This window comes from Bufo gargarizans, chromosome 1 (assembly GCF_014858855.1).
Source record: "Bufo gargarizans isolate SCDJY-AF-19 chromosome 1, ASM1485885v1, whole genome shotgun sequence".
NCBI lineage: Eukaryota > Metazoa > Chordata > Amphibia > Anura > Bufonidae > Bufo > Bufo gargarizans.
Genome location: NC_058080.1, coordinates 615514001 through 615571230, shown reverse-complemented (window position 1 = coordinate 615571230; position 57230 = coordinate 615514001). Strand labels below are relative to the sequence as shown.

The 57230-nt window shown below is 43.9% G+C and overlaps 1 protein-coding gene across 2 annotated transcripts; it reads right to left on the bottom strand.

Annotated features, from left to right (window-relative positions):
* Window positions 1-20783: 20783 nt before the first annotated feature.
* Window positions 20784-46513, bottom strand: TICAM2 (toll like receptor adaptor molecule 2). 2 transcript variants are annotated; one of them, XM_044275913.1, is made up of 2 exons: window positions 46405-46513; window positions 20784-22221 (listed from the first exon to the last, which is right to left on the bottom strand). In XM_044275913.1, the coding sequence occupies exons 1-2, from the start codon at window positions 46481-46483 to the stop codon at window positions 21557-21559; spliced, it is 744 nt and encodes a 247-aa protein (XP_044131848.1). In that variant the 5' UTR covers window positions 46484-46513; the 3' UTR covers window positions 20784-21556. The 2 variants fall into 2 exon arrangements, with proteins under 2 accessions (XP_044131848.1, XP_044131846.1); XM_044275911.1 differs by lacking the exon at window positions 46405-46513 and adding an exon at window positions 37236-37416.
* Between the last annotated feature and the right edge of the window lie 10717 nt (window positions 46514-57230).

The window sequence follows — 57230 nt, the reverse complement described above, 5'->3', positions numbered from 1 at the left end:
GTAGCCTTTTGTTTTTGTTTTGGAGTTGAGCTGTATCCGCCTTCCTTCAGGTGCACTGGGTGGGGTCGTTGGTATGAGTTTAAATTACGCCCACTCCCAGTGTCCTGTGCGGGTTATAGCTTCTGTCTTGATCACAGGAAGGAAGGAAGGATTTGCTGTTCCTGCTCAGTAGCAAGATAAGTTGGTTTTGGTTTTCTTGTGGTTTTCTGTCTAGGCTGTTAGAGAGACGCCTGCCCCCTCCAGGTCCTGAGGGAGCAGGCTGCCTTTTTCCCCCTTTCACTATCTTAGGGATTTTAGGGAATCTTCAGCCCAGGCACGGGGAAACGTTTATTCCCACCTTTAGGGTCTGAACGTTGGCTTAGAAGTCCAGGGAGAGCTGGTAGGGATTTGTCAGGAGGTGACCTTTATACCCAGCTTCTTGCCTAGACACTTGTTTGGTGGTCTTCTGTGTATCTTGTATCCTGTCCAGCGTGACATTATAACCCGCCAAAACTTAGACTGCCATTTCTCAGCAGCCTTGAGATGGAGTCAATTGATTCGTTGGTTGAGCGCATGCAGGAATTAACCTCCGCAATGCTGACCTCCGCAATGCTGTTGCACTTTGTCAGAACTTTATGCCTCATGGCTCGCTGGTGGGAGTCAGTCCAACCTTGAACCTAAGGTTGCTCTTCCTGATTGGTTTTTAGGGGGTGTGGATGACTTTATCCGCTTTAGGGAGTCATGCAAGCTGTATTTTCAGCTTCGGCCTTCTTCATCTGGTGATGAGAGTCAGAGAGTAGGGATAATCATTTCCCTGCTTAAAGGGTACTCGCAGTCCTGGGCCTTTTCTCTGCCGACCGATTGTCTGGCCCTCCGGTCGGTGGATGAATTTTTTAAAGCCTTGGGATTAATTTATGATGACTCGATGGCGGAATCTAAGTTGCGTACTTTATTACAAGGAGAACATACTGCAGAGGCGTATTGTGTTGAGTTTAGGATATGGGCTACGGAGTCTGGGTGGAATGACCCCGCGCTTCGTAGTCAGTTTTGTCAGGGGTTGTCTGAGAGATTGAAAGATGCCCTCGCTTTTCATGAGCATCCGGATACATTGGAGAATGCTATGTCTCTGGCAGTACAGTTAGATAGACGCATTAGAGAGAGGCGTAAGGTCCCCTCCGCGCAAAGGGATCCCTTCTGTGAGTGGTTTGGTCTCACCAGTTCCTCAGAGTATTATGACATGTAATTCTGGGGTAGGGGAGGAACCCATGCAGCTGGGTCAGGTGTCGTTCCGTTCTGGTAATAGGAACTTTAGGAGGTTGCATAAGCTATGTTATTACTGTGGAAAAAGTGGTCATTTTGTTTACACACAGAGGACGATACTTGAATTGTTTTGATCAGCGACCTATGGGGGTGTGGTGCCGCCTGAATTTTCTTCAGTATTGGTCATTTTGTTTATGCTTGTCCTTTTGTTAAATCGCAGGTTGATGATAAAGAACCACAAAGAGGTTTACTTAAAGAATGGGTAGTGTGAATGGGGTGCCGGAGCAAGCAAGTATGCAATCTCCCTGCAATACTCGTTTTCTCCTTCCAGCTATGGTGGCGCTAGACGCAAGAAAATTAAATTAAGTATTCATTGATTGTGGTGCTGGGGTGGACCTCATTAATTATCTTTTTCTTCAAAATCTGGGCCTAAGTACTTGCACCTTAGAAAAAGAGATTCCGGTGTTCGCAATTGATTCTTCCCCTCTTTCTCAAAGGAGTCTCACTCATATTGCTCATGGTATTCAGTTAAGGGTGGGTGATTCACATGTTTAGATCATTTCTTGTTTGGTCATGAAGGACTTGCCCGCTCCTATGGTCTTAGGTTTACCGTGGTTGACAAAACATAACCCAACAATAGATTGGCAGGCAAGGCAGATCATTGGTTGGAGTGAATTTTGTTCGGACAATTGTCTTGGTGCATCTATTTCTGGGGTGTCTACTATGGTTTTGCCTCAGTATCTCTCAGATTTTGCGGATGTATTTTCGGAGGGTGGGGCTCAAGAATTGCCTCCTCATCGTGAATATAATTGTCCAGTTAATCTCATCCCAGGGGCTAAGTTGCCAAAGTCTCAGCTATACAATCTTTCTCAACCCAAAAGAGAGGTCATGCGGAAGTATATTGCAGAGAGTTTGGCAAAGGGTCATATTAGGCCATCTAAATCTCCGATCGCAGTTGGTTTTTTCTTTGTTAAGAAAAAGGATGAATCACTTAGACCCTGTTTGGATTTCCAGGAATTGAACCGCATTACGGTCCGTGATCCGTATCCCCTTCCTTTGATCTCTGACGTTTTTGATCAAATTGTTGGAGAAAAAGGTGTTCTCCAAGTTAGATTTAAGAGGGGCCTACAATCTGATCAGAATCAAGGAGGGGGATGAGTGGAAAACGGCCTTCAACACACACGAGGGTCATTTCGAGAATCTGGTTATGCCTTTTGGGTTAACTAACGCGCCAGCGGTGTTTCAGCGATTTGTCAATGACCTTTTCCATCATTTTGTGGGAAGGTTCGTTGTAATTTATTTGGATGACATTCTAATTTACTCTCCTGATCTGCAGACTCATCAGGATCATGTGAGACAGGTTTTGTCGATCCTTCGGGAGAATAAATTATATGCTAAATTGGAGAAATGTGTGTTTTCTGTTCAGGAGCTTCCGTTTCTGGGTTATCTGCTTTCTGACTCAGATTTTCGTATGGACCCAGAAAAGGTCCGGGCGGTTCTGGAATGGGACCGACCAGAGAATCAGAAAGCTTTGATGCGGTTTTTGGGGTTTACCAATTATTATAGAAAATTTATCTTGAACTACTCTACTATTGTAAAACCCCTGACCGATATGACTAAGAAAGACGTCGACTTCTCTGTCTGGTCGGATGAGGCATTGCAGGCTTTTTCGGCTATTAAGGAATGTTTTGCGTCTGCTCCCATTCTGATGCAGCCCGATGTGTCTCAACCATTCGTGGTCGAGGTGGATCCATCAGAGGTGGGGTTTGGAGCAGTGTTGTCACAGGGTTCTTCTCCTGGCAAGTGGCGTCCGTGTGCTTTTTTTTCCAAGAAGCTCTCGGTTGCCGAGAGGAATTATGATGTAGGAGACAGGGAATTGCTGGCCATCAAATTGGCCTTTGAGGAATGGCGTCACTGGTTGGAGGGGGTGTCTCATCCCATTACGGTATATACTGATCATAAGAACTTGGCTTACCTGCAATCTGCCAAGCGTCTAAATCCTAGACATGCTAGATGGTCACTGTTCTTTACTAGGTTCAACTTTGTGGTTACTTTTCACCCGGGGGTTAAAAACGTCAAGGCAGATGCATTGTCTCGTAGTTTTCCTGGGGGAAGTGATTCAGAGGATCCTGCTCCAATTTTGGCTGATGGGGTGGTTGTCTCCGCTCTGTACCCCGAGTTGGAGATGGAGGTGTTGGGAGCCCAGGAGGAGGCTCCGGATTCTTGTCCCCCAGGTAGGTTGTTTGTTCCTGCTGGATTGCGATACAAGGTATTCAAGGAACATCACGATACTGTCCTTGCGGGACATCCTGGGGGCCAGTCCATCTTTGATTTGATTTCCCTGGGGTTCTGGTGGCCTGGGTTACGTAAGAGTGTTGAGGATTACGTAGCGGCCTGTGAAACCTGTGCACAGTCAAAGGTTGCTCACACTCGACCTTCTGGTTCACTTCTTCCTTTGTCTATTCCATTTCGTCCTTGGACACACTTGTCTATGGACTTTATTACTGATCTGCCGAGTTCCTCTGGGAAAACAGTGATTTTGGTGGTTGTTGACCGTTTCAGTAAAATGGCTCACTTTGTATCGTTAGCTAGTCTGCCCAATGCCAAGAATTTTGCTTAGGTTTTTGTGGATAACATCGTGAAATTACATGGCATTCCTTCGGATGTGGTTTCTGATAGGGGCACGCAGTTTGTTTCCAGGTTTTGGAGGGCGTTCTGCTCTCGTCTTGGTATTCAACTTTCGTTCTCTTCAGCTTTTCATCCGCAGTCGAATGGACAGACAGAGCGTACTAATCAAAACCTGGAGACCTACTTGAGGTGCTTTGTAGCTGAAAACTAGGAGGAATGGTCCTCATTCTTATCACTAGCAGAATTTGCTTTGAATAACCATAGGCAGGAGTCCACGGGTAAGTCACCATTTTTTGGCGCATACGGTTTTCATCCTCAGTTTGGTACCTTTTCTAGGACTAGTTCCTCTGGGATGCCAGAGGAGGAGAGATTTTCTTCTGCCTTGTCTTCTATCTGGCGGAAGATTCAAGTGAATTTGGAGAGGATGGGTGAGAGGAATAAGCAAATGGCTGACAAGAGACGTATGCCTGGTCCGGACCTGTGTGTGGGTGATCTGGTGTGGTTATCTACTAAAAATATTAAACTGAAAGTACCATTTTGGAAACTGGGTCCAAGATTTCTTGAACCTTACAAAATATCTGCGGTGGTCAATCCAGTAGCGTTTCGTCTGGATCTTTCGCAGACTTGGAGGATCCATGATGTGTTCCACAGGTCTTTACTGAAGAAATATGTGAAACCGGTAGAACCATCGCCATTGCCTCCTCCCCCTGTTCTGCTTGATGGAAAATGGAAATTTAGAGTTCAAGATCTCTAGGGTTCTCGATTCAAGATTTCTTCGGGGTTCCCTTCAGTACCTGGTAGACTGGAGGGGGTACGGCCCTGAGGAGAGGATGTGGGTTCCGGCTGTGGATGTTAGTGCCAGCCGACTGGTAAGGGCTTTTCACAGATCCCACCTGGATAAAGTTGGGCCGGGGTGTCCGGAGGTCACCCGTAGAAGGGGGGTACTGTCATACCCTGCTCAGGTTATGTGCGGAGGTCTGCCAGGTTAGCAGCACGTGTGTAGCCTTTTGTTTTTGTTTTGGAGTTGAGCTGTATCCGCCTCCCTTCAGGTGTACTGGGTGGGGTCGTTGGTATGAGTTTAAATTACACCCACTCCCAGTGTCCTGTGCGGGTTATAGCTTCTGTCTTGCTCAGAGGAAGGAAGGAAGGATTTGCTGTTCCAGCTCAGTAACAAGATAAGTTGGTTTTGTTTTTCTTGTGGTTTTCTGTCTAAGCTGTTGGAGAGACGCCTGCCCCCTCCAGGTCCTGAGGGAGCAGGCTGCCTTTTTCCCCCTTTCACTATCTTAGGGATTTTAGGGAATCTTCAGCCTAGGCACGGGGACACGTTTATTCCCACCTTTAGAGTCTGAACGTGGGCTTAGAAGTCTAGGGAGAGCTGGTAGGGATTTGTCAGGAGGTGGCCTTTATCCCCAGCTTCTTGCCTAGACACTTGTTTGGTGGTCTTCTGTGTATCTTGTATCCTGTACAGCGTGACATGGGCCCAGGAGCCTGAGGGGGCCCAAAGACCCTTGTGGTGCATAAGAAGACACCAGTATTATAGAAAGTGCATGCTGGTCAAGTTACACCTCTGGCTCAAGGGGGTGCCGTTTCAATTTTTGCCTCGGGCAGCACGAAGGCCTTGTGCTTCCTTCCCCTGGCTACAAAGCACTGAGGGAAGGGGGGCCCCAAGCTAAACTCTTGTACCAGGGCCCATGAGCCATTAGCTACGCCCCTGCTTGCAAAAGCATATCTGGTTAGAGATCTACCTCTGTTCCAGGGATATTGTGTTATGCAGAGCTGTTCAGTTAGTTTGTAATTGTTACTCAGGGAGTTATAACTGTTAGATAGGTATGCAATTGTATGTATAGGCAGCCATTTTACCATGTGCCTTCACTGTTAATGTAATGTTATAGACCATGCTATTCTATACTTAATACTTATACATGCTATTTGTATTCTTGTAGTTTTACCAGTCAATCAATCGTATGCAATCACATGTACAATCTCTCACTCATGCGCACCGTGCAGAGAGTACAACCTGTTGACTAATAAACAAGTTAGACTACAAAGAACAGTCCTCTTATTTGGAAGACAGGACTGCTTTATGCTGAATGTCAGACTTCACACTGTGTGAACGTGTAAGAAGACAGAACAGGGGGACATTATGTATACCGCATCATGTATTGAAAATGGCCATGAAAACTGACAGTGGGTCTGTTTTTCATGGCCGTTTTTTTTTATGCCATGTGAATGTAGCATTAGACACTTCTTTGAACAGAATAACATTAATGCTTAAATAAATATCAATTCTGGTTTCTCACTTCCCTTAATTCCAATTCCCTCCCATCCCTTGGCTGAATTGGATTGACATATGTCTTATTTTCACCTGTATTGTGTACATATGTAATGTTCAACATTAACATAAGAGGACCTGACAATACAGTTGAAATGCTTCTATGGCCAGTTTCACATGAGTGTTATGTGGATACATTTCTGCATCTATAGTATACATTTCTCTTGTACGGTGTGCGGTATGATTATACTCTGTATATCACCTGGTATCTCACCACTATATGGTCTCAGTATAGCAGTATTATTGTTTATATAGTGGTAGCAAACGCCTGTCTCTGACCATTTCTGTGTCTCACTTCTATTTTCCTAATTGTGCTGATGCTGTGATTCACATAATTAAAAGGGGTTGTCCCATCTGGGATATTTATAGCATATCTTTAGGATATCCAGAACAGGGTCAGCAAAGTGAAGGGACAGTACCCCCCACATGCATTCACTGCTATAGCATTTCTGAAAACAGCTGAGCAAGCATTCCCATAGTAGTTGCCACACATGCATGGCTTGCTCTCCCTTCACTTCAGGGTCCCGTTCTGGAGATATGAGCTGGTCAGTGGGACAACTCTTTTAAGGCATACATCCCAACTTTTGAAAAGTACAAAGAGGGAAATTTTTTCATAATAAGCTAAGCCTGTAACCCAAAATATGATCATACACACCCATTCACAACTAGTCCCCTTAATGCCCCCACACAATAATTATTTCCTCTTTATGCCACCACAATAGCTATGCTCACGTGTGCCATTCACAGTAGTTATGACCAGATGTGCCCCTTCACACTAGTTATGCCCAGATGTATGCCTTCACGGTAGTTATGCCCAGATGTGCCCCAACACAGAAGTAATGCCCAGATGTGCACCATCACAGTAGTAATGCTCAGATGTGCACCATCACAGTAGTAATGCCCAGATGTGCCCCTTCACACTAGTTATGCCCAGATGTGCCCCCTCACACTAGTTATGCCCACATTTGCCTCTTCACACTAGTCATGCCCAGATGCGCCATTTCACAACAGTTAAGCCCAGATTTGCCCCTTCAGACTAGTTATGCCCAGATGTGTCCCTTCACAGTAATAATGCCCAGATTTGCCCCTTAACACTAGTTATGCCCAGATGTGCCCCTTCACAGTAGTTATGCCCAGATGTGGCCCTTCCCAATAGTAATGCCCACATGTGCCCCTTCACAATAGTTATGCCCAGATATGCACCTTTACAGTAGCAATGCCCAGATGTGCCCCTTCACACTAGTTATGCCCAGAGATGCCCTTCACACTAGTCATGCACAGATGTGCCCCTTCATACTAGTTATGTCCAGATGTGCCCCTTCACAATAGTTATGCCCAGGTTTCCCCCTTCACAATAGTTATGCCCAGATGTGCCCCCTCACACTAGTTATGCACACATTTGTACCCCTTCTAGTTATGCCCAGATGCACCATTTCACAACAGTTATGCCCAGATTTGCCCCTTCACACTAGTTATGCCCAGATGTGTCCCTTCACAGTAGTAATGCCCAGATGTGCCCCTTAACACTAGTTATGCCTAGATGTGCCCCTTCACAGTAGGTATACCCAGATGTGCACCTTCACAATAGTAATGCCCACATGTGCCCCTTCACAATAGTTATGCCCAGATATGCACCTTTACAGTAGCAATGCCCAGATGTGCCCTTTCACGCTAGTTATGCCCAGAGATGCCCTTCACACTAGTTATGCACAGATGTGCCCCTTCTCACTAGTTATGTCCAAATGTGACCCTTCAAACTGGTTATGCCCAGATTTCCCCCTTCACAATAGTTATGCCTAGATGTGCCTTTTCACACTAGTTATGCCCAGATGTCTCCCTTCACAGTAGTAATGCCCAGATGTGCCCCATCACACTAGTTATGCACACATTTGCCCCTTCGCACTAGTTATGCCCAGATGCGCCATTTCACAACAGTTATGCCCAGATTTACCCCTTCACACTAGTTATGCCCAGATTTACCCCTTCACACTAGTTATGCCCAGATGTGTCCCTTCACAGTAGTAATGCCCAGATGTGCCCCTTAACACTAGTTATGCCCAGATGTGCCCCTTCTCAGTAGTTATACTCAGATGTGCCCCTTCACAATAGTTATGCGCAGGTGTGCCCCTTCACAATAGTAATGCCCACATGTGCCCCTTCACAATAGTTATGCTCAGATATGCACCTTTACAGTAGCAATGCCCAGATGTGCCCCTTCACGCTAGTTATGCCCAGAGATGTCTTTCACACTAGTTATGCACAGATGTGCCCCTTCTCACTAGTTATGTCCAGATGTGACCCTTCATACTGGTTATCCCCAGATTTCCCCCTTCACAATAGTTATACCTAGATGTGTCTTTTCACACTAGTTATTCCCAGATGTGTCCCTTCACAGTAGTAATGCCCAGATGTGCCCCTTCACACTGGTTATGCCTAGATTTCCCCCTTCACAATAGTTATACTCAGATGTGCCTTTTCACACTAGTTATGCCCAGATGTGTCCCTTCACAGTAGTAATGCCGAGATGTCCCCTTTCACAACAGTTATGCCCAGATGTGACATTTCACACTAGTTATACCCAGATGTGCTCCTTCACAATAGTTATGCCAGGTGTGCCTCTTTACAATAGTTATGCCTCCATGTGCCCCTTTACAATAGTTATGCCCAGATGTGCACCTTTACAGTAGTAATGCCCACACGTGCCCCTTCACACTAGTTATGACCAGATGTGTCCCTTCTCACTCGTTATGCCCAGATGTGCACTTTCACACTCGTTATGCCCAGATTTCCCCCTTCACAACAGTTATGCCCACATGTGCATCTTCACACTAGTTATGCCCACATGTGCCCCCTCCCACTAGTTATGCCCAGATGCGCCATTTCACAACAGTTTTGCCCAGATGTGCCCTTTCACACTAGTTATGCCCAGATGTGTCCCTTCACAGTAGTAATGCCCAGATGTGCCTCTTCACACTAGTTATGCCCAGATGTGCCCTTCACAATAGTTATGCCCAGATGTGCCCCTTCACAATAATAATGCCCACATGTGCCCCCTCACAATAGTTATGGCCAGATATGCACCTTTACAGTAGCAATGCCCAGATGTGCCCCTTCACACTAGTTATGCCCAGAGATGCCCTTTACACTAGTTATGCACATATGTGCCCCTTCACACTAGTTATGTCCAGATGTGCCCCTTCACACTGGCTATGCCCAGATTTCCCCCTTCACAATAGTTATACCTAGATGTGCCTTTTCACACTAGTTATGTCCAGATGTGTCCCTTCACAGTAGTAATGCCCAGATGTGCCTCTTCACACTAGTTATGCCCAGATGTGCCCTTCACAATAGTTATGCCCAGATGTGCCCCTTCACAATAGTAATGCCCACATGTGTCCCTTCACAGTAGTTATGGCCAGATATGCACCTTTACAGTAGCAATGCCCAGATGTACCCCTTCACACTAGTTATGCCCAGAGATGCTCTTTACACTAGTCATGCACATATGTGCCCCTTCACACTAGTTATGTCCAGATGTGCCCCTTCACACTGGTTATGCCTAGATTTCCTCCTTCACAATAGTTATACCCAGATGTGCCTTTTCACAGTAGTAATGCCCAGATGTGCCATTTTACGCTAGTTATACCCAGATGTGCTCCTTACCAATAGTTATGCCCAGGTGTGCCTCTTCACACTAGTTATGCCCACATGTGCCCCTTCACAATAGTTATGCCCAGATGTGCACCTTTACAGTAGTAATGCCCACACGTGCCCCTTGACACTAGTTATGACCAGATGTGTCCCTTCACACTCGTTATGCCCAGATGTGCCCCTTCACACTCATTATGGCCAGATTTCCCCCTTCACACTAGTTATGCCCAGATGTGCCATTTCACAACAGTTATGCCCAGATGTGCCCTTTCACACTAGTTATGCCCAGATGTGTCCCTTCACAGTAGTAATGCCCAGATCTGCCTCTTCACACTAGTTATGCCCAAATGTGCCCCTTCACACTAGTTATACAAGATGTGCCCCTTCACAGTAGTTATGCCCAGATGTGCCTCTTCACAATAGTTATGCCCACATGTGCCTATTCACAATAGTAATGTCCACATGTGCACCTTTACAGTAGTAATGCCCAGATGTGCCCTATCACACTAGTTATGCACAGATGTGCCCATTCACACTAGTTATGTGCAGATGTGCCCAGTTATGCACACATATGCACCTTCACATTAGTTGTGCTCCTTCACACTAGTTATACCCAGATGTGCACCTTTACAGTAGTAATGCCCAGATATGCCCTTTCACAGGAAGTAAAAACTGGAGAACTCCTGACAGATCATACACAGTTATTTAAAGTATAACTGTCGTATTATTTTTTTTGGGAGTATTGGATTGTGGTGATTAATATTTCCTTGGTGGCCCTATTTTAACTTTTCACTGTGTATTCAATTACCCCTTAATTCCACAGTTTTGTTCCCTGTACTGCCTACTTTTACCTGTGCTTAAAATAGGGTTGGCTATGCAGGGTCCGTCTATCTGTTGAAAGACGGAGCACGCAGCGGGCAGGGTCACATTACTGACAGCCAGGGACTGTAAGTAAATGATTAAAGCCAGGTCCTCCCCAGCAGCTGATAACAGTGCCTGGGCTGTGTGCACTTCTCCCTGTCCCTGCGCTTGGCAGACGCTCCCCCACTCAGCAGACTGGGACAATGCAGAGTTGAAGCAGCACAGACCAGGGAAGGGAGATCTGCCATCTGCTCAGTGTATAAATGAAAGCAACATATGGTAAGAGGACCCCTTTGTGCTGCAGGAGATTAACCCTTTAGGGGGAGGGCTCTGGTTACTGACACTTTTGGGGGGCTATTGTTACTGGCTAGTGAGGGCAGGCGGGATTAGCCTCAGGGGGAGGGCAGTAGCGGCCATCTTAACTGATTAGTGAAATTGCAGTTTTATGCAGACTGGTTGCTAAGGGCTGAATCTTATTAAATATGGGGTAAGTCAGTCTAATAGTAACTGATTCTGGAATATCATGTTATTAGTAACTACATATATGAACATTGAAATTAGGGTCTAAGTGTGACAGATATCCTTTAAAGGAAACCTGTCACCATGAAAATACTGTGTAATCTGCCAATGTAATTTATACATTTATATTCCTGTTCATTCTGGGCTTTGTAGTCAAGAAGGTGGTCCTATTAGTGATGACAACTATCTCTGTATACACAGTCATAAAGGGAAGGCTGTTATCACTGATAGGTCCTCCTGGACTTTCAAAGCCCAGAATGAGCAGGAATTTAAATGAATAAATCACACATGTTATTGAATCTTTTCCTATAAAACTATACATCATTCTGCTCTTCTACTTCTGCTCTATAACATGTAAGCTAAATGTTTAACAAACTGGTAAGAATTTAGCTATAATTATATATTTATAATTAATTATGAGTTTTTAGGAAAATACAGATAAAGGCAGACTGAGTGGCCAGAGCAGCTCTCTGATAGATCGTGTTGCCCCCAACCGTGTCTATAGCCTTTAACTCTTCTTTGGTTATAAGGTGGAATATAAGTAATGATGTATATAATAATATAATATATAATAGACACATGTATTTCTGCTACAGACAACTGTTTCCAGTTTAGATGAAAAGAAGAGACAGGATCAGCTCACCTGATTCAACAGGGGGTGGACAAACACAGGGCTGATTCCCAGTAAAAGTGAATGAGAAGTTGTAGGTTGTTCAACACTCATCCAAAAATATTGTATAAAAAGTATTTATTTTATCTCAGGACATTACTCTAGCAAAAGGTTTTCATTCTACTATGTCCTGAGATGAAATAAAGACGTTATGCAGTATTTTTTGGACGGTGCTGAACAACCTACAACTTCTCATGTGTTTTCTGGTATACCCCTTAATATACAGCATTCTTTCTTCTTCCAAGTATTGTATATGTCAGAAAGCTCTTTGTGCATGGTTTATATTATTCTTAAGTTTTAAAGGTCGCTATAAGGCCAGTCCACATACTTTGGAAGAGGGACGCTGTACAATATTTTTAGCTGTCCAGAAATAGTCATAGGCTCCAGCTCGGGCAGGGTACACCTAGTGCAAGCCTGGTGTGCGAAGCAGAAAAACAAAACACTAACTGCCAAGCAACCAGATGAACATGAGCTGAGTGTTTGGATCACTCACAGAGCAGATTAACCAGGGTACAGATTGCCAAGATTTTACAGACATGGCAGGTTACAGTTTCAATAATGAACAAATCAGCAATGAAATTATTCTGCACTTACTTAATTTTAGCATATTCAGTTGTGTTGTAAACCACCCACAAAGTAGAATAAATAAGGAAAGACTGTCCACCTTGCTTGTTCAGTTAAATTCTAAAAAGGGCTATCCTTTTTGGGAAACTATTTATTAGATTGTCTCCTTGAAAACAAGTGCGTTACAAAGTACCCCTCTGCCGGGATCCCATTGACTAGCTGTAACCTGTGGAGAAACCTAGAAGTAAATGTTCACTGCAGAACCACCATAAGGAAAAGGAAGTGAAGGCCGGGGGCGGAGCTTGACTGTGAAGCTGAATGGCTGCAGCTTCCTGAGCTCCTCTCAAGTACCGGTGAATTAACCCCTTTAGCAGCTATAATACCGCACACCGAATGGGGAAACTTGGCAAAGATCACAGCAGGGATCACCTGGAATCGACTCCTGCTCGTTCAAAGCAGCCAGACATGGAGAAATTTCTTAAAAAGCAGGCGAAGCTGCACGCCAGCGATATCCCCAAAATGGCGCCGCGAGCGCCTCAGCCATCAGACGCAGAGGAGCCATCTGAAGCGGGCAGTGCATCGGAAGCTTCGGAGTGCCGACTCCCGTGGCGACGCATGCATTTATCGAAAGAGGTACTTAAAGAGCTCTTGGACGCCGCTTTAGCCCCCCTGAAAAGGGATTTAGAAGAGATAAAGGACGATCTCCGCGGCCTGGGGCACAGGGTAATGGCGCTCGAAAACGGCCAAGACGCCATCTTGCAACATGAGGGCAAAACATGCTTAGCCCTGCAGATGCACCGCGATCTAATAAATGAGGCCCACCTGCGCATAGAAGACCAGGAGAACAGGAGCAGGCGCAGGAACTTGCGGATTAGAGGCTTGCCTGAATCCATCGCGGCAGAGGCCCTCCGTACAGTAGCGGCTGAAATCTTCAATCAACTGCTAGGCCCAGACAGAGCAGCTACAGTGGTGGTGGAGCGCATCCATCGTGCACTGCGTCCTAGGCCGAAATCTACAGAACCGCCATGAGACGTGATATGCGGCCTTCTCAGCTTCATAGATACAGCTGACATCCTGAAACACAGCAGAGAAGCCGAAAACCTCAGGTATGAAGACGCTCCCCTCATGTTTTTCCAGGATCTGGCCCCCACCACGCTGATGAAGCGGCGTACCCTGCGTCCGTTACTGGATGCCCTGAGATCATCTGCCACCCAGTTCAGGTGGTTATACCCCTTCGGCCTGGCCATAATGAAAAATGGCAGGCAGCTTACAGTCCGCAAGCCAGATGACTTAAAATCCATTTGGGGCCCGCTGGGCCTGGATCCCATAGACATACCCTCCTGGATGCCTGCGGATCAGGGTGACCCTTTGCCTATTCCGCCTATAATGGAGGCCTGGACGGATGTGTCCCCTGGGAAGACTGGGAAGTCCAGACGAGATCGACGCGTCACCTGAAGCTGCTTCTTCACCTCTTGTGCAGTCTAATTAGGAACTCCCTCCTTTGCTGTGCACAGCAGTTCCTTTTGTGCCTTCAGTTGCAGGGCTATATGCCTGCCTCTCTAAGTTCAGCTATATGGAAGATGGAGTTACCTGCGTTATGTGTCTTTTAAGGGACAAAGTCGCTGTTAATGCAAAAGTGGTCATTAACCCTGGAGAAGTACCGCGAACTGTTCTGAAAAAGTTCTTGTTATTCACATAGTTGTTCTACCCTATTTGGTCGAGATTTGGGGTCTCACCGGTTCCTTACCATGTAATGGTTGACCCCCTTCTGAAAGCCTATCAGTGGCTCTCAGCTGTCCTATGGAAGCCCCCCCCTGATGGATCCCGGCTTGATGTCGTGAAGAGAATGGATCCACTATGTGTCAGGTGTTCCATGGGACTTTTCCAATGCGCACTAACGTACCTGTGGCATGTGTTTTTCTCAATTATTTTCATCCAAATGTTCTCCCACCTTGTATGTCTGTCTATCCTTTCCCTTTTGTTCTCCCTCCTCGCTCGGTCAGGATTTATCATATGTGTTATGGTTGTATGCTTCCAGTGGTTAATGCTTTTCTCTTCACTCTGTAATAGGTCATCATGACTTCCCTTGTTGTGTCCTCACTGAATGTCCGGGGTCTGAACGAGCCATGTAAGAGATCTCAGGTATTGTCACTCTTGCAAAAAGATAAATCTTCTATAGCTTACTTTCAGGAAACACACTTTAAAACAGGGAAGATACCGAAACTACCATCCACAAAATTCTCCCAATGGTACCATAGCACCCATTCGTCAGCCAGCAGAGGGGTCAGCATTGCAATACACAAAAGCATCCCATTTACTCAGAAGGCGACCTCTGCAGACTCCGAGGGGCGCTTTCTGTTTGTAAAAGGCCTCATTGCTGGTACCTCTGTCACACTGGCGAATGTATACGCCCCCAATAGGGGTCAGGTCCCGTGGCTCGTTCAGACCCTTAGACAGTTGAGCTCCTTTACTGAGGGATTGCTGGTACTAGGCGGGGATTTTAATGTAGCCATAGAGCCCTCTTTAGATTCCTCGTCAGGTAGGTCGTCTGTTACCCACAGGCTTTTGAGGCGCCTTAAGGTTTCTTTGAAGAGACTGGGGGTACTAGACATGTGGCGTACATTGCACCCTTCAGGGAGGGATTATTCATTCTATTCTCATGCAAAGAATTCTTACCACAGGATAGACTATCTTTTCCTTTCAGGTGCCCACGCTTCATTAGTTTCCAGTGCTAGAGTAGGAAGCATTGTACTCTCAGACCATGCCCCAGTCTTCCTAACCCTCTCATTAACCGGCCTCCCAAAGAAAGACTGGACATGGCGACTAAATGACACCCTCATTCAAGACCCTGACCACGTATCCAAACTTTCAGCCTCACTGTCTGAGTTTTTTAAGATTAATACATCTGGTTCATCCCCCCCATCTATCCCCATTGTTTGGGAGACGCATAAGGCCGTGATTAGAGGTGAATTGATTGCTCTTGGCTCTTATGTAAAGAAAAAGCGATCTCAGGCTCAGAACCTGTTAATGTCCCGTATCACAGCTCTTGAGCTCACCCACAAACAGTCCCAAGCTTCCCAAGTGGCAGAGGAATTATATAAAGCTAGAAACGACCTTAAAAACCTATTGAATGCTACTTCGGCCAAGTTACTGTTTCGGTCTAAGTTCAGATCCTATGCCCATGGCGATCGGGGAAATAAGCTGATGACGGCGCTCTGTAAACAACAACAAGCAAATTCCTTTATCCCGGGTATTAAAGATGCGGCGGGTAATGTGCACAAGACTACGCCCGAGATAGCAAAGGCGTTTTGCGCCTTCTATTCTAATCTATATAACTTACCATCTCCGAACCAAGCGTCTCCGGAGTCTATAGCTGATGCGACGGATCAATTCCTTAAAACACTCAATCTCCCCTCCATAAGCTCCACGCAGGCTTCCCAACTTACCTCTCCAATTACAGACGAAGAGATACTTAAAGTTCTATCCTTCATCCCTTCTGCGAAGAGCCCTGGCCCTGACGGCCTGAACATCTCGTATTATAAAACTTTTAAGGATATACTGCTCCCACATTTTAAATCCCTTTGCAACTATTTACTAAACGGAGGGTCCTTGCCTCCACAATCCTTAATGGCCCATGTCACCATCCTTCACAAGGAAAATAAAGACCCTCTTGAATGTGGCAGCTACCGTCCCATTTCCCTATTGAATGTAGATGTTAAGTGGTGGGCGAAGATATTGTCCCAACGCCTTCAGCTACTGCTTCCTGACATAATACACGGTGAGCAGGTTGGTTTTGTCCCTGGCAGACGGGGCAATGAGAATACAATTCGTTTGCTGCACTTGATGTCCTGGGCGCGAACTAAAGGACTGCCGGTAGCGTTACTGAGCACCGACGCAGAAAAAGCATTTGACAGGGTGAGCTGGTCTTTCATGGCTAAGACACTGTCACAATTTGGTATACCAGAACAATTCATTTCTGCCATTTTCTCGTTGTATCTAGCCCCCTCTGCCAGGGTCAAAGTCAATGGGACCTTATCCCCAACATTTGGCATCTCCAATGGTACGCGTCAGGGGTGTCCGCTCTCCCCGACTCTCTTTGTTTTGGTGATGGAGACTCTGCTCAGTAAAATTCGTCAGTCCCCTGAGATTGAGGGAGTCACCATTGGGTCTCAAGAACATATCACAGCAGCTTTTGCTGACGATCTACTGGTGATAACTTCCAATCCTAGGGTATCCTTCCCTAAACTGCTTACCATTTTTGAAGATTTTGGTTTTATTTCCAATTTTAAAATTAATTATTCCAAATCTATGGCTCTTAATGTATCCTGTCCTGGAAACATAGAGCAGCATTTAAAAGATTCTACCCCCTTTAAGTGGGCCTCTAAAGAAATACCTTTTTTAGGTATTAAGGTAACTGCTGACCCTAAGGAATTATTTCCCTCCAATTACCTTTCTTTACTTCAATCTGTTAAAACGCAGCTCCACTCGCTAAAAATGCCTTTCATCTCCTGGATAGGGAGGAAAAATTATTTAACAACCTATATACTCCCTAGGTTCCTGTACCTTTTGCAGACTCTTCCGATTTGGGTCCCGCAGTCATATTTCACGGAAGTCCGCCGGATGTTGTCCCTCTTTCTTTGGAGAGGCCGGTCCCCGAGGGTGGCCTACACCATCCTAACCAGGGAAAAGAGGGTTGCCTGATGTCCACTTGTATTATAAAGCTAACCTTATGTGCAGAGGCGTGAGCCTTCTCTTAGGATGTCCTGCGAACATCTGCTCACAGTTGGAACAAAAGTTACTTACTGATACTGAGAAATTAATTCTGTGGGGTATACGCCCATGTTCCCCCACGGCTTCTAAATTGCCTTTACTGTGGAGAGGGGTGCTATTCACCTGGTCTATGCTTTATAGTTCCAAGACGCTTACTTTCCCGAGCCCTAGGCTCCCATTATATCTGTTACAACGCTATGCTCACCCCGAAATACTCGGGGTCACAGGGGTTTGGGCACTGCTCAAGAACCATACGCTGCAAGATGTGGTGTCAATAGAGGGGAAGCTGGATTGGAAAGAGATCCTTGAATTACCTAAAGTTCAATCAGTAGCTTTCTTACATCTCCATAGCTTTAAGAGAGACATAAAACTCCTGCATCTACAAACATCCCATCTGACCTCCCCCACTTGGTTGGAACGGAGGCTGATGTCGGACCGGCCCTCTAGCAGACCCTTTTCCACGATGTATAAGGAGCTACTATCCTTTACTTGCTCTGAACCTCATTTCCTGGGCTCATGGGAGAAGGAACTATCCCTCAAATTGTCAGAACCGGAGAGAGCTTTTATTCTGGCCCAATCTCATAGATTTAGCCGTTGCATTAAAATTCAGGAGAACTCATACAAGCTGCTGACGAGATGGTACAAGACTCCTGAGTTTCTTCATAAACTCAACCCGGAAATCCCTGAGGTCTGCTGGAGGTGCGGGACGGGCATCGGTTCTCTTTCGCATATTTGGTGGGATTGCATGAATATGCGTTCCTTCTGGAGCCAAGTAGAGATTTTAACTAACAGAATCTGCTCCACTTCTATAGCTTTGGATCAAAAGCTGATTCTACTCTGGTGCCCCAATTCTTCATTTACCCCAGCCAAATCAGATTTACCTACTATATTACTTACTGCCGCCAGACTTCTAGTCCCCTTGTTGTGGAGACAAACTCTGCCTCCCACCATTTCGAGTTGGTTGGAAAAAGTGGACCAACTTTATAGGTTTGAGGAGTTGGCACACTGGGAGACCCACACGCGTGCGAAGTTCCTCAAGGTGTGGCTTCCCTGGAAGAAATTCAGGTTTCCTGACAGCTAGAGCGAATCTCCCCCTCCCCCCCTCCCTTTCCCTCCTTACCCTTGTCTTTCTGTCTTTCTTTACTTTATTGTTATATTAGATCTCTATTGGATCCAATTTAAGCATGTCCATATGCTTGGATAGAGATGACATTCTTGCATATTATTGTTGATACAGACCGTGGCGCATGATATTTGTAACGTGCATTATCGGCATTTATCATATTGCACCCTTTTAGGCTGTGATTAGTCAAATGTGCTATTACTTACCTTGCCTGTATCTTTTTCATGACATAACCAATAAAAAGAGATTTGGTTAAGGAAGTGAAGGCCCTTTCACATGGGTCGAGGATCTCGGCAATTATGAGGGATGAAAACAAACGCTCATTCCCAATAAATGCCCTGTGTAAAATTGCCATCGATCAACTTCGATCACATAAAAGCATAAGTCAATGGGGACGGATCCGTTTGAAGATGACACAATATGGCTCAATCTTCAAACGGATCCGCCCCCCATTGACTTTCAATGTAAAGTCTGGACGGATTCGTTCAGGCTACTTTCACACTTAGAATTTTTTTTAACAATATAATGCAGACGGATCCGTTCTGAACAGAGCCACCGTCTGCATTATATGAGCGGATCCGTCTCAGACGGATCCGCTCTGAACGCAAGTGTGAAAGTAGCTGGTGTGGAAATGTTAACAAAGAAACACATATAGTCGACTTGTTTTACTGTGAATTCCAATACATTTTTTGACTATGGTGACTATGGTCGACTATGGTGTAAAAAATAAATAAACGACTTATGCGAACCTTTTAGATTGTCTACTCTTCCTGTACTAATGTCTCCATGGTTTGCAACGAGTCTTTATTAACTTGACATTATCTCAACTGCAGCCAATCATTGGCCGCAGCGCTCATGTCAGTGCAGTCGAAACCTCATTGTTGAGGCAGTGATTGGTTGCAGCAGACATATGACAAGAGAACATGTCATTTACACTGGGACATACATCTGAACATGGGTTGCTTGCAGGGACAATTATATGAGAGTTTTAATACAATGCACATTTAAAGGGGTAATCCACTGATTGAGGTCTTCCATTCCCCCACTCATATAAATGTTGTGGCAGTTGAGCATGCATACTGTCCATTCATCTCTATGGGACTGCTGGAGATAGCTGAGTACAGCACTTGACTATCTCTGGTAGTCCCGTAGAGTTTGTATGAAGCAGCAATGTGCATGCTCGATTCCAACACAGAACACACATTCTTCTGATTGGTGGGGGTCCAGCTGTGGATAGGGGCTAAATTATTGTTAAGGGATTTAAGACATTGCTATATTGCATAGAAACCAGTAAGCTTCAGTTCTTAAGACATATGAACATATACAATCTGCATGGTAGGTACCTCCTGTATTTCAAAACCAGTATATAATTATCTCGCAAGTGAAGTGTTGCCACATGATATCTTAAGAACAATCTGTAGCATGTAATGCAACAGCATAGGAAGGATATACTATGGGAGGATAGTCAAGAAGACTTCATACATTAGTAGATATTCATGCGAAAAGCCGAAAAGCCTTAAAGAACTTAGCAATGTTTTCTAGTAAAGTTAAGTTAAAATAAAGTTGAGATTTTTTCAAAACGCTTATTAGGTTGTGTGACTATACCCACAAGGCGGCCTTACACATTCAAAAGCTGTTGGTCAGCTGTCGGTCTCCTGACTCCCTCACAGCTCCCACATACACATACACATGACGCTCAACTGAAAGTAAATGTGTAGTTATTTAGGAAAGGGGAGAAAGCTAATGCCAGATATTCCTGGTGTCAGCTTATCTGCCAGGAGAACAAAAGGATGGGCGGGGGAGTCAGGAGTTCCCCATACCCATTAAACTTTTGGCTGAACCCACCATTCTCTGCAGGTTTGGCCAACAATGCACTAATGTGTATGGAGAACTTAACTCTTTATGGGAGTAGAAGGTAAACTACTGTATGTCTAGCAAGGTCATTTCTCGTGTAAGTGGAAAACTAGTCAAATATACTTTTGTAATTGAGGTAAAAACATCTTCCCCAAATGTCCTTGTTCAATAGCATGTCCACCAAATATGATGTAGTGATCCTTCATCCTGCAAAGTATATAAGGAGTACTACATGCTAGACTGCTGAAAGGCTTCTTCCGAGTACTCTAAAAAATGTTTTGTTCAATTCGTGTTTCCACCTTTGCATATATTCAAAATGAATTTTCTCAAGGAAATCTGCTAATTTGTTTCTACATCATGGAGAGACCACTTCTCTTACTATTCCCTGAGGTTAAAGGTCCTTTTACACAGACTGATCATTTGGTCAATTATCGGGGGTGAGCGTTATGCCTGCGAAAAGATTCTGGCGATCATCCAAGGAAGTAGCAAACACATGTTCATCATATCTTTCAGCCAGCTCCCAAAATGATCCCAAAATATATTTTTTTCAACATGTTTTTATTGAAAATAAATGTTCTCATATTTCAACCAGTTGTGTACATTATGACTTACAGAAAAAAGGGAAGGAGTGACGTTTAATAGCCCAGAGGAAGTACCTGCTGGCTTACTGGCAGTTCAACAACCTATCAAGGTGAGACCTACAACAGCAATAAGCATATTATCCATAAGGTGCACAGTGAATATCATAGGGAAGAAACTCCTGGGGATTCCAATCAGAGTCATTGCATGTAGAAAGAAGGGATGATCCTTTCCGGACTATGGAGCCAGTGGCCGCTGCCATATCTTACAAGGTACAGTATATAGATACTACACCTGTGGGTGAGGAAGAAAAAGGAAAGGGGAGAGGGAAGGAGGTGCAGACCAAAGCACCCCATGGTTCCAAACTAACATAGGAAGAGTGGAAATAGGAAGCAAACATCCACTCAAAAAAGGCAGGAACATTAATCAATTTTAATGGGTCATCACTGGCCAGGAACTGTTCTGAGTAATATATATATATTTTTTTTCTAGTAATCCTTTGCATCTTAAAACCTTGAAACTATCAATTTTTAATGGATTCCATGAACTTATAACTTTTTTTACTGGATAGAATAATGCGAAGCAACAGAAACCTTAGAGAAAGTACTGACGGAATTGTGGACAGACCCTTCGTACATCTTTGTTTGACCCATATATTTAGTTTCTTTAGATTGGCAGTAAAATTACCCTTACTAGATTTCTTTATTTTAGAACGCAGCTGGAATATTCCTTTCGTATTGAACTTCTCATGTAAGTCCAATGCCATTTATTGGCTTTGATGATCCATACCTTCCTTCTCAGCCTTCCATATGTTATACTGTTTTTTATAAAGGTTATCCCTGAAGGTTTTCGCTACTTGCTTTGAGAATTCAGAGTTCCCTTCTTCTAATGCGTTTATTAGTTTTAGTGCAAATGGTGTCTTCTCTCTTGGAAGGTAATTGTCTTTTGGTCGCATGGGAATCACAGAGTTATATTTATGGTGCATGTAAATGGAATTAATTAATGTGGCATGAGAATGAAATTCACACCAGGCTTCTCTGAGGAAGTTTTCAGTCAGTAATAGTATAGTCCACGCTGAACCATTCACTGCATCATCAAGATTTTTGAGAATCTGTTGTCCTGCAGGCATCTCTGCAAATATGATTCCTGGTTTGATGTTAAATTCATCTTGAAGCATGTTCTTTACTCGTATTGCCTCCAGTTCATCAGTCTCTGCATGTAGGATGACAAACTTATAAAATATATTGCAATCTCCCGCCTTGGTGATCTCCGCGGTGAAAGTTGACTTGGTTTCTAAAGGAGAGCTCTTTCTAAACGGATTTGAGTGGTTAGACTCTTCTGTACTTAGTGGCTTTTCACCACTCTCAGGGTTTGATCTCTGATTTCCAAAGTTACTGTTTCCCTTTGTGGCATACATCATCAGTAAGAATTCTGAATAAAAAATAAAAATAAAATAATTTAATATAATATCATATTGTTCCATTAGTAAAGGAGTTGTTCAGTAGATCCTCCAGCGGTTTCTCTCAACATGAACATGTAACAATGCAGCCAATCACTGGTCGCAGCAGTGACCTGCTATGGCCAATGACTGACTGCAATTGCCACATCTCCATGTTAAGAGGAAGCACAGAGACTATGGGTGACCTAGAATGTGTCATAATGGGAATGGCAATGCATCGATAAGGCAAAGTAGTAGTATTCTTTTTTTAACCAGTATGTGAAGTAACTGGACAACCCTTTTAAAGGGCTTTTCTCATCTTGCCATTACTAAGGCGAGATGAGACACAGTCCCGACCACCTACCAGCGGTGAAACAGCAAAGTGCTCCAGCACTTTTGCATTGCATGAGATCTACAGAAACAGCGTAGCACAAGCTATGTTTTTTCTAGTTAGTAGTTAGTGCTCCGGAGCACTCTGCTGTTTCCCGGCTGGCTGGTGGTCGGGACTGTGTCTCATCTCGTCTTAGTAATAACGAGATAAGACAACCCCTTTAAATATACATAAAAAGTTGATCCAGCACTGTGGTTCAGTAAAACTTGGCTTTTATTGCGTAGTCCACAACATCGGAGTAGAACACTCTTCTGGCGCTTTTCTGGCTCATACACACCCTTAATTATAAATAGAGTGAATATAGCGGTCAAGGGTTTTTATCCTATGTAACAGAATGGCCCATTGATTAATAACACATAAAGCAAACATAAAAACAATTAGTAGACTTAAGTTCTATGATTTGGCTGATGTGCAGAGGAGGTATTCAACGTTAATATCCAATAGCCCTCTCTATTTAGGAGGTGTCTCCTTGTATTTCCCCCTCTATTTGAAAGCATTACTAACTCTATGGCAGAACTAAATGAGATAAATTGCTAGCATATATTTCTCTAAAATGTTTGGATGCATTAGAAGGATTGTTAAACTGTGTATTTAAAGGGGTTGTCTGGGATTGGGGACATTGGTGTAATAGTACTAGAGTGACATACATATTACATACATGCATGTCCTACCTTTGCCACATATTTCTGAAGCCCCATTTTCATATAGAAAATTCTTAGCCGGAAGAAGCCTCCGCCCGGCAGTGTGTTATTGTAAACAAAAGAGCCTTTGCCCTGCGCGATTTAGCGCAGGGCAAAGGAGAGCATCGGAACATGAACTGCTCCAATGCTCAAGTCAGGGGGGCTGCCTAGGTGAAAATGGAGGTTTGTCCGAGTTCAGATCTGAACTCTGACAACCCCTTTAAGACTGCATTGATGTGTTCCACAATCCTGCATCACAACATATGTTAGATTGCGCTGCGTACACCGCGCTCTGATCGGACGGGTGCAGAAGCTGTGGAAGCACGGATCGGAAGCCGACCGAAGCACTACAACGCTTTTGTGGGCTTCTGATCGGTGCCTCCGCACCACAAAAACATGTTCTATCTTTGGCAGTATGTTGGGGATCGCTGACCCATTCAAATCACTGGGTCCAAATCCACAAGTGTAGTGCACACGGCCGGTACCCGTGCATTGCAGTGTGCAGCACCGGCACTGAGCAAGTACACTCGTGTGCATGAGACCTAATGCAGTACTAGAAACAGCATGTGGACAGATGTAGCATTGTTTCTGGAAAAAAGCTGATATTTTCTTTTTTAACTTGTTCTAGAAACCTCTTTACACAATGAATTTTGTCTCTAGTTTTTTCTTACCACTAAGAATAGCTCTAGAACAACCAACTGCAAAGTTTTTTGGGGTCACTGAAGTTATTTATTTTTTTGCAAATGCTATATTTTTCCATTAGTATTTTCTATGATACCAAGTCACTAGGACCTGGCGTACTGATTTCTTGGGAAATAATGGACTGATGCAGAAGACTGCCTACTACTTCTCAAACTACATATAGCAGGACATTTATCACAAAGTTAATATTTGAAGTTAAGTGTCCTTCAGTCTGGGTTGGTGTACTTTGTGCAAATCTATCAAACATTGCACGTTTCTTGTTAAATTTGGAGCAATTTTAAACCTATCACTTTTGTCTAGAATGGCATGATAGTAATGGGTAGTAGTAATAGTGTAAAATGCAAAAACTCACAACATTTTTGTGAAAGTTACAGTACCTTAGGAAGTTGCAAAAACCCTCTTTTGTGGCTTTTTGGAGATAAAATTCTGGAGTGCAGGACAGTTCCCTTCATAATGTATGGGGATGAGTGATAGCATTAGTGATCACCCCTCCCCGTACTGTGGAGGTGATCAGTGCAATCATCAGGCCTATCAGTCAGTGTAAAGGGACCTTCAGGGTTTGTCTGACTTTGCCCTGCAGCCCTGCAGTGCCTGTGATATGCCTATCATCAGCACCAATTCATTAACTTGGCATTCCCTTTACTCCATGGTCAGAGATTTCTCCTCCTCCCCAGCCCAAAATGTAGTGAGTGGTACAGAGCCTCTCCCACATCCCAGATATGTGACACCTTCTGGGATTCCATAAAATCTGTTATCAGGAGCCTAGTAGTCCTCACAAAGCCCCTTGATGTTGTGTTTTCTTACTCTGCCATTAGGCAATTCCCTTAAGAGTATATGAGAAGTGCTATCCTCGACACTTGATAGTACTGATCTCCCTTCCTTCATGATCCCCTCTGTCTTATTTTTCTCTTTTCTTTTTGTCTTTTCTCATTCTGTAACTTTTATTTATTCTGGTTCTATATGTCAATTCTCTTTCAATCATCTTAGTCAGTCCTTCTAACCTTCCCCCTCCCCAACTTCTCTTTCTTCCTCCCCTACAATTTTCCTCTTACTATACAATAAACGGAAGGGCTTTTGTAGGTTGGTAGACATCCCCAATGCGGTGTCCTAGGTTTTTTGAATTGCATTCTACTGTTTAATTCTACTTCACACAGTATGAATGTTCTTTCTTTTCATGCTGCATTATATTTTCCACTTCTCTGATGTGATGTTGCTGCCGGCTTTTTGTTTATTAAGAATTATTCAAAAAATCCATTTAGCTGTAGGTGTGCATTGCTAAAGAGATGGCTTTGTGCTCATGTAACTGCCTGACATTACTTAGAGGGAATCAGTCACCATTTTATGTTACTCTATCTGACAGTGCCAATGACAGAGACCCTAATTACAACATTTACATACTTTTTTGGGGGGCCAGGACTTTAAAGTCACAGGTAAGAAGCTTCAGCGGGTCCTGAGCACTGCAGTCTGCTCAATCTACTGAATGCTCTTGATAGTTCTTTCATTCATGAGCTGATTGGCAAGGGTGGGGGAGCCACAGATCATGAATATCTGGACTGCAGTATTTGGGTCCCACTTTAACTTTTTACTGGACCAAAAAAGTAAGTAACCCATTGTAAACAGGGTCTGAGCTACAGCTGGCACACCCAAGAGATTCTTTGTAAATTTACGACTTATAAAGGCCCATATATAAAAGACCAGATGACTGCCTACCCTGACATTCAGCATGCAGGAGCCATATCTCTTCAACTGTTTGTAGATGTCCTGTCCTAATGCAGACTGCCATGACTGCATAAGAACATAGACAATGCAAGCTACTGGCACAAAGAAGCCATGTTGGCGTAAGGACAGACAAGCTAAATGACCACTATTGGTACACTGTAGGGACACTGTACATGCATATGTATATGCATATATACAATTATTTATCTGGACATCGAATGATCTGGTTATTTAATGGCACTATAGCAGCTTTCAACCATCCCTAGTTGATACTAGATCTGCGTTATTCTGTGGACTACAGAACAATGGGAAGTAGTAAGGAGGCTAGAGTGTTGTATATAGGCACCTGAAGCCTACTGATGTGCATGTAATCCTTTGAGGCTCCAACTTGCAACCTAGGTCTCTTTCACACATGCAGCTGGGTGTTCCAGCCAGCAGGTCCAGCAGACAATGCCGGGAAACGGCCGGACAGAAACTCCTGTACACAGTGGTCTTTGTCCAGCCGATTCTCAGCATATTTGCCTGGTAGCGGCTAATGGGGTCCAGCGGGAAGGTGGTGGTATCTGGCAAAGTCGGATCTGGAGAACTTTATATGACGCAAATGTGAAACTAGTGTTACAGGACCTAATGGATCTGCTGTCACCATCTTGGTTCCAGGTACCACAGGACACCCGCAGAAGTCTTGCAAGGTTTTAGCCTTGATGGATCAGAGCTGTTTTGGGAACACAAGGCAAAATCTACACAGATTATTGTTATGGCTGATCAATGTACAGTATGTTAAGCAGCAAGTGAACAGTCAGCTCTTAAAGTTCTTGTGTTAGAATAGGATAAATGGGTGAGCCTGGGGAAAGAAGCACAACCAGTGAACAGAGTCATGGGTGCGGTGCCCAAGGGTCGCTGATTCATGTGGGGAGTGAGAGCGCATTTGGTCCAATGCCACACAAGATTTAGGCCTTCACATTTATGTTTTTAACTGCTAGGTGCTGTCCACATTTTCCACGTACACTCACATTACATGTACCTATTGATTTAAATGTTTCTGTTCTGTCCGTGGAATATGGATGACACATGGAGGGCAAAAAACACATACAAACCAAAACCAAGCACGGACATTTTCAATAAAACACATACTGTTTTTTTCGTGGATGTCAAATAGACAAATAGACACAGAAATTGAGGCCTCAATGTAGCACAAATTTCTGAAAGAGTTAAAGGGCTTGTCCAGGGATGTTGTGGAAAAACTATTTCAAACTATGGAAGCTGAACCTTGCAAGATACAGCACTTTAATGATCTGCTACTAACATCTTGGTGCCAGATATCACAAAACACCTAGTGAGGTCTTGAGGAATCTAATGCCTCAACAGGTTTTGCCACAACAGAACTGTTTTGCCACAACAGAGACCTAGACCTACACAGTAGTGGGCCGGTGGCATTAATATCATGACTTATTGGTGTATATGCATCATTGGAATAAAAAATAGGAAATTCCTATTTGTGTAATATATTAATGTAGGTGAACTTATATGTGTAAATTACCTAAAGGACCATGACATTTTTAGGAAAAATCCAATCCAGCAACTGGTGTTTTGGAGTATATGCTTCACACCTTCCCGAACAGGACCATGTGTGGTGCAGCAGGATGTTACTTACCGTACATGAACAGAAAAACTGGTGACAGGGCTAAGATGGCTGCTGTTCTGGACAGGCAGCCATCTTAGCTACGGGACCAGGGAAGTTGTACCTCCCCCTGCAGACCCCATATATGCAATTTGCCAGTCCATGCAGACTGGCCAATTGCAACATCCTCACTGTAAAAACCAGTGAAGAAGTTGCAGGTGGGCTCCGATGGGAGTGATTGGTGTTGTCAGGACAGGGAGAACAGTGTTCGGCATTCCCTATTAGCTCTGTGATTGGCTGGTATGCTATATCAGAAAATACCAGCACTAGGGTATAGAGAATAGGAAGAACCTCTCTACACCCTGCCATTCTAGTTGGTGACTGCGTGCAGAGAGTGTCTGTGCCACTCTGTGCTGTGTTGGCTGGGATTTGTGGTGCACCACCACTGCCACTGCTCCATATAGTGTGTTCCTGCTAAAAAGAAGATTTTCTGGAAGTCATCAGTTATCCTGTTGTTGATCTGCAGCAATTTCAGATCCCTGCTCTCTGCGTCTCTATCCCAGAAATTAGACAGTGTTAGAGTCCAGATGTTTTGCACCTCCCTCCAATTTACAGTATGGTCATGGCCCAGAATTGATTTGAATATGTTTGGAAAGATTTGCATTACAATGATAATGCATAATTCCCACCCCAAATTGACCCAAGATTTGACTGTCTATTTAAAATTAAGCCAGTTCTCAACCACTTTTGTATCAAGTTTGCTGAGGATTACATCCCCGAAAAAAACATCTGCAGACGAGTCCCTTCTACATTTTAAAAGGAAGGTGAAGTTTCATCAATACCCGTCCAGTGAGGGGTCAAGGTATGGCATTAAAATGTATAAGCTGTGCTAGAGTACCTCTGGGTACACCCACAAGTTCTGGGTACACCAACAAATTCTGGGTTTGCGAAGGAAAGGACACCCAGATTGAACCCCCAGAATGCCCCAATGTTGTAGGAGGAAAATAGTGTCAGACAGTGTAGCTGGGGTGGATTGGGAACTTAAAGTGGTCCTGGGAAAAAAATAAAAGTGCCCCAATGTTGTAGGTGGGTCCAAATTAACAGAAGAAGAAGTAATACAAGTAGACAGGGACAAGAGAAGTAGTCGGGCCAGCAATACAGTAGTGCGGAATAAAATACTGCCCCAGCAGAACCAAATACCACAGTGCAGCACAAAATACTGCCGCCCACATCACGGTATGAAACTGTATAATTGCCCTGAGGACAGTAATACAGCTGAGTTCAGGAAGGCACCTGCAACCGCTGGTCAGGTGCAAAAGTGCCTTATGCTCTTACAGCAATTAATGCTGCGAGCATTAGATTTTTATGTACCTAGCTGGTGGCCATGAGAGACCATTTAGTGCATAGTCACTTTGTGTCAAAACCGGACAAGGACCCTAGAACATGGCTAGACAATCCTATATCAGGCTGCTTTTGCTGCAGCAAATGTAGTTCCTGTGACTTTGTACGAACTACCAAATCTTTCAAGGGGAATGTGGATAGGACTACATTTAATATCTGTGATTTTATGTGATTTATCTAATTACATGTCAATGTGGTCTTCAGTACGTAGGGAAAACACAGAGAGAATTTCGCCGGCGCATTGGTGAATACATTGGGGACATCCATAATACAAGAAATACAACGGTGGCTAAGCATGTGGTAGATATGCACAATGGTGATATAAAAAGTATCCGATTTGTAGGTATTGAAAAGATTCCCTGCCTGCCAAGAGGTGGAGACTGGGACTGGAAGATTCTCCAGAGAGAATCCTGGTGGATCTTTAGACTAAGGCCGTGACTCCTGAACCGCAGGCAGTTGCCTGCGGTCTTGGTTTTCTTGTCAATCACAGGTGAGGGCTGAAGTATGTTGCCTCACCTGTGGTTGCCGCTGGCAACATTGTTTATGTGGCAGCAAAGCAGCCTGAGCTGTGCTAGGCAGCTTGCTGCAATGTGCATGCGGTTGCACCTGGCAACCTCTCTTTATAGGTGTGCCTTTTATCGGTGTGCACGGGGTGTTACGTGTTTTGTGTGCACTTTCCCCTTTAAGTGGTTGTCTTCCCTTCCCTGGTGTGAGAAGGGTTAATTCCTTCCTAGTGTGTGTGCACTGGGTGTGTCTGAGTGTGGGTGTGGCTACATGGGCTTTAAAGCCTCAGTTGAGACCTGATGACTGAGGGGTACTCCAGCCTTGTAGTAAGCTGGAGGCGCCCTCCTGGTCTCTAATACCAACTGCCAGTGGGGGCCACCCTTCTGGTCATAAATAAAACCTTGTCTGATGTTATGTAGATGTGTATGTGGTTGCTTGTTTATTGCACCTTATGGTTTCCTGGTTTCCCATATGATGTGTGGTGTGTGCTGTGTCCTTTCTGTTGTAGTGGACAACAGCACTTGTACATGGGTTCCAGGCTGTGTGTCTGTGGCAGGTAGGTGAAGTTTTAGTTTCCACGTACCTGCCATTGCCATAAGTTGTATTGGTTTCCCCTTATTTACAGCCTGGCCATTTTAGGCTCCTCTTTCTCCATGTCCAGGAGGAACAGGTAGTCTACCCAGCTCCTAGCTTAGGGACCTGCGGAGGGTTAGTAGGGACCCGAGGTTCCAGAGCATGAGTCCTCCTACCTTCAAGGTTGCCTCATGCCGTTAGGAGTTAGGGTCAGATTAGGGAAGCTTTAGGAGGTGACCTGCTCCGTAATTCTGTCTTCCTGGCCGAGTCGTGACTACCATCGTCAGGCATCGCACGGCTGAGGGTTTTCCCCATCCTCAGCCGTGACAGTTGAATGTTGGCTGCTTTCTCTGATTTATCCAATTGCTTCTGAAAGTAGGTGTTTGTCCTAATTTTGAATGAGTATATTCATTCATATTGTACCTATAAACATATTTACTTATATTAAGTATTTGTCACGGTGGGGAGTGGGGGGAAACTCCCCACCGTACAATGTAGGAAAATGGGGAAACAACTAGGCCTGGACACCGTGAAGAGGGAGCAGGTCACCTCCTTATGCTTCCCTAATCCTCACCCTGACTTCTACCTGTATGAGCTGACCCAGATGGTAGGTGGGCTCATAAACAGGAGCCTGAGCCCTGAGTCGCCCTGAACAGCCCTACGGATAAAGAAAGGGCTGAGACGACCTGTTAATCCCAGACACAGATGAACAGGAGTCTCCACCGGCCTAGCTGCAAGGAGCAGGGGAGACAGAGAGAAGCCAAGTGGACCAGCAGGTAAGAGTCCAGTGGCAAGAATAACCACTGAACCAAGAACAACGGTATATTGGTAACTTACTTGCCGCAGCTGCTGGAAAGCACCCCAGAAGACTGGAACCCATGCAAATGTACTGCAACCCGAAAACCATACCGTACTCAGTACAAACTGACACACATAGGAACGAGCACTCCAGCAACTGCGCACTTGTGGTTCCCCCTCCAGGGAACCGAGGGGGCCTCTCACTGAGGGCAGGACAGGCGGGGGAACATCTAACAACCATGCTGGACAACAACACCAGACAGACCAGACATGGAATACAACACTAGACATAACAACACATAACAACACACCTGTACATAAACCCACACCAAACAAGGAGACATGTAAGGAAAGGAAGAAGACATAGGAAAGACACCAGGTGACATCGCATGAACTTGATGTCTAACTAGGTGGCCCTCACACTGGACGGATGGAATATCCAGAAAGAAGCATAACTCGAGCGTACACCAAGGCTGGAATACTACTGACCTCAGGCTCACAACACCTTAATTAGTAGAGCTATGAGGCCACACCTAGCACCACACCTTAACCCTATACACACCAGACTGGGAAGGAACAGGGGAATCAGGAGCAGTTCACACACATGCAGAAACAACACGTTGCCCCAGGCAACCGCATGCACGGTAACGTGCCACAGAGCACAACAACAAGACCGTGACACAGTCGCAACAGTATTGTACCTATGTATCCCACTAATTTCCAACAGGGAGAGACACCTCCGCTCAAATGTCCTCCAGTGTGTTATCTCTTTAGACTTATAACTGGGACGTGCATATTGCGCCCTGTACTGTGAGATGCCGGTGTGAGCATCGGCTGTTGCTAGGCAGTGCTGACGCCACACAGACATCTCATTCACGCCTCCTGCTCACGTGATGCACTCCGGCTGCCCTGTACTCCTGGCAATACACCGGTGACGTCAGCGGACAACCTGGAAGCAATAGGGGAGACCCGATCTGTATCTATTTAAAGCGGTGCCGTGGGGCTCCATGCTGCCATTGGACAGAAGTGAAACTACCATGCTGCCATACTCAAAAACACTTGGAGGTAGCAGGGCAATTCACTGGCCTTCCCTCAGTGTTTATGGTGACATCGGACCACAACTGTGGTGTCCACCTTTTCTTCAATCTTGGCCCCTCATCCCCTGATGAGTCTGGGGGTATCCATTAAGATGAAACGCATTGGGACTTTTTTGAGAACTTTTTTGACAATTTTTTATTTTGATTTATTTTGTTTAGCTCTGGAATAGGTAGGGTAGTGACAGGTACTCCCTCCACTAATTTCCTTAATAGGTTTTTCCCGGGATTAATAATAGGGCAAGGTTCTTCCGGACGGGGCAGCTCTTGTCAGGGCGATGACTCCGTATTAGGAGGCTTTAGGGCAAAATAGACCTGACAGGGCAAGGTAGGGACAGGATACGTGCATTGTATCATCCTAAACATTCCCTCCCTCCATCGTCCACCCGTCAGCGGTGTCCACCCAACCAGATCGGTATCCAGATTTTAACAGAATCATCAGTATACCAGTAAGACTGTTCTATTTTTTTGTATTTATGCTGCATTTTGTCTTCTTTTTTTAGATAAGATTTATTAAAATCTAAGTTTTACTTTACTATAATATCCCTTTTGGTGTTGCTAATAGCCATGAGGAAGGCATGAGCGCCCCCCTGGGCATCAGGGCACCTGGAAATTTCCCTGTAGGGTCTATGGTCAGTCCGCCCCTGAGTGCACCCACTTCTAAAGCAGGGTTACCGCCTCTATGTGGATAACTATTACACCATCGTAACCCTGTTTCAAATCCCTAAGTTCCAGAGGTACTGTAGCTTGTGGCATGGTAAGCAAAAATAAGATAGGGCTACTTAGGTCCCTGCTTGTGCAACCACTCAGAAAGGGCAAAAGCAGGGATCTCTGCAATGAGAACATGCTGGTGGTTAAGTACAATGACAAGAGGGATGGACTTGTAGTGACCACAAATCACAGGAAGAGCAGCTTCCCAGCCCCTGTACGAGGTACAACTACCACTACCCCAAGCCAGTCAGCATTCTGAACAACAATAGGCACATGGGACAATCTGATCTTTTAGATCAAATACGGAAGCCATTCAATGCCATGTGTAAATCTGAAGGTGTGGTACAAAAAGCTGGCAGTGCACATTGTACAGATGGCATTGTATAATGCTTACGTGTTATTTCGAACTGCAGGTGAGACAGGAACATTCCTTCAGTTTTTAAGAGGTGGTGATCAAAGGCCCTAATTTTTGAAAACCAGGAAGAAGAGGGGCCTAGTACTTCTGGAAGTTATGGCACCCATGTTTTACCATGGTAACCCAAAAAAAAAATGCAGAATGTGTTCCAAAAGGGGGATAAAAAAGGACACCATTTATCACTGCAAAAACTGCCCTGGAAAACCTGGCCTGTGCATAAATGATTGCTTCACAGTGTACCATACATCCATAGAGTATTACTTTTATCCTTTACTGTATGTACCCTGTAATTTTACCACCTTACTACCGCGCAGCATGTGTACTCACTTTTCACCATCCACTACACATTCATTTCTGGAAAACACTTGTTGGGTCAAAGTGCTCACTACATCCCTTGAAAAATTCCTTAGAGGGTGTAGTCTCCAAAATGGGGTCACTTCTTGGGGAGCTTTTTATAATTTCGCATCAGAACCTCGACGATATTTAGCCAATACTGTGTAAATCAGAAAATTAGGTCTCAAATGCACTTCATGCTTATCCAGACAACAGTTTAGGGACACATGTGAGGTGTTTGTACAATTGGAAACACAGTATAATTATTTGTGCTGACTTTTTATAGTGGCAAAAATTGAGCACAACATATTTGGCACTGAAAGAGCATGTTTGTGGAAACATTTCAGTTTTCATTCACCATCCAGTACACATTTAGGCCTCATGCACACGATCGTTGTGTTCCGTTACGCAAAATGGGGTTCCGTTGTTCTGTGATCCGTTTCCCTTTTTGTTTCCGTGTGTCTTCCTTTATTTTTGGAGGACCACCAGAAATAAAGGAATGTAAAAAAAAAGTCTAAGACAGGTTTGCCATGCAAATGAAAAAAATGGACGTGGAAGCGTGGACGCGGGTGACAATCTTGTGTGCCTCCGTGTTTTTTAGTGGTCCGATTGACTTGAATGGATCCACGAACCATTTTCCGCAAAAATAATAGGACAGGTTATATTTTTTTGACGGACTGGAATCACGGATCACGTACGCGGATGGCAAACGGTGCATTAGCCGAGTTTTCAACGGACCCATTGAACATCAATGGGTCCGCAGAAAATCACGAAAAACGGCGCAACGGACACGGAATAAAACAACGGCCGTGTGCATGAGGCCTTATTTCTAGAAAACACCTGTTGGGTCAAAGTGCTCAACATGCCCACTAGACCCTTGGGTTTAGTTTCCAAAAGGGGGACACTTTTTGGGGGTTATCACTGTAAAGGGTACCTCAGGGTCTCTTCAAAAGCAACATAGTGCCCTCAAACCATTTCAGCAAAATCTGGCCTCCAAAAGCCATATGGCGCTCCTTCCCTTCTGAGCACGCGGAACTGCCTGCCGGATCAGGCAATCTGCATGCAAATGGATAGCATTTGTAGACAAATCCGGATGCGGATTGCAAGAATGGATCCGTCTCTCTGTTTGTCATCCGGTCAAACAGATCCGTTTCAATTTTTTTTTAACATTTTTACCGTTCTGCGCATGTGCAGAGCGGAAGGACGGATCCGGCATTCCAGTATTTTTAATGCCGGATCTGGCACTAATACATTTCAATGTAAATTTATGCCTGATCCGGCATTCTGGCAACTGATCCGCATGCTGCGGTATTTCCTCCGTCCAAAACGCCGTTCAGTGACTGAACTGAAGATATCCTGATGCATCCTGAACTGATTTCTCTCCATTCAGAATGCATGGGGATGAAACTGATCATTTTTTTTCCGATATTGAGACCCTAGGACGGAATTCAGTGCCGGAAAAGAAAAACGCTAGTGTGAAAGTACCTTTAAAGGGCTTGATTGGAAACACTTACCCCATGTTACTTAAGATTCACCACTTTTTTTTGCTACTGGATAAACAAATGAATAGTTATAGTTATTTCTAGCGCCTGCCTAATACAGTCCTGATAAAAAGTTTAAGACCACTTGAAAAATTGCAAAAAATCATATTTTACATTGTTGGATCTTAACAGGGTTCCAAGTAGAGCTTCAACATGCAACAAGAAGAAATGAGAGTGAGACAAAATATTTTTTGAGCATTCAATTAATTGAAAATAATGATTAAACTGAAACAGGCTGTTTTTCAGCTGATCCAAATTTTAGGACCACATGCCTTTAAAAGGCCAAATCTGTGCAAAGATGTGGATTCATTGTCATTTTCTGTCAGGTAGTCACACGTTGTGATGGCAAAGGCAAAAAAACTCTCCCTTTTTGAACGTGGTCGGGTTGTTGAACTGCATAAGCAGGGTCTCTCACAGCGCGCCATCGCTGCTGAGGTGGGACGCAGTAAGACAGTCATTTGGATTTTCTTAAATGATCCTGAGGGTTATGGAACAAAAAAGTCAAGTGGAAGACCCCAAAAAAATTCTTAAGCACTGAGTCGGAGGATCCAATTGGCTGTCCGTCAAGACACTGGACAATCCTCGACCCAAATTAAGTCTCTTACTGGTGCTGACAGCAGCCCCATAACCATCAGACGGCATCTGAGACTGAAGGGCTTCAAAAACAAAAACGTCTTCAAAGACCTCGTCTCCTTGAACGTCACAGAACTGCACGTTTGGACTTTGCAAGGGAGCACCAAACATGGGACATTTAAAGGTGGAAGAAAGTTTTATTCTCTGATGAGAAAAAATGTAACCGTGATGGTTTCCAACGTTACTGGCATGATATGCAGATCCCACCTGAGATGTTTTCTATGCGCCACAGTGGAGGGGGCGCTATAATGGACTGGGGGTGCTTTTTCCTTCAGTGGAACAATGGAGCTTCAGGAAGTGCAGGGGCTTCAAACGGCCGCTGGCTATGTCCAGATGTTGCAGAGAGCATTCCTCATGACTGAGGGCTCTCGTCTGTGTGGTAACGACTGGGTTTTTCAACAGGACAACGCTACAGTACACAATGCCTGCAGGACAAGAGACTTCGTCCAGGAGAATAACATCACTCTTTTGGCCCATCCTGTGTATTCCTCTGATCTAAATCCAATTGAGAACCTTTGGGGATGGATGGCAAGGGAAGTTTACAAAAATTTCCAAACAGTAGATGTCCTTCGTGCAGCCGTCTTCACCACTTGGAGAAATGTTCCCACTCACCTCATGGAAACGCTTGCATCAAGCATGCCAAAACGAATTTTTGAAGTGATAAACAAAAACGGCGGAGCTACTCATTACTGAGTTCATGTTTGGAATTTGGATTTCTGTTTTGGGGGGGGGGGGGGGTTAGTTCTTTTTTGAGGTGTGGTCCTAAACTTTTGATCAGCTGAAAAACAGCCTGTTTCAGTTTATTCGTTGTTTTCATTAAATTGAATGCTCAAAAATGTTTTGTCTCACTCCCATTTCTTCTTGTTTCATATTGAAGCTCTACTTGGAACCTTGTTAAGATCCAGCCATGCTAAATATGATTTTTTGCCCTTTTTCAAGTGGTCTTAAACTTTTGATCAGGACTGTATGAAAAAACATCCACTCTGTAACAGGATGAAAGTCTCCTTGGACTTTGGAGCTTCTGCTAATGGATACACTGGTTATGTAACAGTCTATAAATGTAAAAAAATGTTTACAGTCCTCATGTATTATCTGTACTTTATATTCTAATTACAGTGTTCTATTGAGTTATGCTACTGCATGATTAATTGTGCCTTCCTGTAAACCTTACCTTTATGTAATAATCTGATTGCATAATATATCAATAAAATATAGTTGCTGTTTTTGGCAGTTGCAGAGTACATTCCCACAGTATCTGTTTATCTATTATACTGTAATTGCACTTACTACATTCCATATTAGGCAATGTCCTATATTCTTGTCACAGCAAATGGTTTTTGATCTTTACAGGGGTTCTCTGGGACCTTTATACTGATGGTCTATCCTTAGCATAGGTCATCGATATCAGATTGTCGGAAGTCCCACTTCCGGAACCCACAGCTGTTTTTCAATAACTTTTGTGCTGGAAGCAGGCACCAGAACTACATAGGTCTCTGTAATATGTCGTTTCAGGGAATGGTAGCAGTGCCCCAGTAACCAATCCCAGTCACTGCACAGTGGACAGAGAAAGAAAAGTTTGCATGCACGACCACCACTGATGGATTGCAGGGTGGTCGTAACCATGGAAACGAGCAGTGTATAATGTGATAGAAAATGAATCTAGCCAGCAAAGGAAGCAATAGGGATGGTAACAGTATATTAGTAAGTGCCTTGATTTTCCTTCCTCTACATGAGAAATGCCACTTACTGACGTGAGACAACCCATTTAAGAATGCTACAAACAATAAAGTACATATAATAAGCATTAGCTAATTCTGCAGTCCTCTGTTATCTGATCCTATCTTAGTAGAAATTGTGCACAGAATTCCATCTCTGCTTGTTATTCTTCACTCACCTATACTTGTGTTCCCCTCTGAAAAACCAGGTAAGCTTGCTCGTAGGCAGAGTGGTCTGTATACTCCCACACAACACACATTCACAGAGAGCCGGAAGAATACCACGTACACACGTGTAAGGAAGTTCATGTAGAAGTAAGCTGAAACTTGTTGCATTGACAACATTCAGATATCATGTGACCACAGAGAGGAAACAGCCTTGAAGGGACATATTTTACAATATTACCATAAGTTTACTAAAGAGTTTCCGTTAAAGTGAACCTGCCAGCAGAAAATGCAGTGCAATCTGCAGTGCGGCACGTTATAGAGCACATATATGGCTTTATGGGAATGCACTGCATTTTGTGGTAACAGGTTCTCTTTAATGGAACTGTGGTTCTGATTACAGGACATATGTTAGGTCAGCAGTCTGTGCCCACCGCCGCTGTGCTGCTGTCTCCATTGCTCCAGTCTCTGTTCCCGTGGACGCTCCCCGGTGGCCTCTTAGCGCTAGGGATGAGCGAACACGAACTGCAAAGTTTGGGCTCATACCGGACTTTTGCGAGTTTGGGTACCCAGACCTGAACCCGGACTTTTTCACTTAAGTCTGGGTTCGGTGTTCGGGTCTTTTTATTATTTCCTGTTATAACATGGTTATAGCGGAAAATAATAGCATTCTTAAGACAGAATGCAAAAGAGTATAGCACTTTAACCCCTAAATTGCCATATTCTTTTGCATTCTGTCTTAAGAATGCTATTATTTTTCGCTATAACCATGTTATAACAGGAAATAATAAAGTGAAGTTTGGGTACCCATTCACTTCAATGGGGTCCGGGTTCGGGGTCAAGTTCGGGTTCCGAACCCGAACTTTGACCTGAAGTTCAGCTGAATCCGGCAAACCTGAACTTCCACGGGTTCGCTGATCCCTACTTAAGTCCAGTGTGCACATCTGCAAATCCTTAACCATCCAACAGCTGAGGGTCCCTGGGTACGTAAGGCACCCTCTCCATACAATGTGTGCTTGAGCTTTAAGGTTCCCTGTGACTAGCAAAGGTGTTTGGAAGACTTGTATTTCAGTGATACTCTTGTGGTACCCATTCTGCCTGTGTTCCTGCCATGTACCCATCCTGCCTGTGTACCCCTGACCTCACAGTTCAGCTTTCAGTTCATGTTTCAGTTCTGGTCTGTCTGCCTGTTTGTGATACAGTCTTGATTCCTGCTTGCTCTGCTCCTGCAGCCATCACTGCCCAGCCCAAAAACTCTCTTAGTGTCTCCAGTTCTGTGTTGTCATTATCTGCAGTTCCAGAATTAGAGATGGTCCAGACTGCTTCTGCAGTTGTGGTGAGGTTTCCCTGCATCTCAGTAATCCAGCCAAGTCAAGTTCTGCCAAAAAACACATAATCAATATAAGTGACTGTTCTAACTGTACCTACACTTTTGGTGTGCTTTCTGTGCCTAGAGCTTCTGATGCTTGCACTAGAGTCCCTCACCCTTGTGCCAACTATACTGGGACTATAGTGCCTAGAGGTCTGGTTGCTCCCCAACAGCGCTGTTCAGATCCCTGTACAGGGGTTAAAGAGTGAGCACCAGGGAAGCACCCGAATAACGCTCTTAGAGTTTAGCCCAAACCAGTTAGTTGGCACAATGGATCCATGCACACTGTTCCGTGACAACATATCAATCGGATATGCCATTAAATCCAATAAGTGAGTGTGTGACCCCCATCTCAAGAAGTAGGCCCAAGAAGAGCATATAAAGGAGTGTATACAGATCTCCAGGAGCGTATACAGATCTCATAAGGCCCCATAGCAGAATTTAGTATGGTCCTCTGACACCTCTAAGCTTCCCAGTACGCATGCGTCTTACACTCCCAGGGAGCATGGAAGGCAAACTGCAACACCCCAGATTTCTGATGAATTAATGATTTTTTTTTTATTAAGCAGAATAAATCTTTATTTTAGAAAATTATAATGAAAATAGTTGCCCACAGCCTCACCCACTTTATCTGACTGGAATGTTGGAAAAAGTGGATAAATACATTGATAAATCTGCCACTTTCCTTTATTTATTTTATGCACTTGTATAGCGCTACTACTATATTCAGCAGAGCTTTACAGACATTAGCATTGGTCTGTCCCCAATGAGGCTCACAATCTAAGTTCCCTATCAGTATGTCTTTGGAGTGTGGGAGGAAACTGGAGTACCCGGAGAAGACCAACGCAAATACAGGGAGAACATACAAAAGTCCCTTCACACTATATTACTAAGATGGCTACAGTGTATAGGAATTTATACAATTACCATTCCCGGCAATGGAAGCTGTAATAATCTCTGTACCAAGTTTTCCTAGTGGCATCTGCATAAAATGCATGTCAGAAACAGAAGGCGTCCTAGGCTCCATGGCAGTCGCATGGTCTGCCTCTATCTAAGTTATACCACTGAGAAATTGTCTGCTATGGGACTTCTGAAAATAACCTAACATTGTCTCGGCCATTTTTGTACATTTCATAGTGGAAAATGGAAAGGTGGCCAGACGGTGATCTCTCCCTTCCCTCCTAAAATAGCTGAACCTATCAATATGCCATAAATGTCCAGATGGGCATTTTGGGTCTTTTGAACTGAAAATGTGTTTGTGAACTTTTTTGCCTCCCTGAATTTAAATAGTTTAAATTTTTTTTTTAACCTTTTACATTTTTTAAAACAAGGTCCTTTCCGATTACTAAGATATCAGATATCTCTGTGTTTCTTTGGGTTTCAAAAACTTTTATTAAACTGGTTGCCAATGCATGACAACTAAGCTCATCATGAGTGGCAGGCAGTTTATCATGACAAGCATACTTACACTGTCTGGGCAATCAGGAGCGGGGCAATGGCTGTAGACCGCAGCCCTGCTATGTGGAGAAAAACTAACTGCTAACTGAGAAGGCCGCACATGCTCAGTTTCATCCTTCAACGGCCTCCTGAGCTGTGATAGGTGGAGAGCTGCAGCAGAATGGACACACCCCCTTAGCTGCAGCAGAAAAGACCCTCCCTTGAGCTACCAGCTTGATATTAATTTAGCAGAGCAATGAATGGGGAGATCTCTGGATCCATGTGAGGTACAGGGCTGGTTCTAGCTTTGTTAGAAAGAGGCTGTCATGTACTATTTTCATTTTTATTAGTCATGGGATAATGCCTTTAACCCTTTGAATGTCACAGTCAATGCTGATTGCAGCATTCAAAGGGATTGTGTTTATCATGTCATGTATATCTTGTATAGGCAGACAGTCCAGGTTCCATTAAAAGATGCCAGGGATCTCTAACCATCTTTTCATGATGTTTCCTGATGTTAGGACATCCTTGGGTGATAATACACACATATTTGGTATCTTCATGACTGTAGCAACTTGTAAAATATGTTTTTGGTTTTCATTTTTTATAGATTTTTATACAGTTTAAGAGGAAATAAAAACCCACTAATATAATCAAATCAGGAAGATCACATAGGGACCAGTAGAGCAATAAGTCCTTTGATTATACAATATAATTTAGAATTAGAGCATCATTTATAAGAATCACTCTATACCATAAACAGAAATAAACATAGACCTTAGCAGAGTCACTTTTTTTTTACAAAATAAAGTTACTTTGATTTAAATTCTAATGTATCTGTATCAGAAAAATGCCAACCACATAAATGTGCAACTTGTCCTGCAAAAAACAAAGCCTCAAGCAACTAATGCAAACAAAGAATAAAAAAAGTTATGACCGCTACTAACAAAAAGGAAAAGTGAAAATAATTGTTCTTGTCCTCAGGGCCAAAATTCCTCAAAGGTTAACGAAAACAGTTTTCAGCGAGAAAGTTTTAATATTTTTTTTTTTCATGAACATTTTGTAGGCTATGGGCACCTTTGCAGCTATTTTTTAAATTATTGATTTACATATATTTTAACCTAAAAACATTTTTTGTAAGTTTTTTATTAGCAAAAATTTGCAGTGTTTTAAAAATGAGCAAACTGGGCCGAACAGACCCCATTGACTATAATGGGATCCATTTGGTTTCTGTTCAGGAGAACGATTTTTTAGCTGAGAACAAATTCTGGGACATAGGTGCTGAACAGAGCCTCCAACGCAGATGTAGACATAGCTTTACAGAACATAGCAGCTGTAAAATGCTGTTCTGTAACATACACACCTCAACACTGAAATTGCAACACCAAGGTAGTCATGGAATGATGGAAATTACAGGATCTATAGACATGTTAATGATATGCAAATGATAAATATGGAAACAAAATATTCAAAACATTTAAATTTATTCAGTACCTAGTAGGAGCGACACACAAAGAAATCCACGTACTTACATGCCTTGGCATGCCATCAGTTAGGTTATTAATGGTTGTCTGAGGAATGTTCTGCCACTCTGAATGCACTTGGGCATGCAAATCATCAAGATTCACTGCTGGCAGTTCCCTTTGCAATTACCGACCAATGATGTCACAGATGTGCTCGATGGGAGACAAGTCCGGGAATGCCTCCGGCCACTGTAGCACGTTTGGGACTCCCAGTAACATGAGCAACATGCAGCCTGGTGCTGTCCTGTTAAAAAATTTCTCTTGGGACACTGGAGAAATGGCCGTACCGCCGGTTCAACAACCAAGTCATTATAACGCTGAGCTGTTAGTGTACCTGAAATGAATAAAAGAGGGGTCCAGCTACTGTACATTATGCCCCCCTCCCCATAATTTTGGCAATAGGACCAATGTGACCCTCCCTTGTGAAGGCCTCTTCATGCTGTTGCCCACATGGTCTCCAGACAATCTCCAAGTATAATTACGTCTGAGACAAAAGCAGCACTCATTACTGAAGTGGATAGACCTCCATTCCAGCCTTCATTACCATCTTGCTGTGTACCATGATAGCCTTTATGATCAGTGGCATGAGGTCAATGGAACACAATGCCAACATATCTGCAATACAAACCCTATTTTTAACCCACTAAATTCCACCACCTAAGACTTAACTTTTATTAATATTTACTAAAAATACCTTTTATGAACCCTATATTTAAATTGAAAGTTGCTCTAACCTTCCTATATTCATTTACGTTGACATTGTATCTGTATATTATATTTTGACAGCAATACTACCACTATAGCTTATCGAATTACTTACAAATTTTTCGGCTGTTAGGCAACCAATGCTCAAAGATGCTGACCTTGTAGGTACTTTATATTGACAATGTTGTGGTTTAGCTGTCGAAAGGATTACTATTACAAAATGCTATTCCAGCTGTGGTAATATGTACAGTATAGTGTTGGAGGGCGGATATATCCCACCAAGATACCTCAGCTGGGTGAGATAACTGAAATCCAGAAAGCTGCAGTAGTAGACAGCTTTGTCTAGATTCTGTTCTGGGTAGGTTTGGTAGTAGGACCTGCCAGTCCACACCCTTCCAGTGCAAGTAATTCCTTTAGCTGAGGATATCGCAGGTGAGGCCAGCTGGGATAAAAGAACCCTCTGTGGGGGAGAGGAAGTGACCCCAGAGAGGGGGATCCCTGTGAGGCTTGGTGTGGTCCCAGCCAGGATGGCTGGGGGACCACGAGGCTGAGTGAAGCTAGATCTCTCCCCTGGTGTGGGACTTATGCCTGGTAAAGCTGACCTGCTGAGTGTCAGAGCCAGATACCCTGTGTGTGAAGTGAGCTCTATAAGTGAGTTAGGGAGAAGATCTATGTATTAGGTAGAGCCCAGATGCGCAGGTGTTTTGGTTTATGTTTGTGCTGGTGCTGAAGTGCCAAAATAAAGCACCATTTGGACTTTAACCCTGTTGTCAGAGGAAGAGCCTGTCATCGCCACCCTGCTTGAGAGAGCGATCCCTTACACAGCGTTATAATATTCCCTGCCTTGGGGCAGTGTGGGGGAAATTACTATATGGGGTAGTATGGGGGAAATTACTATATGGGGCAGTGTGGGGGAAATTACTATATGGGGCAGTGAGAGGGAAATTACTATATGGGGCAGTGTGGGGGAAATTACTATATGGGGCAGTGTGGGGGAAATTACTATATGGGGCAGTGTGGGGGGAATTACTATATGGAGCAGTGTGGGGAAAATTATTATATGGGGCAGTGAGGGAAAAATTATTATATGGGGTCCAGTGAGGGGGAAATTACTATATGGAGCAGTGTGGAGGAAATTACTATATGGGGCAGTGAGGGGGAAATTACTAAATGGGGCAGTGTGGGGGAAATTACTATATGGGGCAGTGTGGGGGAAATTACTATATGGGGCAGTGTGGGGGAAATTACTATATGGGGGTAGTGTGGGGGAAATTACTATATGGAGCAGTGTGGGAGGCATTATTACCTGGAGCACAATATAGGGTGTTATTATTACTGAGAGCACTCTAGGGTTCATTATAATTGCTGTAGACACTCTAGGGACCTTTGGGGTAATTTATCAAACTGGTATAAAGTATAACTGGGTTAGTTACCCATTGCAACAGTTTCACCTTTCATTTTTCACAGCTCCTTTGTAAAATTAAAGGTGGAATCTGATTGATTGTTATGGGCACCTGTAACGGCACCCCGGGCATAAAAGGGGGTAAATGCCGTTTAAGAGATCTTCCCCTTCCAGAGCTACAGGCACAGCTACTTACAGAACACCAAACTCCCGAACGGCATACAAGGGAATGCTCCAAACTCCCGAACGGAACATCATGAATAGCTGCTAGCAGATGAATAGGAAACGCACCCAAGCGGCTTACACTCCTAGCAATCAGTCTCTAACAGCATACAGTGAATCTCCCCAAGAACGAGACCAAGCTCTGTGTTGAGGGTAAAGCAGTGGACAGCCAGAGCTGTGTGTTTATTGTTCTTATATACACATTCTTACACATTAGTACCACCCACAGGGTTTTGTAAAACAACCAGTAACCCCGTACAATACACTCAGACACTCCCACACAAGAGATCTTCCCCTTCCAGAGCTACAGGCACAGCTACTTACAGAACACCAAACTCCCGAACGGCATACAAGGGAATGCTCCAAACTCCCGAACGGAACCTCATGAATAGCTGCTAGCAGATGAATAGGAAACGCACCAAAGCGGCTTACACTCCTAGCAATCAGTCTCTAACAGCATACAGTGAATCTCCCCAAGAACGAGACCAAGCTCTGTGTTGAGGGTAAAGCAGTGGACAGCCAGAGCTCTGTGTTTATTGTTCTTATATACACATTCTTACACATTAGTACCACCCACAGGGTTTTGTAAAACAACCAGTAACCCCGTACAATACACTCAGACACTCCCACCCAAAATCCTCCCCTCTGCCTGTGATACAATTACCTTACACAATGGGTTAATGTAATTATCACAGGCAGGAGAATACACAGTTTTACACAATGTCTTCTGTCCTGGAGACAATTGGAAGTAATCCAATTTATCTCCAAGGGCAGAGTCAAAACTTCATTAGCCACATGGTAGCAAAAGACAATAAAATACATAAGAATATTTAACTGTGCAGCTATTGCATAAAACATAGACATTTAACATATCCCCAGATAGCTCAGGTCTGAGTGCATTCAATTTTTTAGGTGAATGGCACTCAGACTACACAAATACAGTTCAATTGCCATGGAGCCAATTTCTTTCACATAGTCTTTGCAGGGGAAAATCAAGCGTTTCAACATGGGGCCATAGTCTAAAGGAAGCAGGCAGGCAACCAGGCTTCTCCAATGTAATGTGGCGAGATTGGTCTCGTCACAGCAACTAAGCCAGTTCTACTTTACACCAGTTTGATAAATGACCCCAATTATGAGAAATCTAACGTGTCTGTGTAACAAACTCTGTAGAGACGAGATACGGTTGAAATAATTTGTCATGGAGGTCTGGGTCAAACGGAGGAGAAGAGGAAAGAGAAGGTCTACATGACAGGAGATGTTACTGGATGTAACAGGTATGTGATGTTGTATTCCCCTATATGTAGAGCGGGCTCACTACTGTGACCTGCACCTCATCTTCTCCTCCAAGTCTTTTCTTTTATCATAATCATATGTATTTTAAATTTGACAACTAAAGTTTAATTTGTCACCTGCAATCCTATGTAACAGCCCAGATAACAGTGATAACTTTCTGTGTGCAGATAATGTAGTAGATGTTCCATGCAGTCCTATGTAACACCCCACTTAACACAATAGTTCACTGTGTTATGTGGGGTGTTACATAGGAGTGCAGGTAACATCTATGACATCTGTACTCAGAGAGTTATGAGATGGTGGGGGTCAGACTCCTGGCACCCCCACCAATAAGCTGTTTGAGGAGACCGCGATGTCCCAGTGAGCAAAGACAACAGAAATTAAGATAATTTCAACTAATTGTATTCTCTTTCTCCCCACCATCCCTTTTTCCTTTAATCTGAGCCAGGTACTCAACTTCATAGTTTACAGTACGCCTTGTCCTGTTAGTCACACTAGTGTTTGTGATCCTGTCAGTAGCACAGGCATGGAAACCATCCCTTGTCACAGCAAGTCTGAACAGTCTTCACTTTCTGTAGGGTTAGGCTGGTTTCCGACGGCTATAACACTGCCAGATTCGAATGCCCATATTATAGGCGTAGCACATGGACTCCTCAAGATCCTACTGAACCCAACTTAGATCAACATGGGCATCTTTGGTTATATTACTTCATTTATATAGAACTGGGGGGCATAGGGGTTTATGTCTTGCAGCTTTACTATGGATGCCAAAGTATAGCCATATGAAACTGAACAGAACATTATAAAATGAGAATGTGGTTCTCTGAATTAATATATACCACGTGGCATGTTATAAAAAAAAAACAACATAAGTATACACCTTGCTCTGTTGCCTATAGCAGCCAAACACAGTAAAAGTTTGTATATTCTCTCCGTGTTTGTGGGTTTCCTCCGGGTACTCTGGTTTCCTTCCACACTTCAAAGACATACTGATAGGGAACCTAGATTGTGACCCCATTGGGGACAGTTGATGCTAGTGTCTGTAAAGCGCTACGCAATATAATAGCGCTATATAAGTGCTAAAATAAATACACTTAAAATATATGCACTTATATAGTAGCGCTATAAAATAAATAAATTAATTAATTAATTAAGTAATTTCTGTCGTATAGGAAAGGATTTGTCATAAATGTCCACAAGGTGCGGCTCCATATGCATGCTATGGGACTTACGAAAATTGATGAACATTGGAGCAGACGTCCCATAGTTGTGAAAAGAGGAGTGGCCGTCCATGCCAGAATGATTGTTCATTAGCTGGGTGTAGTTGAATGTCTAATATACCATTCACCATGACAGTCATCTGTCCTTTAATAAGAACAGAGCATATGAAGACGATACATTTACAGCTAGTGTTCAGTTAATATTTTGACTGCACTGCCACCTCCAGGTACTCAATAACTACTGCAGTCAGAATAGGACTATGTACATGGCCATACTGTATTAGGGCTGAGCTTTGTACAGAGCTGTACTAGGTTTAGTATAGAAGGATGGACAGAAGGCAAAACATGGTGGCACTCTCAATATGGAAGTATTTTTCCCTCATAGCAGTATCCCTGTATGCATGGAGTCCGACAGAGCCTACAGTATCTCACAAAAGTGAGTACACCTCTCATGTTTGTAAATATTTTATTATGTCTTTTCATGGGACAGCACAGAAGATCTGACACTTTGATACAATGTAAAGTAGTCAGTGTACAGCTTGTATAACAGTGTAAATTTGGTGTGCCCTCAAAATAACAACACACAGCCATTCATGTCTAAACCACTGGCAACAAAAGTGAGTACACCCCTAAGTGAAAATGGTCAAATTGTGCCCAAATAGTTATTTTCCCACCCTGGTGTCATGCGACTCATTGTTGTTACAAGGTCTCAGGTGTGAGAGTTTAAGATGGCACCTCATGGCAAAGAACTCTCTGAGGATCTGAAAAAAAGAATTGTTGCTCTACATAAAGATGGCCTAGGCTATAAGAAGATTGCCAGCACCCTGAAAATGAGCTGCAGCACGGTGGCCAAGACCATACAGCGGTTTAACAAGACAGGCTCCACTCAGAACAGGCCTTGCCATGGTCGACCAAAGAAGTTGAGTGCACATGCTCAGCGTCCTGTTCAGAGTTTGTCTTTTCAAAATAGACATATGAGTGCTGCCAGCATTGCTGCAGGTTAAAGGGGTGGAGGGCCAGCTTGTCAGTGCTCAGACCATACGCTGCACACTGCATGGCTGTCGTCCCAGAAAGAAGCCTCTTCTAAAGATGATGCACAAGAAAGACCGCAAACAGTTTGCTGAAGACAAGCAGACTAAGGACATAGACTACTGGAACCATGTCCTGTGGTCTGATGAGACCAAGAGAAACTTATTAGGTTCAGATGGTGTCAAGCGTGTGTGGTGGCAACCAGGTAAGGAGTACAAAGACAAGTGTGTCTTGTCTACAGTCAAGCATGGTGGTGGGAGTGTCATGGTTTGGGGCTGCATGAGTGCTGGCAGCTGTGGGGAGCTACAGTTCATTGAGGGAATCATGAATGCCAACATGTACTGTGACATACTGAAGCAAAGCATGACCCTCTCCCTTCGGAAACTGGGCCTCAAGGCAGTATTCCAACATTATAATGACCCCAAACACACCTCCAAATGACCACTGCCTTGCTAAAGAAACTGAGAGTAAAGGTGCTGGAGTGGCCAAGGATTTCAGGAGTTATGGCCAAGGTCACTGTAGCCCCCAGCCTAAGGGCTTATGCACACAGCATAGCATGTGCACATAACCTGTGAGGCTCTAAAAGGGTGAATTCACGCGCTACATATTGGGGAGCACAAAGGCACAGTATTGGGAGTGAAAGCATGATTTGTCCAGAAGATGGGAGGATGATGGAAAAGTTGTAAAGTAAGATTATTATTTTTTGTCAAACTGCAGAGACGAAAGATGGCATATGTATTCACACCGCTATGATTAGTGGGGGTCTGACCCTCATTGATTCTGAGATTGGAGCGCTGTATACCCTAAGTTGTCCCTGCACAGCGGTGCTCTTGGCTGTTCAGTAAACTGCAGCCGGCCCCATTCACTTAAGGCCCCATACACATGACCATATCCATTTTGCGGGCAGCAAATCTCAGATCCGCAAAATACAGATGCTGTCTGTGCTGCATTTGCATTTTTTGCAGACCCATTGAATTCAGTGGATCCACATTTTGCGGACAAGTACAGATTAAACTCGAAAAATTAGAATATCATGCAAAGTTCATTTATTTCAGTAATGCAACTAAAAAGGTTAAAATAACATATGAGATAGACTCATTACATGCAAAGCGAGATATTTCAAGCCTTTATTTGTTATAATTTGGATGATTATGGCTTACAGCTTATGAAACCCCAAAGTCTCAATTTTGAGGTACCCTTTGCTCAGGGGGTATGGATTAATTAGCAGACTAGAGTGTGACACTTTGAGCCTAGAATATTGAACCTTTTCACAAAATTCTAATTTTAAGCTGTATTAATGCAATTCCTTTTAATTTGCATTACTGAAATACCGTAAATGGACTTTTGCACGATATTCAAATTTTTCGAGTTTCACCTGTATAGGACATCATCTTCTGCTTTCTGCAGCTGTATGTCCATTCTGCAAATAGATAGACTATGGGCTCATGCCCACGAACGTGTGTGGTTCGTGCTGTGGATCGCAAAAAGGTGTCCGCAATGCGCAGGCACCGGCCATGTGCGGACCCATTCATACGAAAGGGTCTATGATCTGCAACATTTAGTCCACACTGCCAAAAAACAGAACATACTGTATTCATTTTTTTTCTGGTGCGGAGGCACGGTCCGAAATCCCACAGAAGCGCCCCGTAGTGCTTTTGTGTGCTTCCACTCCATATCTTGTGGACCCATTTAAGTGATTGGGTCCGCATCCCTGATACGGAGCGCATATATGTGACACGGTGTCCATGTCTGCAAAATACGCACCATCGACCCATCGAAAACAATGGGTCCACAAGTAAAATGCTGACAGCACACGGAGCGTATCCATATTTTGCAGACCACAAAATGGATACCATTGTGTGCATGAGACCTAAATGGAACCACGTTGCAGTATCCTGCGCAGGGTGCTGCTGCATGTGCGAGTTGGTGAGAATGGTACTATTTGATGGTTCCCATTGACAGTCATATAACACTTTTTGCTGCAATGTTCGTGAAATCTCTGCAAAGACATGATTCGACTGCAGAGTGTCAATATGCCAAAAGAAGTGAAGAATTGATAATTAAATGCATATTGCAAGTTGTTTATTGTAGTAAATTTATTTACACCCTAAACACAGGTAGCTACGCTGAGTCACCAGGCGTGTCTGTAGTTGGCTCCGTCATACAGAACTAGTCACTTCAAAGCGTTAAGATCTTGCCTTTCATACACTATTGTTCACATTTTCTTTGCTATATGCTATTTGAATCAGACCCCATTGACTTGCAGTATGATGGGAACCATCATACCACTGAGGCGTCATTCTGTATTCATAAGACCATGTGTCCTATACAGCGCTGAAAAAAAGGAGAAAATGTAGTCTCTGCTCAGAGGAGCCCTGTTAGAACAGATTGTGTGACTAACGCATTTTCTAGCCTCTTGTAGACATCTTTGGTAAGGAGTTGTATGGACTGATGGTCAAGTATACCTCTGCTACTTCGTAATTTCTTTGGGAGATAGTGTTATGGTGCACCTCTTCTGCTGGTGGGCACGGCTGCTACCTTGCTTACCTGCTCCATAGCGTTGCCTTCCCTTGCAGCAGTCCTAGTCACTGAAGAAACAGGGCTCCTTGCATGCAGGCTAAGGCCTTCTTCCTGTCCGTTGGGCGAGTGGGCAGCCTCTCTCCAGCTCTTAAAGGGCCAGCACACTCCAATCTTCCCTAGCAGATGGGTGGTTACCCTGTAGGAAGTGGCCTGAGCAATAGGTTCTAGTTAGCCAGTTTCCTGCAAAGGTGTGACATTTGTTGGTTTGCCTGTTCTATGTACCGACTTCTGGAATTGATCCTTCGCTGCCCGCCCTGACCCTTGACTGAAGTCCTTTCTGACTCTGAGCTGCCCACCCTGACTTCAGACTAATTTTTGGATTAAACATTCTCCACCTGTACGGACAATGGCTTTGCTTGATCCCTCAGTGTTCCTTAGGGTGCCTTCACACACAGCAGATTTTGTGGCAAAGAATTCTGCAACTGAAAATCAGTTCCATTCACCTTAATGGGGCTGATTTTCCATGCGCTTACTGCCCCATTCAAATGAATGGAACTGATTTTCAGTCGTGGAATTTTCTGCCACAAAGTCTGCCGTGTGTGAAGGCACCCTTAGTGGCAGCAGTCACTACTCCCAAACGTAGCGGCCTGGTGGTTCCCCTTCTGCAGAGTCCAGTTAAACGTTGAAGACCTGGGGGGGGGGGGGACGGGGGACACTTAGATTATGCTCTTAGAAGTAGTCCCAAGTCAAATCTGTTCACACAGTGGATTCACATCCGCTATGTTACATACAGCAACGAGTTGATTTGTAAATCTTTGTGGTTTTTGTTTGTGGACCCATAAACTGGCTCAAAAAGTGTTAATTACTCTTACTGGTAATTGGATTTTCCAATAGCCTCAACAGGAGGGTGTCCCCACCCCCTGGACAGGAAACAACACGAAAGCTGAAGTTTAAAAGACCTCCTCTCCTTACAGTAAATAACAAAGTACACATTAGAGATGCCAAACAAAAAAAGTAATATACTGATTCATATACAAAAACCAAAGAGACTGAATCTTCAGAGAAAATTTTGCATAAGGGAGGGAAATACCAGTGCCGTTGGGGAGGCTATTGAAAAATCCAATTACCGGTAAGAGTAATTAACTCTTTTCCCGGCGCCTCCCCAACGGCACTCAACAGGAGGATTTACAGAGAAATAAACTGGGGGGGGTGGGGGGATTCTACTGCAGAAAGGATTCTGCGTCCAAAAGAGTGGTCCAATCTATAATGCTTGAAAAAAGTTATCGGATTTGCCCATGCTGCCGCTCTATAGATCTGTTCAATAGAGATGGAAGCAGATTCAGCCCAGGAAGCTGACACGGCTCTTGTTGAGTGACTTTAAGGCCTGCTGGGAAATCTTGATTCCGCTGATCCATCTGGCGACTGAAGCTTTACTGGCTGCCCGACCTTTATTAGGCCACTGGAACTGGACATGGAGATGGTCTGAATTCCTGAACTTCTCAGAATACTTTAGATAGCCCAGTATGCACCGCCTTACATCTAAGTTATGGAACTTTTTCTCTTGCTCTGATGAAGTATTGGGGCAAAACGATGGTAAGGCAATATCTAGGTTAAAGTGGAAACTAGATACCACCTTCGGGAGAAAGGACAGGCAGTGCTTCAGTATCATGCGATCATCCAAAATCTGGAGATAAGGAGTACGGCAGGAGAAAGCCTGGATTTCCCCAATTCTTCTCGCTGTAGTGGTGGAGAGAAGGAAGGTAGACTTCAGAGTTAGAAGTTTCAGAGAGATTTCCTCAATGGGCTCGAAAGGAGGATTCATGAAGACCGAGAAGACTAAATTTAAGTCCCAGGGAGAGACAGAAGTATGGATGGAAGGGGAGTCTCTGATTGCCCCTTTAATAAATCGTTTGACCAAGGGAAGTTCTGACAGTTTAGTTTCCAAGAAAACCCCTAAAGCCGTAATCTGGACCTCCAGGCCTGTCTGTAGAAAATCTAGAATTTTGGGGATATTCTTGAAGGCTTCCTGGTGAACTTCATATCCAACAAATAGCAAAAAAGCCTTCCAAGCCCTGAAGTATATTTTGGAGGTTATCTTGTTCCTACTTTTCAGTAAGGTGGATATTACAGCGTCAGAGAGTCCTTTCTTCTTCAGACTTAGCCGCTCAATTTCCAGGCTGTCAATCTCAGATGAGAGACTTCTGGATGAGGGACCGGACCTTGATGTAAGAGACCTGGACTCGCAGGAAGAGTCCAGGATATTCCGGACGACAGACTTAGAAGAAGCAGTAACCAGGCCCTTCTGGGCCAGTAAGGAGCAATCATAATTACTTGTGATTTCTCTTCTGCCACCTTCATCAGGGTCCTCGGAATCAGGCTGTAGGGGAGAAATGCGTACAAGAGCCCCTGAGGCCAAGGGCAAGATAGTGTGTCTACGATATCCGGATGAACCTGAGGAGATAGGGAACAAAACCCTGTCACCTTTCGGTTGCCTTGGTTTGCGAACATATCAATGATAGGCATGCCCCATTTCTCCGTGATTTAATGAAATATCTTGTTGTTTAAAGACCACTCGCGCTTTTTCAGAGTTTGTCTGCTGAGGAAGTCTGCTACTAAATTGTTGCTCCCTTTCAGGTGAACCGCTGTAAGAGACAGCAGGTGGCTTTCTGCCCACTGAAATATTCTTCTTGCTACTGATGCCAGGGCTTTGTTTCGGGTACAGTGCTGTCTGTTTAGGTAGGCCATGGTGGTAGTATTGTCTGAGAGGACCTTTATGTGACCAAGAGGCCTTTTTGCTTAAAGTGCTAGAAGGACCTTGTGAACCGCCTTGAGCTCTCTTAGATTTGAAGAGGCGTTTGACATGGATTGGTCCCAGATGCCTTGGACTACCAAGTTTTCGGTATGACCTCCCCAGCCTTGACTGCTGGCGTCTGTAGTAACCACGAGTAGATCTTCCTGACACCAAAAGACTCCCAATTGTAGATTTTTCTTTACCTTCCACCAGGCTAGGGAGTACTTACTTGAGATGGAATAACAATTTTTTTGTTTAAGGTCCCTCTGTCGCCGTCCCAGGAATCCAGTAGAAAAGCCTCTAGAATTCTGGTATGGCTTTGTGCCCACCTGACTGCAGGAATTGTTGCTGTTAGCGATCCCAATATGGTCATGACATGCCTGATGGTCGTGGTTCTTAACTGGCAGAAACTACTTACTTTTTGATACAGGCTTATCTGCTTCTTTTCGGGGAGAAAGGACATTAATGAGCAGGAGTCGAGGAGGACTCCTAAAAAGACCTTTCACTGAGAAGGAGCGAGATCAGATTTCCTGAAATTTATAACCCATCCTAGTTCTGAGAAGGTAGTTTGAACAACGCTTAGATGGGACATGAGACGGTCTCCTGAGTCTGCTGCAATCAAAAAATCATCCAAGTATGGGACTATAAGGATACCTTGCAGATGTAAATGAGCTGTTACCTCTGCGATGTAAAAATTCTTGGGGCCAATGCTAAGCCAAAGGGGAGAGCCTGAAATTGAAAGTGACTGAGGTGGCCTCTTAAGAAGACTGCAATTCTGAGGAATTTCTGATGGTTTCTGGATATGGGCGCATGATAGTAGGCATCTTGCAAGTCCATAGTTACCATGTAACAAAACTGAGGCAGAAGATTTTCTGTCGATATGATGGTTTCCATTTTAAACCTCTTGTAGGTCAAGGATCTGTTTAGATTTTTTAGGTTTATGATCAGTCTGAAGGAGCCTCCTGGTTTCTGGACCAAAAATACTGGGGAATAAGAACCTTGTTGATGTTGGTGCTCCGGAACAGGAAGCAGGACATCTTTTTGGATCAGGCTCATTATTTTGGATTCCAGACACAGTTGTTCTTCTTTCCTGGGTAGTGGTTTGTTTATAAGCAAATGATGTAGTGGGTAAGAATTGAATTATAGTTTGAATACTTCTTGAATGGCAGCAAGTATCCAAGGAGAGGTTCCCATTCTTTCCCCAGCTTGGAGCTACATTTTTTAGTCTTGCCCCCATCTGACCCCTGGCGTCATTGGGAGGATTTTGATGACCTATCTCGATTGAAAAGGAAACCTTTGCCTCTACCTTTCGAAGCCTGCCATCTTCCTGAGAATTCTTTCCTTCTCTGGTCCCCTCTGGACCTGTTTTGGGAACAAAAGGACCGTCTTTGGTGAAAATATTTCTGCTCGGATGGGAAACCTTTTTTCCTATCGGACGCCTTTTCTAATATGTCGCCCAAGACTGAGCCAAAAAGTCTATCCCCCTCGCAAGGGATCGAACAAAGGCTGTTCTTCGAACCTGTATCTCCTGACCAGGATAGGAGCCACACGGCTCTGAGGGTGGCATTCAATATGGCTGCTGATCTTGCAGAAAGCTTCACCAAGTCTGCTAAGGCATCCGCTAAAAAAATTGAAGCTTGTTTAAGTACTGACAGGGATGCCAGGATCTCTTCTCTGGGAGTACCTGCTGTCAAATGACCTTCTAGTTGAGATAACCACACAGATAAGGACCTTGTGGTGCAAGTAGCTGAAATACTAGGCCTGAACATGGCTGTATTCATCTCCAAGTTTTTTTTCCAGCAGGCTCTCACATTTTTTATCCACCGGGTCCGGGAGTAGACCCATGTCTTCAAACGGGAGTCATGATTTCTTTGAAATCCGAGTCACCGATGCATCAATTTATGGGGTTTTGTCCCAGAGGCCGGAATCAGACTTTGCAAACGGGTATTTTCTTTTAAAAGAACCTGAAAAAGGCGTACGTTTTTCAGGATCCTTCCACTCTCTGGATATGAGGGATTTCATATTATTGTGGATTGGAAACACCCGTCTTTTCCTCTCCCCCAGACCCTGCAACATCTGGTGTTGAAAACATACGCTTTCTTTGGCATCTTCCAGGTTATAGTGGTTCTTATATTTTTTAAGAGACCCTGGGTGTCTTCTGCGAGAAATAATGGTCTGCCTGACTCATCTTCTGAGGAGTCAGAATTGTTACTGGAGGTAATCTCTCCTTCATCTAACTCCAGCCCATATGACAGGGAGCTAAGAAATCTATGAGAAGTAGAGGCCTGTGGAGATGAAGGCGGCAGCCTGGATTCCACTGCTGAATTTACTTCTTTAATAATATTCCGCATTCTTCGGACACAATCTTTTCCGTACACTTTGTACATAAGGATTTCTTGCCCTTAGGGACAAAGGATTTCCGGCAAATAGCACATTTTTGGCGGCCCGATTCAGCCCACGGTGCCTTGGCAATTGAGGTTTCTCTGGCCTAAGAGCAATCACAAGAAGGGATTAATTGGAAATTAGGTTTAACGTAAAATTCCCCAATCACCAGGCACCAAGGGTGAAAAAGTACTTGACAGGAATATAGAAGCGAGCACTCAATTATATGGCACACACTCAGATTTTATTATTAAAAAATCACTAATTAAAATGACAAAATGACATAAAATAAATAAAACAGTTCAAATGTAGAACAATTACTGTGGTCAACCGTGCGGACACTGAAAGGATAAAACTAATACAGCATAAATTAGGGATTCCAATAGTAGTAGGTGAAAAACACAGGTGAATGGATAAATGAATAATTACAATAAATTAATTATCTGGTGCTGGGATATAATGCATAAACTTAAATATAATAAATTTGTGAAAAAATAGTGAGTATAGTGAGTGAACACTACTTGGAGTCCGGCGCGTAATAGCGCAGTATGCTGAGTTGATTCCTGTAGGGAAAATGAATGAGTCCGAGTCTATGGTGTTATACACCGCAACACAGAAAGCTTGGCTGTTGGTTAATGCAGTCCCATAGCTCTGTCTCCGCGGCTCACAAGCTGTGACGATCTCGCTCAGATCTCGTGATAGTTCAAGCGGGACTTTCGTCTCGTGACAGCACTTACTCAGATATCCCGGGCAATGAAGTCGGCACAAAAGAGCAGTTGTTCGATAATTGATCTTTAAAGCATGGCCATGCTGAAAGTCCTTGTTACGGAGGTAGTTGCGGAGTGTCTGTTTACCCAGACGCGTTTCGGGATATTCCAATCCCTTCTTCAGTGGTACCTCCTGCAACTCTAACCTCCTCTTTTATAGGCGTCCATCGGGTCCTACACAAACTCCGGTTATCATAGTCCAGAATAGGAGTATCCAAAGCCAATTTCCGCCATGATGCAGTTTTGATGCGTTTGTGTTGCGGTTTTTTGTATATAGGTGCGTTTTTTGCAGATTTATGTTCTAAATCATTTCTTCAATTCATAGACCCCAATTTGAATCATAAAAAAATGCATACAAATCAGTATACACCTAAAATAATGTAAAAAATTGCATACAATTTGGTATACAATGAATAAGAATGATTAAAATAAAGTATTAATAACAGCATAAAATGTAAATATTAAAAAGCAGCACAAAAATAGCATAAAACATGTAAATAACAAAGGATGAATAGGTTAGGTAGAAAAACTTAGTTGGCATGGAGGTGGTCGGATGTGGCTAGGGTCCCAAACCAGAGGGGGGTCCCAGCACCAATAAACGGCCAAGCATGGGATCCACCGTCGGGGATGGGGCCCAAGCCATTATAGAAATCCGAACAGTTCCATGTCAGCATTCAGTCCAAACGGTAGTAAGGAACCGAATTCGTAGATCTGCCTGGACTCTGCTCTGGACATCTTCTGGATATAGTCTCCACCTCTCCAATGTTGATTAATCCTCTCCAGTCCTATAAATTTCAGGTTCCCTGGGTTACTGTTGTGTGTGTCTTTATAGTGTTTTGACAATGAGTGCTTCTCATACCCTTTTTTATATTCGAGATGTGTTCTCTAATTCTTGTCTTTAAGGGGCGTTTGGTACGCCCTATATATTGACGATTGCAGGGGCATTGTATTAAGTAAATAACCCCGGTCGTGTTGCAAGAAATGCAATCGTCAATCTTCCATTTATAATTATTTTGGGTAGAACAGATCTCGAGGGTCTTTCGTGGCGAGTTGTTGAGTTTACAACCTATGCACCTTCCACATTTATAGAAACCCTTCATCTTCATAAAGGAACCCAATGTGTTATCTTTATGTATTTTATTCAGGACTGATGGGGCTACTTTCAAACCTAAGTTGGGAGCTTTGGTGAAAGAAATCTTGGGTGCATGTGGCAAGAGGTGACCTATTGTTTTATCTCCCAGTAGGTATGGCCAGTTAGACCTAATCATTTTTTGAATCCTTTTGTAATTACTATTAAAAGGGAGTATCAACCTATATCCAATATGGACGAGTCATCCAACTGCAATTTT

What these genes read in the sequence shown, in the direction of transcription:
- TICAM2 (XM_044275911.1), bottom strand. Translation starts at nt 37,401, where the DNA reads ATGTTGTCAATGCAACAAGTTTCAGCTTACTTCTACATGAACTTCCTT. An exon ending in AGAGGGGAACACAAGTATAG is followed by an intron (nt 22,222 to 37,235) that starts GTGAGTGAAGAA and finishes TTTTTTATTCAG; the next exon opens with AATTCTTACTGATGATGTAT.